Consider the following 72089-nt stretch of genomic DNA (forward strand, 5'->3'; position numbering starts at 1 on the left):
AGGCCTTGGAGAGGAGACACTGTCTGAGGACCACCCCAGTCTCAACCTGTCATGGAAACAAGGCTGGACCACAGCAAAGCCCAGGGGAGAAGTAGCATAGAGAGCTTGGAGGGCTTCCAGGGGGAGATGGCTTGTGGAGTTATGGCATGGTTGGAAATAGTGTTCCCATCCTTGGGCATAGGATAGGACAAAGAAGGAAGTGGCTCTGATGACAGAGAACTAAATGGCCAGATGGGAAATGACCATCTGTAAGGATGGCCACCACACATCCCACTCGGTGCTGGTGGGAAAATTCTAGCTTGGGCATGCACAAGTCTCTTCCTTCTTCGACATCTCACCATCCTGTCCCTCCCTGTCTTCCTCCCTTTCCCTGCCCTTTACTCCATCCAGCCACTGTGTCAAGTTCTTCACTAGGCGCTTGGGATGAAGACATGAATCAGAGTCCCTGCTCTGAGGGTTTCACAGTCTGGGGAACGGACCGGGGTGCAATAGAAAAGGAATTAGTAGAAATCACTATGCACGATAGTATTATTTGATTGCCCCCAGAAAGAGAGCTCATTACCCCATGAGTTCACCTTGCTTCCTGCTTTTTTCTTTTGCAGAGGCATATCCCAGGCCCAGAGAAGGTGTGGTTTTGCTAAAAACACATTGACCTTCACATGGAGTCAAGACCTGGCCTCAGGGGTTCAGTGGGGCTCCACCCAAATCTGCCTCTGGGCCTCTGGCAGCTTCCCAGAACCAGAGAGAGACAACAGGGGGACAGTGAATGGTAGAGATGTTTTTTGTCTTCAGAGGCAGTGCACTGTGGAAGTTAAGAGCACAGATGGTAATGCCAGACTACCTGGGTTCAAATCCCAGCTCTGCCATTTACCAGCTACTCAACCCCTCTGTGCCTCTGTTTCTTCATCTGTAAAATGGGGATAGTCGTAGCAGACATCTCCTGGGGCTATGGTGAAGGTTATAGGAATTAAGATACATAAGGTGCAGCCATGCACTACATTTGTTCCTCTGTAGCCATGGTTTTCCATGGTTCAAGTTGCCTGTGGGCAACTGTGGTCCAAGAACAGGTGGGTACAGTACAATATTTTGAGAGAGAGAGTGCACATTTACATAACTTTTATTAAGATATATTGTTATAATCATTCTATTTTGTTATTTTTGTTGTGAATCTCTTACTGTGCCTAATTTATAAGTTAAACTTTATAATAGGTATATATGTATGTATAGGGAAAAGCACAGCATACATAGGGTTTGGTGATCCGTGGTTTCAGGCATCCGGGGTGGGGGATCTTGGAGTGCCTTCTTCCAGGATCAGTGGGGACTGCTGTACTTGACCCTCAGGCAGCAGGTGCCAGTGCAAATGGCCAGGCTTGGTCTCAGATAGGCCTGATTCTACACTCTCTGCCTAATTGTACAGAGAGTCCCTCCGTGAACCTCAGTACTTCATCTATTAAATGGGACCATAGCAGTACCTGCCCCCCAAGCCTGTGGTGCAGATGGGCTGAGATGGCGAGGCACGTGGACTGAGAAGGTCACATGCATTGCCTGCCTGCCACATCTCAAGTGGTACCTAACAGGCACTCAGTGGAGACTTCCAGGCCCAAACCTTTCTGCTGATGTGGTATTGCCCACTGTGCTTAATGTGGAATTAAGTAGAGGAAGCCAAAAAGTCCAGGTGCACACACTCCCTCTGACCCCTGGCTTTTCCAGCTGGATGCTTCCACCTAGGGCACTGAAGCTGAAGCTAGTGATGCAAAGAAGCAGAGATGATTAAAATTTATCCCAGCAGGAGCAGACAGGTTGCCTGAACCTGGCTGTTTCTGGGGAACGACCCTGGCTGTGATACTTTTCCCTGGTTCCTGCCTGTTTTCTGAGCCTGGTTCTTCATTCAGGATTCCCTTTAATACTGTGGACCATCCAAAAGCGCCCTAGTAAATCCTTCTCCTCTTCTTTTCCTCATCTGCCTCCCCTCTTCTTCTTCCTTGCCTTCCTCATCTCCCTCATGTTTGTTGCCATCCTCCTCGTCCTTCTCCTCATCCCTTTTCTCCTCCCTCTACCTCCTCTTCCTTCCTTTTCTCTTTGTCCTTCTTCTTTAAGTTAGCCAGAGTTGATTTCTGTTACTTGCAACTAAGACCCATGACTGATCCATTTGGAGATTTACTCATTGCCAGAGCTAATCTGAGGTACTGATTCATATTTAGATGTGAGTGGTTGATACGGCCAGGAGGGCTTCTAGAGATTACTAAGTGCAGCTTTCTCATTGTGAGACAATGAGGGAAACAGAGGTCCTAGGAAGTGAGGGAATTAACCTAGGATCACACAAAATTAATATCAGGGCTGTAGCTTGAATGCCAGCTGAGGGTACCATGAGTGGAAATTCTCCTGGAGACATTTTTTGAGGCCTTTTACATCTTTCCCTAAAGGAACAGGCATTGATATGTTGCACCAAGAACCCTGCATGGCTGTATTTAAGTTAATGGTGGCTATTTCTGGCACAGAAATACACTAGGGGAGGCATCATTGTATTGTGGCTTTGTCTTCTCATCCCCCCACCCACTGGGCAGTGGCCACATGAAGGGCCGGCCCTGAACTCTGGAGCTTCCCTCCCTGCCTCACCTCTCTGCCTTCATTTCCCCTGGATGGGATGACTGAGGGCTCTTAGAAATGCCAAGAATCCCAGTAATTTGAGCACATTATTGCTGCCTCTGATTTCTTTCCATCATGCTTTTCTGCAGCTGGTAATTTCCCCTCCAGCCCTGGGCTCCTGTCCTTTCTCTGCCACTGACTCCTTGTGTGACCTTGGCTAAGTCACTTGCTTCTCTGTGCCCCAGTTTCCTCCCCAGTAAAATCAGGCCTGTCAGCTCTCAGAGTCACCTACCATTCTGCTCTGCATATTTTGAGGTCAAAATATGGACTGGACTAATGATAAATGGTGACAAAAATCCCACAAATGGGAGATTCTAAAAGTTTTTTATAAAAATCTCAATGATAAGAAAAAATTCCAGAGAAAGGAGGAAACTGAGAATGTTTTAGAGAAGAAAATGAGGGGAGGTGAATGTGGGTGGAGAGTATGGTCTCCTCACCTTGTAGAATTGTCACAGGCCAGATGAAGTAGCTACAATCTGTGTGGGGCACATTCTCCCTGGAGGCTGGGGTAAGGTAGGTTACCGGCAGGCAGGTGCCAGTCCTACATGGGGAAGAGCTTAGCAATCAGGACTACTCCACGGCAGAGCTAAAGCCCTTCAGCTAGTGAGGTACCCGTCAACAGAGGTGTGCAATCTGGGAGTGATGCCACCTGAGATGCTGCAAGGAGATTGAACAAGATATCTCCATATGCCTTTTATCAGGACCAAGAATCGTCTCAGTCACTGAGAGTGTTTTAAGTGTGCAGGGTAGAATGAAACCACCTGGAACTGCTTGGCAACTGACTGCCAGGCGAAAGGCTGCCTGCTGTGCCAGCCCAGGAGGAATGTCCATGAGGGAGCCATGGCAGACCACAACCTTGGCAAGACCAGATTGTTCCATCACAACTGACAGGCGTTGCTAGGATGGAGGAACTTTGGTGGCTGTTCACAAGAAACTAGGCCATTGGGATTTATGGAAGTAAAGAGGGGCAGTCCTGGGTCTGTGTCATCCACAGGTGCAGGCCTGGCCAAATGGGTGAGGTGTATGTGCTCAGCAGGGCCCCTGTCTGACCATTGGTCGGTCAGTCAGCAAGTATTTTATTGAGCAACTATTATGTGCTGGGCACTGTTCCAAGGCTGAGGCTACCACAGTGAATGAGCTGAGCTGGGCCTTGCTTTCAGGGTCTGGCAAGCAGACACAGAAGTACAATAATAATGGATAACCCTTACCTGGCAGAAAGTGTCTACTTTCTGTCAGGCCCTATTCTAAATGCTTGCATCAGTCAGGCTAGGACAGGTTTGCTGTAGAAACAAATGCCACCCACATCTTGGTGGCTTAAAATAACAAGGCCTTATTTCTGGTTGATGGCATGTACGCAGTGGGTTAGCAGGAAGTGCTTGGCACGTCTCAGTTAGAGACCAAGGTTGAGGCAGAGACAGAACAAGGGGGCATGGCAAATGTCTTTTGAGCTCCCCCTGGATGTGGCACATATAACTCAAATCATTGGCCAAAGCTAGTCACACGGCCACCATTTGACTGCAAAGGCAGTGGGGACATCAGTTCTAGGGGTGGATGAGTATAGCTGTGAACAGTGGCTACCACAGGGCTTCATGTCCATTATCAATGTAAACTTCACACAGCCCTCTGGAGTAGGGAATTGTGTTATCCCCATTTTACTGGTGAGGAAACTGAGGTGTGGGGAGGTTGCGGGATGGTCCTAAGGACACAGAGCTCATGGATGGCAGAACTGAGAGGTGAGCCTGGCAGTCTGGCCCTGAGTCCACACCCTTAACTGCTGTGCCTCACTGCCACTCACTGAAACAGGAAGGATACAAAAGTATGATTGCAGTGGCAAAGAGGGGGGCAAGGGGCTGAGGGAGCTGAGTGCAGGGCACCCCGGCACAGTGTGGGGTCCAGGACGACCTCTGAGGAAGTGACCTTTGTCCTGAGCCGGGAAGAAGGAATATGTGAGAAGAGGACACCTTCCGGGTGAAGGAGGAGCACTGGGGTGGCCCAGGGAGGGAGGCAACATAGCATATGAAGCCCGGGCTCAGTGGGTGAGGTACCTGGGTCAGTAATGAATAAGCCAGCTGTTGTCAGAGGGTCACCTGCAGGGATTCAGGGGAGCTGTGACTCCATCCTGGGGGCATCTCAGAGAGCTTCCTGGAGGAGGAGAGATCTAAGCTGAATAAGGGGTAGGGGAGGACAGCCATGTTCCTCTCAGAGGAGTACCATGAACACAAGCCAGGAGGAAGGAGGAAGTGTGGCGGGCTCAGGGAATTGTGGCTGGCTCACCTGCATGGGACGGAGGGTGGGAGGTGCGAGGGGGAGCAGTAAAGGACTGCACCAGAGAGGATCTCTGCTTCTCGTCATCCTGGATGCTGGGAGTTTGGGCTGAGAGTGCAGAGGCAGGACCATTTGATCTGAGATACTGATTGAGAACCAACTGTCTGCCAGACCTTGGACCTGGGGTTTGGGCTGGCTGGAGTGGGCTGCCTCTGGCTGCCGCATGCCCTGTTCTTATCTGACTTCCTTGTGGGTAATTGTCCGGCTTCGGGTTACCAGGGGCACCACTCATGCCCTTCCTCCTGTCTGTGAGGACCACCAGACCCTTTTTCTTGGCAGGCAAACTAGGAGCACACCCAATATTCCATCCCAGAATGAAGCCTGGGTCCTTGAGAGGGCAGCTGTCCACTCTTTGTCTCTGGATGGGACTGGCCTGCTCCTGTGTGCTACGGGCGTGCCCATCTCCAGGCCTTCTCCTAGGCTGGTCCCCCTCCCAGCAGAGCTTCCAGGCCCATCCTGATCCTCAGGTGAGGTGGGCCGTCACGGTGGGACACTCTCTACTCTATTGGAAAAGGAGACAAATCACGTCAATTTAAGTCAACTCATCTCAACCGCACACCTAACATGTGCTCTGGCCCTTGCTAAGTGCTCAGAAGTGACTGCTTATGGCCATCTTTACCCCTATTCTCCACCCGAAGCTTGCATGTATAGTGTGTCCAGAGAAAATCCAGTCCTTGTTAATGGTGTAAGAGTCCCAGGTGGGAAAACCCAGAGCCACTCTTATCCTCATTCTCCCTCCAGCATCCAGTCAGTCACGAAGTACCATCCACGCTGCCTCTGAAGCAGGTCTCAGATCCACGGCTGCATCTCCACTCCCTCTCCTGAGTACAGGTTGTCAGTATCTCTCTTACAGAGTCTGCCGGAGCCTCTTGACTGGTCTCCACACACGCATCACAGCCAGGGAGACCCTTCCAACATGGAGATTTAATCATGGCTTCATTATAAACATCTCCTACTTCAAATCCTCTGATACTTCCCCACTGACCTCAGGATAAAATCCAAACTCATAAGCTTGGCATGTGGGGCCCTGTCTCAAGTCCCAGACTACCCACTTAACTAAGCCATTCTTATCCTTCCAGACTCAACTCCAACCACTCCTCTTCCAGGTAGCCTTCTCAGATCACTCAATATTCTAAGATTTCTTCCTCCATCCTTCTTATCTGTCCTATCAGTTCTGTTCCAAATGGTGGATGGTGGTGCTTTCTCTGAGATGGGGAACACTGAGGAGGAACCACTTCAGGGTGATGAAGAGTCCTGGTTGGGACCTGCTGGGTCTCAGAGGCTTGAGACATCAAGGAGAGGGTGTCTAGCAGGCATTTGAATACATGGGTCTCCACTCAAGGGGGAGGGGCAGGCTAGACAGTCAGGCTCAGAAGCACAGAACAGTGGCCTGGGGCAGTTTCCTGGGACAGGGGAGCAAAGGAAGCGGAGAGGCCCTGACTACCCACAAGGGGAGCACATCCCCCTTGTAACTCCACCCAGCACTCTGGAGCAGAGATCCTTGCCCAGAGGCACTCCTTGTCCAGGGTGGGAGCCTTAATTCTGTCCCAAGGGCTCTCCCGGTTCCTGGAGGCTCAGGCATCTGTGTGGGTCTCCAGGCTTCCCAGGCCCCACTACCACCTCTTCAGCAAATCAGCACTTCCAAGCATGGAGACAAGTTCATCATTTGGGATTCTTTATACCAAGTGGAGAGGCTGGGAGAGTCTAAAGTTTCTAGAGCTCTCTGCTCCAGACCTCTTAGGCAGTTGGATGCTCGGATCTGCAGATCCTGTTATTCTAAGACCCAGTGACTAGGGCCCACACTAACCCCTTCCACCTCAGGACGCTGGTGGTGAAACAGACAGAGTCCCCAGTTTTGGCCTTGCCTGTGCTAGCCATGCCATGCGTTAATGTGGCCCAGCGTGTGAGCTCATCTCAGCAGGTTCCCTGAGCGGGGCAGATGCCGCATTTGCCGACTCACCACCAAAGGTGCCTTGAGTCCTCCAGGGAGTGTGGGTGCTTAGAGGGCCAGATCTCAAGTGAGGACTGCATGAGCTTCAGCCCTTTCCAAGTCTCGGAGTCCGGAAGGCACCAGGAACCGAAAGGATCTTTGCAAATCATTGTTTTGCAGCAGTTTCTTCTCCAGGGCAGCCAAAGACTGGCTGGGGGAAGAGCCTAGAATTTGACCTGAGGCTGTTTCCCAGGAGGAGGTGGCCGGAGCTTCCAAGGGAGAGGGCAGTGGGGGTGGGCCCCCTGGGCCCCTGCTGTCCTCTGACTCTCCATCTGGTGCTCGGGCCATATTAATGATTTAAGGAACAATTATTGTAAGGCTGAGTTTCTTTTTGCAAACGCCAGTGTTCCATCCTGCAATGAATTCCAGATGGTGGGAGCTCTCAGTGAGGGAGCTGGCTCCTCCGAGGATGGCCTTCCCCTCCAGAGTGACAGCCGGCCGAGGACGAGCCAGCATCTCCTCAGCACTCCAGTCTTTACAAGTTACCCGACCCCTTTCCAGTTTGTTTAAAACCTTTTTCTTTTTCCGTGCAGATGTTCCTCCGGGTGAGCAATCTTTATAGTTTTGAAAAGATTATATCAGTTTTCCATGATATTGTGTTACTGTATTTCTTGGGCTCCCCCTTTTTTTAATAGCACTAGAAAGGCCAATTCCTTAATCAGACATTACTAATGGAATGCAGAGAGGGAGGGTGGAAAGCCAGGCGAACTGGGAGAACTAAGCCCTGGGCTCAGAGTAATGCAGAAGGAAAACAGACTTCCAACGAACTCCTTCCAGAGGCGGCTGTTATGGTCAGAAAGCTGAGAAAACTGCTTGGGCCGTGCATTTTTCGATGATTATCAAAGGTGTTAAAATAGAGACAGAGGCACATGTTTGGCTCCAGGGTGGGAGAGGCTGCCACACAGTTTTGCAGGCTTCAGCTGTCTTGAATCAAAACTATCACTTTGATACTGGAAAATTATTATGAAAATGTTAGTTTTGGGCCTTGGAGCACAAAGCAAAGATTGCTTGGAAGGCTGGGGGCTCTTCATTTAGCATTTGTGTCAGGTCCAAAAATAACCTCTCCCAACTGTTGGATTTCACCTTTATCCAGGCTTAGAGGCGGCTCCATCCTGCCCTGCAGCTCTTCGATTAAGGGACTGACAGAGACATGAGTGAGCTGAAGGCCACCTAGTTTTCAAGCTCGGCAAAGTTGGAGGAGGGGGAGGTCAGGGAAAGCTTCCTGGGCGAGAGGGATTAACTCCCGATATTGGGAGAGAAAAACAGTTTATCCAGGGAAAGAAGGCAAGAAAGAGGAGACTGATGTTTTTTGAAGGCCTATTCCTTGGCAGGAATCAGTCTCCTGTTTTAAGGTGGGGGTTCGAGTAGTCACGCCACATCCAGGACACCTGGTGAAAGAGATGAGGTTCCGCTTGCACTTATCCTACTCCACTGGCCAAGAGGGAGAGAAGGGAGAGAGGAAAGGAAAGCTGGAAGCACGTGGCCCTGCGGGGTGGGGAATAAATGATCTGAGGTCATCTCAGTTGCAATATGAAAGGGTGGGGTTGGGGCAGCCCTGACCCTGGGGAAGGCTGGCCGAGGAGGACTTTATTCTATTAGATACTGGGAGATTTAAAAAACCACTGTTCAAATTTCAAATTGGTTTTTTTATGCTTCAAGTCTTTCTGCTGGGCTGTGTTCCCAGAAAGGAAAGGGAAGAGATCTAGACATTTACTGACCTCCTACCACGTGCGGGGCTCCAGGAACCGGGGATCAGGAAGACATAAACCCTGCCCTCACAAGGTTCACAGTCCACCTGGAGAGGCAAGAGAAGGACGGGGCTGCAGGAGCCCAGAGGAGAGGCTCCTCCCTCAGATTGGAGGAGGCTTCCGGAAGGAGGACTAGGGTATCTGCTCTGAGCTCTGGAGGACAGGGAAGAGATGGCTGAGCTAAGCCTTCAAGGATGGCAGGCATTTGCCCAGGAAAGAGGCTGGAGCAGTCTGTGGGACAGAGGGACTGTGGGCAGGCCAGTGCTGCCGCAGCTCCAGGGGAACAGCGAGAGTGGTCCTGAGCATCACCTGGCAGTGGAAGGAGTTAAATCTGGGCTGAACCAACAGAGAAATCATGAGAGAAAGAAGGGGACCACAGCCCTTGCAGACTCCAAGCTGCTTGGACCATATTGAGGTGGGGTTTGTGACTCTCGCTGGGAGAGACACTCTGCAAGGGAGATGGAGAGGGATTGGGGTTCCGTCCTGGCAATGATGATGGCAGGAGCTGGGCAGCTGTGCCAGGAGTTGCTCAGACACAGGGCAGAGCTACTGCCTTTAAGTACTGGTAGGCGTGTTCTGGGGCAGAGAAAATAGGTACGCTGTGGGGACGTAGCTCCCAGGAAGGGCTAGGACCAGTCAAGGGCGATCATCAGCATCGTGGGCTTTGCACAGTGGTCAGTTATCTACATGGTGTTCTCAGATGTGCCACCATGTTTCATTCCCCTTCACTCCCAGACCTTCTTTCCACTGGACAAATTTTGGCACCTTGAGCCTCGTACCTGTGCTCCTTTTGTGTGACTTCTGCCTCCTTTCTCTGCCCTAACATTTTATCTCCATCCTTGAGGCTGTTCATTCCCACAGGACCGGGTTCCTGATAGAGTGCTCATTCTGGGGGAATAATCTCATCTAACTTCTAGTCAGATGACGTGTTCCACTGATGTGTTGCATGATGCATGGTAAGTCCATTCACTTCCCTGGGCCTGGGCTTCCTGAACTGGATCAGGGAATTAAAGACCTCTGTATCTGCCTCCCTCCCTAAGGGCTGGAAGGGCCAAATGAGGTCAAGGATGGCAGTAAGCACATTCTGATTGTTAAGGAGGCAGCCCTGGGCCTGGGGAGGACCTGCTTATGTACTAGATCCTGGCATTTACTGGCCTGATGACTTTGGGCCAATTCCTTCATCTCTGAAGCCTCAGATCCTAGAAGTTCTTACAGATGGGAGGTGAAGAAGTTTTATCCACAAACTCCCATTGGCATGATCTTTTAAAGCTGTAAGTAGAGTTATATGAAGCCCCTGTTGAACACAGTTGGGGGCTCCCTTCCTGCTCTGTTCTGTGTCTACTTTGCCAGCTTCACCTCGTACTACTTCCTCGTCTCTTTTTGTTCTCTGCCCATGAGAAGGAAATGAGTCAAGTGCTTCCCTGCCTCAGGGCCTTGGCACATACTGTTCTTGTGCATGACACACTCTGCCCCAAACCCTTCTTCTGGCTTACTATGACTCAACATTCGGCTCTCAGCTCAGATATCATTTCTCCAGACAGGCCTCCTTCACCCGTTCCCCTCTGAATGCTCTCTAGCATGCACACATGCACCTAGCATGTCCTTTTCAAAGCATTCACCCAATTTGTGAATTGTATATTTGTTCGTGTGTAGGCTTGTTTTGCTCGTCTATCTTGTCTGTTTTGTTCACCATCATATTCCCAGTACCTCACCCAATGCTTGACCCACAATGAATGCCCAGTAAGTATTTGTTTAATTGAATGAAGGAACTGTCCAATAAACTAGGAGGTCATTATTCATGTGCCATGGTGCTTACAGGAAAACTGAGGCTCAGAGAGAAAAGGTAATTGCCTAATTTCTCCTTACAAGGGAGTGTAGTTTAGACATTAATAAATCCTCAGAGCCTGTGTTGGGAATTAGGAGGAAAGGGAAAGTAATCAGAGGTGGGAACTGTCCCAAGAGCAATCTATGGCCTTACCCTACAGCCCCTCAGTGCCTCCAAGTTCAGGCCAGTTGGGGGCTGAACTTGGTGGGCAGCCTGAAGCTATCCTGCATCCAGGCCGCCTACAGGTGCAACCCACATGAGCAGGTGAAAATGCAGAGGTGCTGACAGCTCTCAACCCTGCACGCCCTGGGGCATCTGGTTTGGATTTGGTCAGGGTTTTTACTAGTTGTTTTAGAGACACTTAAGCCTGCACATTACACCTTGAGCCCACCACATGGCTCCTCCAGGGCCTCACTGAGCCACCCAGGGGCAGGGAAAGGGCATCCCACAGACCTGCCACAGGGAGAACAAGAGGTCCCTGCCAAGACCCCATTGGGAACCAGGCAATCAGCAATCTTCCCTGGCCTCTGACAGTGCCATAGGCCGTACTACTAAGAGATGTAGGAGAGGCAAGCAGAGTCCAGCCTCTGAGCCTCCTAGTCCTCTGCCATTTTATCCCAGCGTCCAGCATCTTCTCTTTTCCATTGCCCCACTGTGCCCTGGACACCCTGACATATTTACCTCTGTGAACATGCCACATGCTCTGGCCTCTCTGCTTTTGCTTATGTGCCTGTCCTTGTCAGGAGTGCCCTTGCTGATGTGGGACAAAGTATTGTGAACCCTCTTCCATTCTTCTGGCATTCTACAGAGGCCAGAACCAGGACAGGACAAGGAGATTGATTCCAGAATCATACAAGCAAAGTCTTCCCATCAGAGCCACCTAGCAATGGGCTGACTTGCCTCAGCTTTGTCCAGGACCTGGGAAATCCTTCATTAGCAGGAAATGAGACCAGTCAAGAAGGTCTGCCTCCAGCTGTGGCCTTTCCTCATCCTATCGGAGTCCCTGTGTCTTTCATCTTTATTTTGGAGCCACTTCATGCCTCAGCAGAGCTCTTGCCATTTGTCCCATTCTCATCCTTCAGGCCAGTTTCCTCTCCCTGGCACGTATCCTGGTTGCCACCCCCTCACTGACATTGTACTGGAAATGTCTTTTCTTCTCCAAACTTGCCTCCCATGCAGCGTGGGCTGGCCTGGTTGAACAAGAGCATGAGGTACAGAGACCTCCAGCAACCTGTGATGGTTCTGTATAGCCCTAAGGTTCTGGGTTTCCAAGGTCCTGTGATTCCAGCTTTTATTTATCTAATGTCTTGTGATTCTATACTTTTAAAGATTCCAGGACCTGAAGAATTCATAATGCTACAGTTTGTAGGATTCTCTGACTCTAGACTGTCCTGTACTTTCAAGTCTCCAGGGTCCCACCTAGGGCCTGACACCTTATGTGTGTTCAATGTTTGCCTGTATGATTCTCTGAGTTGATTACTGGGAAATTCTATGCATTTCCAAATGTCCAGGACTCCCCAAATCTGTAGTTGGTCATTTCGTTTAGCATCAACAGGGACCAATCTTTCCATTTTCCAACTGATTGTTTCAGAGACAGCTTAAAAGAGGTTACAATGAGTCAGCGTTTGGGGAGTGGGAGTTTGGAGTGCGGGGTGGCATGTCACATAGATGGCCTAGTTTTTTAGCTCATTTCCTCTATTTAGAGGTTGGTGATTGGACGGAGTGTTGGGGGCCAGCTTTTATTGGGGCAGGCTTGTATACTCGATAGGGTATGGAGGGAGTCAGGACTGATGGCCCAGCATGCGTCTCAGGATAGCCTGTGTCTCAGGCAGGGAGGAGCTCCAACAAGTCACAGGCTAGAGCCAGCACAGGCCATGGGAGAACCTCTAGGTAGTCGTTGTGCCCCCTTGGGACTCTTGTAAAGGAGATGGGAGCTTTCTGGGTCTTTAGCCCCTCACAGGTTGGAATCCCTGGGCATCTGAGGACCAAACCACTTTCAGTGCTTCCCCTAAAGGAAAAACACAAGTGACTTCTAGGCTATCCTTTTATTCCTTTTTAAAATAAATGTTTAACTTTTGTGGGTACATGGTAGGTATATATATACTTATGGGGTATATGAGATATGTTGATATGTCCTTTTATTCTTATGCACCAAAGGTGAGGCTACCCCAGACAGATCAAATTTCCTCTTAAGGTGGAAGTTGCGTCTGGTTTGGCTTGCTTGAGGAGCGTGAAAGCAATGCATGGGGAGGACCCATCTCTGGGAAAGAATCCCCTGGGGGCAAGAATGAGGGGGTCAGCATCCTGAGGACAACAGAGGGACCCTGACCAATACTCATGGCAGAAGCCCTTCGGTGGAAGATTCTAGCCTGAAAGTCAGAGCGATCCAATCTTGGATACATACAGGGAATATGCAAGAGACTGCAGAAGCCCAGGCCCAGGGGCTTTTGAAGGGAAATTGGTGACATGACTTCAATGGTCCTTTTCTGTTGAGGGAGTCTATGATCAAATTCAGGGTGCCAGCACAAAAAGGGGCCCTTAAGATAAATCTCTCGTTGTGCATATGCAGAAACTGAGGACCCAATGAGGAAATAACTCACTGTGTGAGTAGATTACAGAGCTGAGACAAGATGCCCCAGACTTTGTTTCAGATCAATGTTAGCATTTTTATTATTAGCAGAGTATGGAGTTTACATTTGTAACCCTCTTGGCCTCCAGAATAGAGTAGTTCTAAGTTAAAAACCTTTAGAGCAAGACGGACTTGGGTTCAAGGACCAGCTAGACCACTTGGACGGATGAACTTGGGTGAGTTAATCATTCCAAGCTTCAGTTTTTCATGTATAAAATGGTAGTAATAAGACTGCCACAGAAGATTTCATGGCCCCCAGTCCTCAAACTATTTGTGGCAAAAGACTATTTTTTATTTTCAATCTTTTGCTGACCAGTAATATTTCTGTGAAATACAATCAATATTGTCATGGCAACGCCAGCTATCTATAAACATTTCTAATTGCTCTCTCTCAATTTCTGTGAACTCATCTCAAACCGGTAACCAGTCAGGGGCTGGCTGGCACCAGGCCCTGGAGCACACTTGGAGTGGGCTGATCTAGGCTATGGGTACTCAAGCACTTCTCGAGTAAGTTCAGGGTGGAGGAGTGAATCAGCATGAATCACAATATTGTCATGTATTAAGCACCTGCTCAGCGCCTGGTGGGCCACATACATTATTTCATGTAAAATCCCTTCTGCCTACCTGGGTGGCATGATGACTTCATTCTGCAGGCTTCTTTCTGTTTCCATGTTCCTTCCCCTGAGAGAAATGCCCTGGATGATGATCACATTTTATTCTCTGCTCTGCTCTAGAATTGGCCCTGCAAGGGTTATTCAGGTTGAGAAAATGCACATTTCCTGTTGCTATTTGGGAAAATGCCTCCATGGCCCTGATGAGAAGCTCTGGTCCCCATCTGGGGCAGAGAAAACCAGTCAGCACCTCCCCCAGCTCCTCTGTGGGGGTTCCAGACTTCAAGGGGACTCACAGTGACTTGACCCTTGGCTGATTGGGCATAGGACTCAAATCCATGCCTTGCTCTGCCACTCTGAGTGCACATGGGAAGGGAGATTTATGGCGGCAATCTGGGGGAAGGGATAGTTTATCTTCTAAATGAAAACTTGGGAAGCCTCTGCTTGGGACCCAGACCTCACAAGGATCTCATTAAAGGCCTATTAGTCAAACTAATTCCTGACATGACATCAGTTTGCATTAGACAAACATCTCTGACTTTTCAAACACCCTCTTGGGAGCCAAGACTAGATTGTGTGACATCTATTGATACATTATTGGGGAAATGGCTGACACGACATCGGGCTATCTGATGCCAGGGAGCTCGAATGCTGGGAAATCAGGAGGGCTGGTTTTATATGGTTGGCAGGTGTTCATCTCATAAAACCCGTGGGACCCCATAGCTCTGCAAGGTGATTGCTCTCGTTGGTCTATCGATAAAGTAAATGATTAAAGATCTAATAGGGCCTTTGGTAGTGTCTGTGCTGGGCCATGAAGCTGCTCATCTCTGTGTCTCTACGAGCAGATCAGGGCCCAGCACTCAGCAGGTGTTCAGGAGTGAGGCAGAAGGAAGGCTGACAGCAGCCTGGCCTGCAAGCGAATAAATAGTCCCTGCCCTCACGGAGAGCAGAAGCCAGCAGGTGGGTGCACACATAAATAGTGATGCAGTGACAAGTGCCGTGGCTGGGTGAGTGAGAAGCAGTGAGAGCTTGGGAGGGAGGAAGAGTGTGCTTTCAAAGGCAGGGCTGCGGTCCACACAGTGCTGTATGTAAAATATGTCTGCCTCAAGCATCAGGGATTTAGACATTGCTCCAAGTGTGGCTATGAGCTGCACTGAGCCTTTTACGTTCATTCTTTAATAACAGGCATCTGTTCGTGAGGCCATAGGTCAGAGTCAGGGCTCAGTTGTGACAAGGATCCGGACTCAGTCTATAAAAGAATTAAACTTCAGACTGAAACTGGGCCCAGTCTGAGTTGGGCATAGGGCTTAGTTCAGGGCTCAGTTTGCTGTCCAAGATTAGGGCTGAGTCTAGAAGAGAATCAGGCTCAGACTATGATCAGAGTCAGGGCTCAGTCAATAGCCAGGGTCAGGGCACCATCTGTTTTCCCTTCTGAAAGCTCTTGGAGGCAGGAACCAGTTCTTAACTATCTTTCTTCTCATAATCTTGTTGCACAGTGAGTGCTCAGTTAGTGTTTATTAAATCGAACGCTGCCGACTTAAATCAAGAATGATCACAGACTTTGCACAATTCTCCTGTGGCAAAGAAAACAGACAAAGGGCACTTTCTGAGTGACGCCACACAGAGAACTGCCCCACAGCCTTTATAGGTAGTGAGCTTCTCATTGCTAGAGGTGTGCAAGCACTGTCCTCACAGTCCCACATCAAGCTGAGGGAAGAGGGGATTCCTGCTCTGGCAGGGGATGAACCACAGTTCAGAGGTTTGGATTGTGGGTATTTGTCTCCTGGACACTGAGCAACGTGACAAAGAATCTGCACAGATAGCAGCTGCCCAAGGCACAGCCAGGGACCAGTCCCAAGCTTCTGATTGCTCCCCATGTCTTCAGCTCGCAGGGGTCAGCCTCATCTATCAGCAATGCTGCCTGTCATTGGCGCTCTGACAGGCCTCTGGCCACCAGGGTCTGCTGCTTGGTGAAAGCCCTTATTAAAATTAATCTCATTTTTACGACGGCACCATCTATCTTCTGTCCAGTGGGAACTCGGGGTCACTGTATTTTTGTTTACTGTCAGGCTACTTCCTTTGGCCATAAATTGCTTTGTTTTCCAGCTGAGCTGGAGCCCTAGAGAACGACCCAGTTCTGGTGTGTGTGTGTGTGTGTGTGTGTGTGTGTGTGTGTGTGTGTGTTTTCAAAGCCAACCCTGCTTGCTGCTTGGCTGCCTCATTTCTCTGGCCTCTGCTGCTACCCTCCATCTGCTCTCTATTTGAGGAATCTGAAGATTTCAGCTTTTCCTGTCTCTTGGTGGCAGCCACCTACACTCTATCCTCTGTTCCCTCTTCTTGTCTAGAGAGACTGTTTTTTTTTTTTTTTTTTTTTTTTTCCCTGCATGTTCAAGAGATAGTGCTGAGCATTTGCCATAAGCAGAGACTTGCACTAAGGGAACCAGGGAGCACAGTCCAGCAGGAGAGACCAACGGGATGCACAGGTTCTTTCTGCCTACAGTTGTTCTTTCTGCCTACAGGGCTTTCTCCCACTACCTTCCTCCAGGGAACTCCTACTCATCCTTCAAAACCCAGCTTCAATTGTGCCTGCTGTGGAGGAGCTTTTTTTTTTTGAGACAGAGACTCGCTCTGTCACCAGGCTGGAATGCTGTGGCCTGATCTCTGTTCACTGCAACCTCCAACTCCCTGGTTCCCTGGTTCAAGTGGTTCTCCTGCCTCATCCTCCGAGTAGCTGGGATTACAGGCACATGCCACTACGCCCAGCTAATTTTTGTATTTTTAGTAGAGACGGGGTTTCACTATGTTGGCCAGGCTGGTCTTGATCTCCTGACCTCATGATCTGCCCACCTCAGCCTCCCAGTGCTGGGATTACCAGGTGAGCCACCGTGCCTGGCCCTCTGGAGGCCTTTTTGGATCCTCTTCCAAGGCTGAGTTACTTGTTACATTCTCTGTGATTGTACAGACGACATCCCATACTATTTTGTAATTATTGGTTTAATGTATTGTTCTTTGAAAGTGGCGAACATTTCTGTATTTGTTTCCTAGGAATGCCATAACAATATACCACAAACTGCGTGGCTTAAAACAACAGAAATTTATTCTGTCACAGTTCTGGAGTCTAGACGTCTGAGATTAACATGTTGGCAGGGCTGTGCTCCCTCTCAAGCTTCTAGGGGAGAAGACTCTTTCAACTTCTGGTGGCCCCAGGCATTCCTTGGATTGTGGCAGCACCTCTGCCTCTGTGCTTCTTGTAATGACACCACCCTACTCCACTATGGCATCATTTAATGTAACTAATTGTATCTGCAATGACTCTATTTCCAAACAAGGTCCTATTTTGAGGTACCTGGGGTTAGGACTTCAGCTTGTCTTTTTGGGCCATATAATTCAGCCCGTCACAGTCTCTCATTCATGATTATATTCCTGATATCTGGCACAACCCTTAGCATGGAGCAGGTGCTCGGACCACATCAAACAAATGAACACTTTCCTAAATGATTAAACAAATATGTAAAATACAATAGCAAGATATATAAGCCCCAATGAGAGACAGAAGTGAGTGTTCCACGCACCCAGTGGGAGGGGGGCCCATTCCACCTGGGGCTTCTGGGGTGGCAATTCCACGAGGCTTTGAGGAATAAGTAGAAGTTCAACTCATGCAAAACTTGAGACAAGGCACAAAAGGACCAAAATCATGGACACAAAGTGAGGACTATTCACATTGACCTGAAGAGCAGCTGAAGCTTGGATGGTAGATTTTATTTTGGGCCACACAGCTAGAAGTGGCAGAAGTAGCACTGAGACCTGAGACACGCTGTCATTTTCTCTGTTATTATGTTTCTCTCTTGTGTTAAAAAGCAAGTTCCGTCTGTGGCCCCTGAAAGACCTGTGGCTTTTTTCTTGAAAGATCTTACTTGCCTTAAATAGGCAAGTCTCTGAAGCTTCTCTCCGAGACTTTTATAATTTATGTTGTTATTCTGGGTCTGTGGACAGATGTTAATTTTCACTTTGCAAGCCCATGTTTCAGATTGGCTTGTGGAAGCAGAGCGTGCTTTGGTGGCTGGTCCTTTCAGATCACCATGGAGTGTAGGGAACTGGACGGACCATGGAGAGTGGCTACTTACCTGCTCCCACAAAATGCCTCACATCCAATAATTCCTCTGGCATTTCTTTTAAACTGTATATTCAGAGGAATATGGCAGGCATGGAAAACCCCCCCCTTTAACCTCTTTCTCTGCGTGAAAGTCTTATGAGTGATTAACTCCACCAATGAAGCCTATCCATGGGGTTGTGTGAAGAGAAGAACTGGGTCCCAAATGAGAAGCAGCCAAGAGTGGGGGTGTGCAACCTGGACTCCAAAGACACATCCTGGGTTCGAATCTTGGCTTGGCCATTCATTAGCCAAAGGCTGTGCCTCAGTTTTACCATCTGTGAGTGAGAATTATGGTGGTATCCACCCAATGAGGATTTTTGTGAGAATAAAATGAGTTGGTAGATGTGAAGTGCTCAGAGCAGGGCCTGTTACAGAGCAGGCGCAGACAGAAGTGGTAGCTGCTGCTATTATTATTGTAATCAATAGAGCTTCATATATGGAGTGGGGAGAGAACTGGGTTGGAAGGTTTGGGTTTCTAACATATTATCTACAATGATAGTAACTTTTGGCTAAAGACCTTTAGCAAAATCCAGCATTATATCAACATCATTTTCCTTGCACAAGAAGGCTGCTGCATGCTAGAGGGAGCTATTGAGAGAGAGTGGGAGGACAGGGTTTCAAGGCAGAATCTTAGTGGACAAATGCCTTGAGGCAGCAGGATGAGGGTGCTTAGGCCTGGGAAAAAAACCAGAGACTTAGGAAGCAATCATGAAACACAGATGAAACTAGAGAAAACATCAGTTTGTGCCTATTGCACATATTTATTTCAGTCTTACTCATTTAAAAAATCTTGCTTTTACATATACGTATAACAGAGTTTAATTTTATCTTTTAAAATATGCTGTTATTTGAGTCCAAAAAACGGCCTATAACAGAGGCTGGGGAAAACCAGAGGACTCTTTAAGGACAGCTTTTTCTTCACCATCCCCACATGAAGTCAGCTTCCAGATGCTTGAGTCCCCCTTTGTAGCCGCTCATATCTCTACCCTTTCTCCATCCAGCCTGCCCTGGCCCTGCTGCCTCAGTATCCCTCACTTGGAGCCCTGCAGGAGCTCCCCTAGCTGGGGCAGGTTGGGCTTCCATCCCTTCAGCCTCTCCTCCCCGTGCCAAATGGCTCTGTTGCTTCAGGGCTGGGCTGGCAGAGATTGGCATCTGAGGCCCCCCAGGATTTGGCCCTAGCCTCTGTTTCCAAACCTCTTTCCCACCACTCCTCGAACATATCCTCTCTTCTAGCCAAACTGGACAGCTTGTATGGGAAAAGAAAGGAAAAACCATTAGGCCTCGTATGCAAAACCACAGTTAAAAAAAAAAAGTTCATGTCTCTATAAAGTTTGTGATTTCTTTCTTCGCCATGTTTCCTGAATGACTTCCCAGCTCTCTCCCCAGTTTACCTACTGAACCTCCCCTCCCCTAGCTCCCACCAGTTGTCCCAGCTCCACTCTGTCGGCCATTTCCCCTCCCTAGCCCTGCCAGAGAAACTTATGTCCACGCAGAGCCTCTACAACTCTTTGTTCTTCTATTTCCTTTGACTTTGATCATTTTCTGCCTTTATTATTTTTTCTATAGTTTCTCTACCAAGCTCTGAAGTCCCTGACTGAATAAGCTGTCATTCATTCACTCACTCACTCATTCACTCATTCATTCATTCATTCATTCCATTGAATGTCCAAAATGCCAAGTCTTTTCCTACACTGTGATGACACCAAGATGAATAAGACAGGTCCTTGCCTCTAAGGAGTTCAACTCTCAATTAAAACGTTGAATAAAAATGCCAGTGATTTATAGCCTTTTGGGGTATTTGTCCCTTTAGAGAATTTGATAAATGTTTTCAGCAGGGAAGATATGCACAGAAAATATTGTCTACCACTCGAGGTGTTTCCAGATCTTCAGAAGCCATGGGCACCAGGGTTAACAGAGATGAGGAGAGCACCCACTAAGTGTCAATTCCTGCAGAAGATGCTTTGTTTGTGTTGCCTCTAAATCATCACATCCACCAGTCTCTCCCGCTGCCCACTGCAGACTGACACACTGGAGGCTCGGGATGAGCAAACATAGGCATGTGTGAGGAGTACAGCTCCCCCTGGCCATGCAGACAGTGCCCGGGTCACTTGGACCTTCTCTTCCCTGCCCTGCTGAGGGATGGGTGGAGTGGAGGCTGCCAAGAAATTGCCCTCCAGATCAGAGGCTGTTTCTTCCTGCTGGGTGACTCTGTGTTCTCAGAGGCAATGGTTTTGTGTTTCTCTAAGAAACAGTTTCCTATTTTAGACTTGTCACTGGAACAGGATGGCCTTTGGCCAGCCAGCCTCACTGTGGGGAGGCAACTGTGTTTTGGAGTGGAACTGTCCCAGGCCTATCAAATGAGAGCATCCGTCTGGGCCTCCCTGACATTTATGCCTGTGTATCTGCCTATTACAGCCCAGGAACAATGGGAGAGGGTGAGGAGAGGTGCCCAGACTTACCCTTTCTGGAGCCATGGAAGTAAGGAGGAGTGGGGAAGAGAGGACTCAAGTCACCAAGGAGCTGCGGCTGAGAGTTCTCACTGCAGCACAGACATGGGTCCTGGGACCTTGAATGCAGCCATCTTGGGTCATGTTTGCATGGAAGAACAATCTAGAAGTCCCTCCTTGGTCGCTCTTCCTTTTTTTTCCCTCCAGCAGAAGATTTGTGGTATCTGGGAAAAAAAGAAAGGAAAAACTATTAGGTCTTGAATGTAAAACCACAGGACTTTTAAAAAAAAGTGTTTATTTTTCTGCAAAGTTTGTTTTTCTTCCGATGGGAGCCAAGACGCTCTCTAATGCCGGACTCCGCTGGCAGCGGGGAGCAGTGGAAAAGATTGCTCTATATGGAAGAAGTCTGCTGATTGGGAAGCAGCAGGCCCAAGTGGAGCGGGTCTGATTCACACGTCTTCCTGCAAGTGGCTCATGCGGGGCAGGAGGAGGTCGTGTCTGAGGAGAAAGGGGACCAAGAAGAGTAGGAGGGTAACACGTGGCTCCCTTCCCTGGGAAGAGAGCTTTCCCGACTGCAGGGCAAAAATGATGCTACCAGTTCCTGAATACCTACTATGTGCCAAACACTGAGCTAGGTGCTTTACATTTATGTAATTTGCTCCCCACCAGAAACCCGTGAAGTTGGTATTGTTACTATTTCACAAACGGCAATACTGAGGCTACAGAATGTAAGTCATGATGACTCCACAGCAGCCAAGTGGTGCAGCTGGGACCTGAACCTAGGTCTAGCCAGATTCCCATACCTGTGCCTTAGAGTTCTGTTATTTAGTGTCTCTCAAGTGACCTTAGGCAAGTTACTCAACCTTTCTGAGCCTTGGTTTTCTGATATGTAAAATGGGTACTGCAGAGTTTTTCTGAGGATCCAATGAAAAGAAAGGTGTAAAGCAACTTAGAGTAGGGCCTGTAAGTCGTTACTGTGTAAACGTTTGCTCTAATAAAAGTAATTATTAGTGATACATTCTACACAGGCTTATGCTTGACAACATGGTATTGAGGGACAGATGAAGAAGGACATTGGTCTTTGTCCTCAGGGTGTGCATAGCCTGGCTGCACAGACGGGCCCCACCTATTTGGTCATTAGGTCCTTCATTCACACATGTGTACCCCCTCCCCAGCATGTACCAGGGCTCAGGTCATTGCAGGGCTCCCAGGTGAGAGTCAGATGTAGTCGTTGCCCTGGGGGAGGACACAGCTTGTTGGGCAGAACAGATGGGTCCACAGAGGAGGACAACACAGCGTGATCAGTGCTGTGATGAAGGGCACACTGTGATCTGCCCTCCCATCTACCCTGGCTTCCACCTTGGCTCTTGCCTGGGCTGTCCCCTCTTCCTAGAGTGCCTCTCTGCCTGGCTAATTCCTCCATCTTTCAGCACCGACTCAGGTGCCATCTCCTCCAAGAAGATTTTCCTAACCCGGGCATCACCCCCAATCCCCATCTCCGAGCTCCTGGTGCTCCCCTCTCCCAGTCTTGTGGTCATCTACTCCTCCGTCATTCCCTTGCCGGGTGGGGACTCCAGTGCCTCACCCTGACGCTAGCACATGCTCAGGGAGTTTTTGCTGAACTTCTGTGACTCTCATTTTTTTCCTTAAAGGTAAGTGTGGCTTTGTCAGTCATGCCAAAGGAAGCGCCAGAATGGTGTGACTTCAGGCTCCAGTTGGAGGAAGAAGGGATGGGTTGGGTGGGTGAAAAGGTTTTTGACCACAGTAGTTGCAGAAAGCCTGCATGTTGAGCATGCTTGTTGGAGTTGGACAAACATGGGCCAGAGACCAGGCTCTGACACTTTCATTAATGTCCTTTTGAGTGACTTATTTAATCTTAGTTTCCACATCTGGAAAAGGGGTGCCAATAATACCTACTTCACAGACTTGTCAGGAGCTTAAATGAGTTAATTAATATGAAGTTCTTGTACCCTGTGCCTGTCTATGGTCAGAGTACAATAAATATCAGTTGCTGTCACTGTCATTACCATGGCGATGATGACAGTGGTCAACCAATGCTAGACAGACTGAGCCTTGGCAATGATCAACAAGTTCTCTCTTTAAGACTGATTTCCTTGAAGAGTGCTAAGAGAGCCATTGAGACATCATCCTCTGTGCTGGAGGAAAGAGAAATGCATGTCGCTGTGTAACAGTCATATTTTAAATGTTACAGCTCCTGCATGAGACTCCTCCTACAAGAAGCTTTCGCTAACCATGCCTGCTTGGTCTATTCTATCCTCTTTGAGCTCTCACAGCACGTAGCCCCAGGCTGCCCATTCAGCACTTGATTATAGACTGTCTGGCTTGCCCTCTAATTGCTTTCTCTGTGTACGGGCTTGTCTGCCAGGCTAAATCACAAGATCTATAAGAATAATGATTGCCTCTCATTTACGTCTCTCCAAACACCTAGTTTAGTACTTTCTACACAGTAGAAATTTAATAAGTAACATGTTGATTTGACCTCCTTAGAAACATTTGGTGTAGTACCTGTCATAAAAGAAACATTAAGATCCCAGTAGAAATAGGGCAGAAATGGCCATGGAAATGGCCAAGAAATACGAAATAAATTAATATGGCTTATTAGAAATCAAAGAAATGTAAATTAAATTGAGATCCCATTTTCCTTATTTGTAGACACTCATTTAAAATGATAGAAGTGCTAAGGAAGTGGGTGAGGGGCTCTCTCAAACGTTGGTGGGGCGGTAATCCAATTCTTTCTATGACAATTTGCAGTATTTAGCAAAAGTCTAAAAAAAGCTTATACCTATTGACTCAGTAATTCCACTTCTATAAATCTTTCCCAGGAAATACTAAGAGATATAGACAAATATTTATGTACAAGGATGATCATCACTGCAATTTTTAATAGTGAATTTTGAAAGATGGGCTAAGTAAATCATGGGATAGGATAGAGTATCAAGGAGCCAATAAAACAATGTTTTTATTTGAAAAGATGCTGAGTTCTTTCATAGTGAAAGAGATGAAAGTTAAGGCACTTTTTAACTACAAAAATAAAAAATAATAATTTATGAACCACAACCTAGAAAGACAAGCATTTAAACAGACCATAAAGATATTCACCCTCAATGACAATTTTGCAAAAGACATCACAGTTTTAAAATACACATACCTTTTGTACCTCTAAGAATCTAGTCCATAGATATGACTTCCCGTATATGCACAGATATATGAACATGGTTATTTATTGTGTATTATTTAAAATAGTAAAAAATTGAAAACAGCTGAAATACAAATCTCCTGCCTCGCCTCCCATTGGCAGCATCCAACCAGAGAACAAGGAAGCCGCTGGATTAATTAAAAAATGAGACCTTTATTTAAGGAAAGTGTGTGAAGGTATGTCAAATGAAAAACAAAACAAAAAGTGTAAGGCAAGAACTGAAAGATATATTATTAAGTGAATGAAATCACGATTGATGCATATAATATGCTTCAATTTATATAAAATCAACAGACAAAATTTAGATGAGGATAGATGTAAATGTTAGTGTAGTTTTCTGAGAGGCAATGTGTGTAAGTATATTTAAGAGCACAGATTCTGTAGTCAGATTACTTGGGTTTAAATCCCAGCTCTTCCACTTATGAGCTGTGTGACCATGGGTAAGTCATTTAACCTCTTTGTCCTTCAATTGCTCCGTCTATAAAATGCTATACATGTCAGCAATTATTATTTTTAAGCAAATAACTTTTGAGGGTGGTCAACTTGGACAGTAAACTTGGGAGCCTGCCAAAACCAGGGAAGAAGCCTCGTTTTCACTGTGTAACTTTGAAATGGCTAATTATCAGTGCACATGAAATTTTTATCCAAGCACATGTGTTGGTCAGGGCGCCAGCAGGAAACAGAGGGCCCTATCAACCTGGATAATTTGACAAGAGGTTAACAAAAGGGTTTTTTGGGAAAGTGTAAGCAGGGAGTAGGGATAATACTCTAGGACTAGCAACCACAGGTAGCTGTTAGCACCCCTGGGCCTTCGGGGTGAGGGGAGGACATGGTTAGTGAAACTGGAAAGAGAGCTGCGTGAAGAGGGCCTCCTGAGGGGGCCGTGGCTTTGGGTAGAGGGAGGCAGCCAGTCAACAGCAGCCCCAGCAGGAACAGAGCCCTGGGAATAAAAACTCCAACTTCGCTCTGTCTCCTGCCATCCCTCCTTTTGGCATAACCAACCAGAGGGCAGAGGAGCCGGTGGAGGCCGTCCATACACATGAGCCCACCGAGGCCGGGGGCAGGGAGAAGGGAAGAGAGCATCCCAGCACATGGGGGTAATTCAAATGACATAATTCCGAGGCTGGGAGAATGAAATGGCTCCATACATATGAAATCCTGGAACGGTGTTGACATAGTGAACGTTCAACAAATGTTAATAACCACAAGTACTAGCATTATTCTCCATGTATCAGAGCAAATAGAAGACATCCTACGCCCATGTATTATTAATATTTTCATGATAGTTTTTTAAAATTTTGCCTTTGAAGAATTTCTAAGGACATGGGAAAATTCTTACGGTGTGACATTAAGAGAAAAACATAAAGTTCCATATAGCGTAGGACTTCACATTTACGAAGATAAGCAAACCATGTCTTACAGGATAAGAGACTTGGAAATAGCTACAAAATATCAGCCATGGTTGGTTCTGAGTGGCGGGATTATGGGTGATTTTTAAATGTCCATCTTCATACTTTTCTATAATTTTTAAAATAGAGACGGGACCTTGCCGTGTTGCCCAGGCCGGAGTGCACTGGCTATTCACTGTTCACAGGTGCGACCATGGTGTCCTGAACCCTGAATTCTTGGTCTCAAGGGATCCTCACACCTCAGCCTCCTAAGTAGCTGGGACTACAGATGTGCACCACTGTGCCCAGCTTGTAGTTTTCCATGTTTTATGAGTTTTCTATAACAAATATATTTTGCTTTTACAAAAGAAAGAAAGAAAACACAGAAACAACCAACACCTTGTTATGATTCATGGAGTGATAATAACAGTGATTTGACTCACAACAGGGTCATTACTAGCCCCGTTTTGATAAGAAGAAACTGAGGCACAAAGAGATAAGTGACTTACTAAAGGTTTACATGGATAGGAAATGGCCAAGGCGGGGTTCAAATTAAGGAGCCTGCTTCTTGAGGCTGCTCTCTGAATTACTTTTGTCACTTTGCCACCTCCTTAGTCAGTAAAGCTCAGATTTTACCTGATGCTGTTCACTGTTCCAACCTCACTCTGCCCACCCTGACTGCTGTCCCACCTATGTCACAGGGATGCTTTCCTCCCAGATGCTACCACTGCCACACCAGTCCTTAAGACAGGCTGTTTCCTCCGCCAGGAACATCTTTGTCACCTTGTTACCTGCCTTACATGTCTTCATTCTTCAAGACCCAAGCCCAGTGTCACTTGCCTGATGGTCCATTCCTGACCTCCTTTGGCTAGGTTAAGTGCCTCTCCTGAGCTCCGGGAGCCCTGGGGCTTAACTTTCCCTGCATTTAACTCCCCCTTTTAAGATATTGTTTGTTATTGTTACTATCACTGTTGTTGCCATTTAAAGTACTCCCTTTCTTCCATCAATTTAGAGTTGCAAGCTGGAAGCCTGTGGGCCAGATTAGGCCTGCAGATGCTTAGACTACGCAGGTTAAAGATAGTTAAATTGTTAACATTTAAGCATTGGGAGATCTTGCATATGTGTCCTGATTTTGGGCTTCTCTTTAAAACTGTCTGGAGGCCAGGCACGGTGGCTCACGCCTGTAATCCCAGCACTTTGGGAGGCTAAGGCAGGTGGATCACGAGGTCAGGAAATCGAGACCATTGTGGGTAACATAGTGAAACCCTGTCTTTACATTAAAAAAAAAAAATGCAAAAATTAGCTGGGCGTGGTGGTGCGTGCCTGTAATCCCAGCTGCTTGGGAGGCTGAGGCAGGAGAACCGCTTGAACAGGGGAGGCGGAGGTTGCAGTGAGCTGAGATAGTGTCACTACACTCCAGCCTGGCAACAAAGCTAGACTCTGTCTCAAAACAACAACAACAACAAAGAAAGAAAAAAACAACAAAAAAACCCCCACAAAACTCTGTCTGGCCATCCTGGATACACATTCCTCAAAGGCAGCAATTAGAAAGAGCGGAATAGAGGCTGTTTCCTTTAAGTGAAGTCCATTTGCCATCATTTGCACTACTCCCTGTACCAAGCTGGTTTCACATATTTACTTACTGGCCTGCCTTCTAAGGTAGAGAGAGGTCTTTATGAGCAGTGTCTCAGTTATTTTTTGCTCCATAGCAAACCCTGACAACCTCAATGTTTTAAAACAACAACCACGCATCTAGCTCAAGATTCTGTGAGTTAAGATTTTGATCTGGGCTCAACTGAGTGGCTCCTCTGCTGGTGTTAGCTGGGCTCACTCAAGCATTTGTGGTTGGTTGGCTGTTGGCTGGGGTAATGAGGTGACATGATTTTCATCATTCAGCAGGCTAATCTGGGCTTCTTCCTATGGTGGTGGTTGCAGGATTCTCAAGAGCAGCAAAAGGCCTCACTGAGAAGGTGACATTTGAGGAAGGTCTTGATGGAAGTAAAACTATGGGAATGGAGGAGAAAGCCCCCAAAGGAGTGGATTCTTGTCTGGGGTCTGTGAGCAGAATTCTGGAGTCTGGGAGCATCTGGAAACTGGATGGATGTGTGTGTTTGTGTGTGTGTGTATGTGTGTGTGGACAAGCTCAGTGTACATGTGCTTTTCAAGACGTGCCTCCAAGTCACATAATGTCCCACTGGTCAAAGCAAGTCATGAGGGCAGTCCAGAGTCAAGGGGTTAAAAAACATATTTCATTTCTTGTTTGGAAGGTCTGCAAAATGACATTGCAAAGATGCAAGAATGAGGAGAGTTTGTGGTCATTTATGCAGTCTGCTGCAGGAAAAGATCTTATTCATCTGTGTGCCTGACACACAGGAAGGTAATCAGTAAATGTTTGTTTAATTAAATGGAAATGAATGCAAATGAACCTATCTCCCTCTGGCTTTGAAATCTCTTCAATAGACTCTTCTTGTAGGCCTTCATTAGCTCACCTTGCATCTTCAAAGGCCCCTGATGCTGAGGAGAAGCAGGGAGGATGGGCCTCTCAGGACCCTGAGGACAAAGACCTTGGTTAGGGCAGACTTTGGAGGAAGGCACCATTCCAGGCAGGGTTGTTGGGAGTGAGGTTCTGTTGGATCTGTGGCCACTCTAAGCAAATGCCAGCGAAGCCACAATAGAAATGCTAGTTTGTTGGACTGGTCCCCTGTGATTCTGAAATCGTGATGAGAAGTTCCCAACATATCTAAAGATGACCTTGTTTCGGGCGGGGATGTAGTAGAATCCTCTTGCTAACTGGCTGTGCCTGCCATGTAACCTGACCTTGCCCTTGACGTGGCCGGTGGCCCACTGCTGAGACCACAGCCACCCCTGAGGCAGAGCTGGAGACAGAGGTACAGATGGTGACAAAGTGGCTCCAGGCTGGTGATACAGGATGACCTGGTTTTCCACTCATGGAGCAGCCAGCTACTAAGTCTTAGGCCAGGAATTGGAAGGCATGAGTTCTCATCTCAGCCCAGCAGGTAACTTGCTCTCTGCAAGTAACCTCAGACTTCTGCAGTAACACTGGAAGGTGGGGATAGGATGCAATGTTCTTATGGTTTTTGGTTTTTGGGTTTTTTGGAGACGAATTTTCGTTCCTTTTACCCAGGCTAGAGTGCAATGACGCGATCTTGGCTCACTGCAACCACTGCCTCCTGGGTTCAAGAGATTCTCTTGCCTCACCCTCCTGAGTAGCTGGGACTACAGGTGCCCGCCACCACGCCCAGCTAATTTTTGTATTTTTAGTAGATACAGGGTTTTGCCATGTTGCCCAGGCTTGTCTTGAACTCCTGACCTCAGGTGATCCAACCGCCTCGGCCTCCCAAAGTGCTGGGATTATAGCGTGAGCCACCACACCCGGCCAGAATGCAATGTTCTCTAAGTGCCCTTCCAGTGCCGAGGCTTGAAGAGTTTGTACACACACACACACACACACACACACACACACGCAGCTTCAGGATGCTTCCAGACTCCAGAATTCTGCTCACAGATCCCAGATAAGAATTCCAATATCTTTGGGGCTTTCTTATCCACTCCCATGGCTTCCGTTACTCACCTCCTTCACGACTTGGCTCAAATGTCACCTTCTCAGTGAGGCCTACCCCAACATCCCATTTAAAACTTTCGTCCCCTCCCCTTCGCTGCCCTCCCCTCATCCTGCTCTACGTTTTCTTTTGGTCAGCACATTTATAACCTAATATGCCACATGATTTACTTATGCATTATGTTTGTTGTTATTGCATGTCTCTCCTGCAGAATGCAGGTGCCATTGGGCTGAATCTTTATTTGATTTGCTGATGTATCCGTGCCTAGAAAGTGCCTGGCACAACCGTAAATGGCACAAAGGTATTGAATGAATTGATCAATCTCTGTGGCCGTAAGTGCCCCAGTCCACTCCTTCAGCTCACGTCTGTGACCTGAGTACCACACCCATAGATCAAACTGCCCACTGGGCTTGCCCAACGTCCATGCCAGGACCTGGTTTTGCCCTCACTGCCTTCCTTCTGGTGGTGGCCATCATTCCCATTTTATAGTGGAAGAAACTGAGGCCCAGTGAGAAGTGGAGGCTTGTCCACAATACATTGCTTCTTTGCTGGACTCACCCCTACACTCAGTCACATTTTGAGGCTGTTCTGAGGTGAGCAGGGTAACCCTGATTCACCTGATCCGCCTCCCTAATGCTTTTCCCACAGGTCAGGATGAGAGAGACCCTCAGAGGAAGTGATCCTAGCTGGAGCAGACCAGACAGAGCCAGTTCCACGATAGCAGTCACTGGAATAAAGGACATCTAGTCTAGGTCAGCCTGACATCTCTTGCCTCCAGACACTCCCTCTTCCTATGGGGAGACAGCTCCTCTCCTGTTTCGTGAGACAGGTGCCCAGTCAATGTTCTGTCCTCTCTGTTCATGGAGTCCTTTGGAATACCCCATCTTTTTGAGCAAAGAGATTGGCTCAGGGGTGAGCTTGTGACCAAAGCTAGACTATGCATTAAATCCTTCCTTAGGATTTAATATATGAATACCAGGAAAGAGAAAGTCTGGAGCCATCAAGCTAGGATAATGTAAGAGCAGAGCTGTCAGAGATCATCCCTCCCCATCCCTCCACTCTCCACCCCAAGGCATGCAGGACAGCTATCTGGAGACAGAAAGCCCATCTACAGCAGAAAGTATTAATAACACAATGCAGAGAGCCTGAAAGAGAGCGGGAGTGGAAGCAGGTGCACACACATGAGAGATCCGACAATTGTCCTTTGGTCCTGGCGCTAGTGCCACTCCTGGACTTTCTTTTTTTTTTTTTTTGAGACGGAGTCTTGCTCTGTCGCCCAGGCTGGAGTGCAGTGGCCGGATCTCAGCTCACTGCAAGCTCCGCCTCCCGGGTTCATGCCATTCTCCTGCCCCAGCCTCCCGAGTAACTGGGACTACAGGCGCCTGCCACCTCGCCCGGCTAGTTTTTTATATTTTTTAGTAGAGACGGGGTTTCACCGTGTTAGCCAGGATGGTCTCTATCTCCTGACCTCGTGATCCGCCCGTCTCGGCCTCCCAAAGTGCTGGGATTACAGGCTTGAGCCACCGTGCCCGGCCCCTCCTGGACTTTCTAATAAAGCGAGGCAATAAATCTTCTTTCTTCTTTTTGGCTCAACCAGTTTAAGTTGGGTTACTGTCAGTTACAACTGAGAGTGCCCTATGGAATGCTCCAGGTCAGGTTAGGAGGAAATCAACCAAGGAAACGCAATCCAACAAAACCCAAATCTATGGAACTAAACCAGTGCAATTCAACTCAATGATTCCAATCCAAATAAAACTCACACCAATGGAACTTAGCAAGTGGCCTTTCTTGGCTCCTGGGCTTCAGTTTCTGAGTCAGTGTAGCATTGAAAGAGCCCTGTCAGTAGTCAGAGGCCTTTTTCTTCCGGCTTGTTTCTGGCCTAACAATAAGCCTTGGGTGAGCTGCTCTCCCTCTATGAAGCCTAATTTCTTTTTCCTTTTTTTTTTTTTTTTTTTTTTTGAGATGGTATCTTGATCTGTTACTCAGGCTGGAGTGCAGTGTCACGATTTCGGCCCACTGCAACCTTTGCATCCCAGGTTCAAGTGCTTCTCCTGCCTCAGCCTCCCAAGTAGCTGGGACTACAGGCACATACCACCATGCCCGGCTAATTTTTTGTATTTTTAGTAGAGATGGGGTTTTACCATCTTGGCCAGGCTGGTCTTGAACTCTTGACCTCAAGTGATCTGCTTGCCTCAGCCTGCCAAACTGCTGGCATTATAGGCATGAGCCACTGCACCCGGTTGATGGAGCCTAATTTCTTATCTGCCACATGTGGTTAATATATACTGACCTGAGAGTATCCAATGAGAAAAAGACAGGGGCAAAAATGGTCAAAGTTGAGTGGGTTCTTACTGTGGTTTGAATATTTGTGTCTCCTCCAAAATTCATGTTGAAACATCTCCAATGCAGTAGAATTAACAGGTGGGGCCTTTTGGAGGTGATTAGGTCATGAGGACTTTTTCCTTGTTAATAGGATTAACACCTTTATAAAAGAGGCTTCATACAGCAATTGCCCCTTCTGCCCTTTGCCCTTCTTGTCTTCAGCCATGGGAGGACACGGCGTTTGTCCCCTCCAGAGGGTATCATCTTGGAAGCGGAGAACAGCTCTCACCAGACACCAAACCTGCTGGTGCCTTGATCTTGGACTTTCTAGCCTCCAGAACTGTAAGAAATAAATGTCTATGGTTTATAAATTACCCAGTCTCAGATATTTTGTTATGGCAGCACAAATGGACTAAGACAGTTTCCTAGCATGTATGGTAATGACCTGAGGTCCTATTCCTCATTCTAATGCTCCCTACTACTTCCACAAGGGGGCTACCTGGCACTCACCTGGAGGAGAAGGCTGAGAAACCCTCAGATTGAGTTCCCTTGAACTAGGGCAGGAGGCAGCATCAGGTAGCTCTGAGCACGGGCTCCTCTGAAGTAGGACTGCCTACATCTGTGTCTTCTTAGCTGAATAACCTGGGGCACACTACTTACTTCTAAGCTTCAACTCCTTCTCTTGTAAAATGGAGATGGTATTTGTTAATTGCTTCCTAGGATTGTAAGGATTAAATGAAACAATGTCTATAAGATACTCACAGCCCTGTGTCTGACACACAGAAAGTACTCAATCAATGTTTTGACTATCATTATTCCTATTGACATTTACACAGCATTTTCATTTCCTAATTTTATGCATAATTATATGCATAATTTCAGTTAATTATGATCTTACCCACCAGAAGGAGAGTTTAAAATCCCATTATATGTAGAAAGACACTGAGATTTGGAGAACAGAGGGACTTATCCAAGGTCACAGAGTTGGTGAGTGACAGAGCTTAGCACCAAACTCAGCACATGTATCACCATGACTTTAACCAACACTTGGCTGTTTCAGGTTTCTGCTCTGAGGCAGAACACATCCATCCTCTGCCCTGAGACATCACAACTTGAAGGGAGGGCATGACTGAATCAACAAGCTTTTAGTGAAGACCCGCCAGGTGCCCAGCCTGGTACTGGGTCAGGGTGGAGGTGAGAGAAGGAGGAGGTGGAGGGAGGTCCCTCAAGGTGAACCTCACTTGGGGACATTCCTACATCCTTCAAAGCCCAGCACAAACCCACCTCTGGGAATCCTTTGCTAGTGAGGGAAAGGGAAAAGGCTAAGTCTTGTTGAGCACCTACTATGTGCCAGGCATGTACCTGTGTTATCTTATTTGGCCCTCAAAATATCTTGGCAGGATCCCCCTGTTTTACTGATAACAAATCCGAGGATGGAGAGTTTAAGGCACTTACTTGGAGTCCCAGCTAGAATGTGGTAGAGCTAGGACATGCCACCATGTCTACCTCATACTGACCCATACTCTTCTTTTTGTTCTAACAACAGTTCCTTCAGCAGCAGTCCGAGGTCACTTAACACTTGCACATCTCTGCTGTTGCACTGAGTGCATCAATTTTTACTTGCTCCTCCTGTAGACTAAACTCCTTGAGGGCCAGCCCTATATTAGTCATCCTTGTACCTCTACTACCTAGTATAGGGTTGGGTACAGAGTGGGAGAAGAAGAAAGTTTGGACAACAATGAGTTTGAGGGTTCTGGGAGGGGGCTTGTTCATGGTATAAGCTTTGAGTTTTAAGAGTTAGAGAAGACATCTGGAAGATGGAACCACTGGAGTGTAGAAAGAAGACTAAATTTTTGTCGTTGTTGTTTAGTCTTTTATCTAATATAACACCCTACAGGAAAGTGCAGTAATGAAAGTTCTTTATTGCTTCTTTATTGCACTCTGATCATCACAAAGACTATGCATCAGCACACCTGAAGCTTTGCTTATGCCTCTCCCCAGTCTATTCTCGCCTTCTCCCAAGGGTCACCACTACCTGACAATATCATATATTTGTTTTGGCCATTTTAGAACTTTATGCAAAGCCAAGTGTGGTGGCTCACTCCTGTAATTCCTGCACTTTGGGGGGCCAAGGTGGGTGGATCACTTGAGGCCAGGAGTTTGTGACCAGCTGGGCCAACATGGTGAAACCCCATCTCTACTACAAATACAAAAATTAGCCCAGGCATGGTGGTGGGTGCCTGTAATCCCAGCTACTCAGGAGGCTGAGGCACAAGAATCGCTTGAACCCAGGAGGCAGAGGTTGCAGTGAGCGAGACTGCACCATTGCACTCCAGCCTGGGTGACAGAGCAAGATTCTGTCTCAAAATAAATAAAAATAAATAAATACTTATGTAAATAGAATCATATTTTTTCGTTTCCTGCTGCTTTTGCACAGCATTTTGTTTGTGAGACTTACACAGATTGCTGCATGTAACTGTGGTTTATTATTTTCATTTCTATATAATATTTGATTGTATGAATATACTAAATGTATTAATTTATTCTACTGTCATTGGATGTTTAAGTTGTTACTGGTTTGGAACTGTTAGAAATACTAATGCTATGAACATTCTTGAGCATGTCTTTTGCTTCACATGTGCATGTATTTATGCTGGACATAAATACCTGCCTATGAGTGAAATTTCTGAGTAATAGGGCATCAGGTTTAGTAGATAATGCCAAACAGTGTCCCAAAGTGGTTATACCAATTTGAACTCACACAAGCAATACGTAAGAGTTCTAATTCAAATCCTCTCCAACACTCATTACTGTTAGTTTTGTTTGTTATAAATTTTAGCCATTCTGATGGGTGTGTACTATTCTCATTGTGGTTTTAATTTGCATTTCCCTGAGGACCAATAAGGTTGAATACCTTTTCATATATTTATTGACCATTTGGATTTCCTCTTCTGTGAGTTGGCTTTTGAAATCTCTTTTTGACTTTTTAATTGGTTTGCCCTTTTCTTGTTGACTACTAGGATTCTTTAAATATTCTGAATACAATTTATTTGTCAGTTATACATGTTGCAGATACCTTCTTTCACTCTTTAGCTTGCCTTTTTGCTCTCTTAATCAAGTCTTATAATGAACGGAAGTCCTTGATTTTAATGTAATCCAATTCATTAAAGCTTTCTATTTATGACTAGAACTTTTGTGTCCTCTTTAAGAAATCTTTCCCTATCTTAGTTCATGATGATATTCTTCTATGTTGTCTTTATTGCTTCTTGTTTCGCTTTAGATCTATAATTTGTTTTTAATTGATTTTGTATGGTATGAGGAAGGAATTGGTTTTAATCCCCTCCCTCCCTGCATATTATAACCATTTGACTAGTACCATTTGTGAAAAAGTTCATTCTTTCTCTAATGCTCTGTGGTGCCATCTTTCTCTTTAAAGAAGCCCCCATATAAGCATGCATCTTTCTGAACTTTGTTCCATTGATCTATTTCCCTATCCTTGTGGCCAATAGCAAAATAATTTCTGTAGGGTACCATCTCTTTGTAATACATTTTTGTATCCAGAGAATAAGTCTTCTAATATTACTATTCTTCCTGAAGTGAATCTTGGAAGTTTTTAGCTCTTTGCATTCTATGTTAATTTTAGAATCAGCTTGTTGACTTTCATAAGCAATTGTGGGGAATTTTATTAAAATTCCATTGAATCTATAGATCAAATTGAGGAGAATTGATATCTTTGCAACACTGAGTTTTTAATACATGAATTTGGAAAGTCTTTCCATAGGGCTTCTTTAATTTCTCTCAACAATGTTTTATAGTTTTTGATGTAGAGATTGTATATGCCTTTAATTAGATTTATTTATAGGTAATAAACATTGTTTAGTACTATAATATCTGTCACCTTTGAAGTGTTTGGTAAAGAGATGCAGAAATAAAATTGAATTTTAGATTATTGATCTTATATCCATCAACCTTACTAAAACTTTACCTTAAAATTTACATAGTCTGATATCAGTATAGTTACACCAATTTTTTAAATTATAGTTTGCATGTTATCTTAGTCTATTTTGTGCTGCCATCATAGAATACCACAGAAAGAGTAATTTACAAAGAACAGAAATTTGTTTATCACAATTCTGGAGGCGGGAAGTTCAAAGTGAAGGCACTGGCATCTGGTGTCTGATGAGCGTCTGCTCTCTGCTTCCAAGATGGCGCCTTGAATGCTGAGTCCTACTGAGGAGGGGAACACTGTGTTCACATGGCAGAAGGCAAAAGGGGAGAAAGGGCTGAATTCCCTCATTAAGCCCTTTTATAAGGGCACGTAGTGCCATTCATGAAGGAGGAGCCCTCATGGCCTAATCACCTCTTAAAGGCCCCACCTCTTAATACTATCACATTGGCAACATACTCAAATCATAGCATACGTAATGTCCTTTTCCATCCTTCTATTTTCAATCTTTCTGTTTATTTATATTTTAGGTACATTTCTTATAAACAGCATATAATTGATTTCATTTTAAAATATGGGCTAACAATTTTTGGTTTTTAATTAATTAGAAGACTTTAGGTCATTAATATTTTAATGTAATTATTAAATTATATAGGTTTAAATCTTCATTTCATCATTTACTTTCTATTTGTTCTTCCTGTTCTGTGTTCCCTTTTTTCCTTTTCTTGCTTTCTGTTGCATGTATTATTTTTATTCTTTTACTAATATCTTATTTATTTAAAGATTATAAAATGTATTCTTAACTTATTGAACATTATATAATATATAAATTTATACTTTTACTTCTTCCTGAAAGTGCAAGGTCCTTAGAACAATTTAACTACATTTATCTTTTCTGAAATGTAATAGGATTCTTTCATATTTTTAAATTATTTATATTTCTAACCTACACAAGATATTGCTGTTGTTATTTTACATCACCAATATTCCTTTCTATTTGCCCATACACTCATACTTTTTATTGTACTTTCTTTCTTTCAGGCTCTCCAACTTTCTATCTGGGATATTTTTCCTTTAAGAACTTTCTTAATATTTCTTATAGTTCAGGTTTGCTGGTTGCAATTCTTTTATTTCTTAAACTTTGTCTAAAAATGATTTTACCATCAATTTTTGGTGGATATTTTCCTTGGGAATAGAATTTCTGATTAAGATTATTTTCTTCCAACTGTTTGATGTTATTCTATTGTGTAGTTTTTATTGTTTCTGTTGAGAAGTAAGCTTTCAATCTACTTATTACTCCTTTGAAGGTAATGTCTTTTTTTTTTTTTTAATTTGGTTGCTTTTAAGATTTTTTTTTTTGTCTTTGATCTTCCATAGTTTAACTATAATATGATATGGTTTACTTTGAGTTAATCCTTCTTGGGTTTTTCAAAGTTTATTCATTCTGTGGTTTGATGTCTTTTGGCAATTTTAGAAAGTTCTCATTTATCATCTTTTTATATATTGCTTCTGTTCCATTCTTTCTCATTTTTCTATCTGGGATTCACATTATAGGTATGTTAGGCCCTTTTTACATTCTCTTTTGTATTTCACATTCCTTTGCTCTCTGTATGTCATTCTGGTTATTTCCTTCTTTTTTTTTTTTTTTTTTTGAGACGGAGTCTCGCGCTGTGTCACCCAGGCTGGAGTGCAGTGGCGCGATCTCGGCTCACTGCAAGCTCCGCCTCCCAGGTTCAGGCCATTCTCCTGCCTCAGCCTCCGAGTAGCTGGGACTACAGGCGCCCGCCACCACGCCCGGCTAGTTTTTTGTATTTTTAGTAGAGACGGGGTTTCACCATGTTAGCCAGGATGGTCTCGATCTCCTGACCTCGTGATCCGCCCACCTCGGCCTCCCAAAGTGCTGGGATTACAGGCTTGAGCCACCGCGCCCGGCCTGGTTATTTCCTTCTAACCTATCTTCTAACTCACTAATTCTATCCTCAACTACATCCAATTTGCCATTAAACTGATCCATTGATTCATTAAGTTCTTAATTTCAGAGATTTCAATTTTCAGTTCTAAAATTTCCAATTAATTCTTTTTTTTGTTTTATTTTCTCTGCTGAAATTCTCCAAATGTTACTTAATTTCCTAAACATATTAATAATGTTTTTAAAATATTTTAAATTGACACATAATAATTGTACATATTTATGGGGCACATAGTGATGCCATGATACATATAATATATAGTGATCAGATCAGGGTAATAAGCTTATCCATCATCTCAAACACTTATCATTTCTTTGTGTGTGAACATTCAATATCTTTTTTCTAGCTATTTGAAACTATATATTATTGACTATAGACATTCTACAGAACTGTCTAACAGTAGAACTTATTTCTCTTATAACAGTGGTTATTTTAAAATCTATGTCTGATTAACTAAATTATCTGGCTTCCCTGTAGGTCTGTTTTGTTGTATCTTACATATTTTTAAAATTTGCAGTCTTATGTGCCTAGATATTTTAAGTTGTTTTCTAAACATTGTCTATGAAAAACTATAGAGATCATTTTGAGGCCTGGGCTGACATATTTGTCCAGAGATGATTTACCTTTTCTTTATAGTGGTTGTGGGTACTATCTATGCTAGCTCACTTTAATACAATCAGTGATTAAGATCATTTAAAACTAGGCCATAGTCCCTCATAAGGCAGTCTATTTCCTGTTCACCCTCTTCTCTTAGGATGTAGTCACCAGGATCTCCACCAAAAGCCTTAAGTGTTACTAGATTCCTTCTTTCTTGGCAGACTTTGAACTCTAGCTTTTGTTTGCTTGGTTTCGTGAATCTGTTGAAAGTTCTGTTCAGTTTCTAGGCCTCTCAACGGTCTTCTCTGAAATCAGCAGATACACCTAATCAAAAAGCAACCTTAAATGGTAAGTCTTTCTGTCTGAGTTTCCTTCTTCTTTCAGTTTTGTTCCTATAATTCTTCACTGCCTTGTTAGCTCTCCAAGGTCTTCAAACAGATGTGTATTATTATTGTTCAGCTTTTCTATAGTGCTTAACAGGAGATTCTGGTCTGAATTAATTAGTCTGCCAGTACTAGAAGTCACATTGAATTATATGTAATAACAACAGTAATAGATTTAATGACAACAGTGGTGTAGTGGCAAATATTTAAACCTGTCCTTCAAGAAATGTGTGTATATATGTATAATGTACATATATATGTTTATTATACATTTTACTGATACAAAGAATGTGTAGCACACAATTTACAAATAATTAAATGTACAGTATATTTATTTTATTGTTGATTGCGTATTACCAATTAATCCTTACAGAATGCTTTTGATTTTTTTATCCATAGCCAGCTAGTGCTTACAACTGATGAATGAATGTATTCTTACAGAAACCTTGGTTGATAATTTTGTTTACATTAACAAGAAAGATGAAAGTATATCAACAAAGACATTATGTCACAACTTCACTCATTCATCAATGATGTGAAGAAATTTCTTGCTGAACTGCACATTAGTTTTGAATGCTAAAGAGAATTTTTTCAAATTTTTGTGGTACAGACATGACATACTTTTAAGTTTACATTGCATTATTACATTTTCTCCACCATTTTCTTAAATCTAGACATTCAACAAAACAATAACTCAAACCCTGATTGGTAGTCTTTGCAAATTTTGGGTATAATTATTCCTATCATAGCTAATTCCAACCTACGAACATGACATCACTAAAAAGACTTGAGATGGGATGCACAGTAGCATATCATTATGTAGTATCTATCTATGCCACACAGATACAATAGCTGTTAAGAGTATAAATACCAGTAAAGTGTAAATCATTAGAAAATGATGGGGTTTGAATGTTACCATTGTTTTTAATATAATGCCTTTAATTGTAAGTTTATATATTTTAAGTTTTAATAATAACTAGCTTATACAATTCCTGAACATCTAATAATCTTTCTTTTACGAGATGGAATAAGCTGACTCCAACACTCATTTGACCATCCACTTCTGTATTTCCTCTGTGCCAGACACCATGACAAATTTCACACATTCATTATCTCATTTAATCTAACAACCGTGCAAGGGAAGTTCTGTTATGCTCTCTTTTTTGAAGGTATACACTCTGAGATTCAGAAGTTGAATAGTTTGTTCAAGGAGACACAATTCAAATCCATATCTGTCTGACTCTTAATGATCAATAATAATTATCAGGATCATCAACACCTTTTACTGAATAGTAACTGTGCAGGGCTTTACCTAGGTTAGTTCTTGCAGTCCACTTAATTCTTTCAGCCACCACTTGTGTTCTCTGCAGTCAATGCAGTCAACACTTTGGGAAATAAAAAGGACATTCTCCTGCAGGAGGCAGCACTAGAAGGGTGGGGTGGGAACAAGTAGAGTGGCAGTCAGATGGCAAGGCAGGCTCAGTCTCCCTCACATGGTCTCAGCTCCTTGGGCTTCTCTGGATGGTCCACAGGTAGAAAGAGACTGAAACTCTCTTTGTCCCTGTCCTCCTGACTGTAGGCCCACTGAAAAGTGACGATGGGCCTTTCTGGACGGCAGGTCTGAGCACCACCCAGGGGAAGCACTGGCTCTCAGGCAGGGCTGTCCAAGAGAGCCCCAGGAGGTGACAGCAGAGGTGCAGGGCCCTGGCAGGGAGGCTGTGACTCCTGCCTCTCCTCCTCATACCATGCCCACACCAATCTGTCTGCAAATCCTGTGCACTCTACCTTTGAAACATCTAGACCCTGACAGTTTCTTACCACCTCCACAGCTAGCACCCTGGTCCAAGTCACCACCATCTCTTGTCACACCTATGGCAGTCACCTCCTAAGTAAAGTAAATCATTTCACGTCACTCCTCTGCTCAAAGCCCCCACTGATTCCTTATCTCACTCAGAACCCGAGCCAGCACCTACATGGGCCTGCAGGACCTGCAAGGCCTGACCCCTCTTCTAGTCCTGCCCTCATCTCCCACTGGGCCTCGTGTCCCCTCCCTTCAGGCCCACTCTTCTTGCTGTCCACAGACATGCCGGGCCCATTTTCCCTAGCATCCTCACAGCTCGCTCCTCCACACTCTCAAGGCCTCTCTGCTGGGTCTTCCCTGGGCTGGGCTGGTGTGAGCACCCCACTTAAAATCACCAGCCTCCTAGCACTCTCTCCTCTTCCCCTGCCACTTGTATTCACAGCTCCTATTCCCTCGTGACAGGCCATACATTCCACATCTTTGTTTCTTATTCTCTTTCTCCTCTCACCAGGAAGCAACCCTGAGGGCACATTTCTTGTGTTCACTGTGGTATCCCCAGCAACAGGAGGACTGCCTGGCACTTAGTAGAGGCTCAATAAATAGTTACTGAGTGGATTCCTGTCCTAGTGGAGGCTAGACTTCCTAGCTTTCAAACTCGAGTCTGATTCTACGAAAAACGCGGTGGTCCTGGGCCTCAGAGCAAGTGGGATCCTTTCCTTTCTTCTCTTCCCCCGCATCAGCTCAACCAGGATTCCTGAGAGCTCTTGCTTCACCAGCCCTCCAGCGTCGCCACCACTGCAGCCCCCCAAAAAGGGCTCTTTCCTCCACCTCCCTGAGCTCCCCTCATGCCCACCCACCCCAGGACTTTGACACAATCCCCCTCCCGTGGGGACCCCATGGGCCTGTGCTCTCATCCCCTACCTGTCTGTCTGGGTACTTGCTGCTGTCCGGGAAGCCGGTGAGCAGGCAGGTTTGCGTGACAGGGCCTGAGATTTGAATGGCCCGTACATTTGTTCTAAATGAATGTGGAACCAACTCACGTCTTTCACTGGGGTCACAGAAATTTGGTTTTTTCACCTCGGTGTCCTGTGTGGACTGTGACAGCCTCCTCCACATTGGCCCCTCCACCTACAGCTCTTCTCTTCTCTCTCTCCTGGCCTCTTCCTTCACTTCGTCCTAGGCCCTCACTCCCTGTCTGTCTCATCTATGGCTCTGTCTGGAGCTCTCTCTTGCTGCCTCTCTGGCCTTCTTGCTGCCTCTCCGTGGTCCCAGCCCACGCCGCGGCCGGTTACTGCACGGGTGTACCATCCCCTCTCCCTCCTTGCTCTGTCCTTCCCTGTCTCTGAGGCTCTCCACCACCATGCGCTTTTGTTCTTGGGCACTTCCTCTGTTCCTTTCCTGCCCAGTCTCTGTCTCTGTGCCATTCTCAGTCTTTTTGACTTTTGATCTCTCTGTGCCTGTGTCTACATCTCTGCCTCTCTCCCTCCGTCTCTGCATCCCTGTATCTCTGTCTCTGTGGCCACTCTGCAGCCTCTGAGACCAAGAGGGTCTGGTGTGGAAGGGGCAGAGAGCCAGGCCAGGCTTCCCTCCCAGCACCCGAGAGCTCCGTGGCCCTCTCAGAACCTGCACAGGCTGTTCTGCCCAGCAGAATGTGTTTGGACTGAGGCCTGGAGCTAAGGAAATCCATTTGTCATTTCTGATGGAAACGGCCCCTTCCCAGGAGGCCCTGCCTTCCCGTCGCCTGCCGGTGAACTCTGAGCACCTGAGGGAGAGCTCCTTGCCGGGAAGAGGGTTCCACGCAGGAGCAGCTTTCCAAGGAAAACATCGCCCTTGACAGATCATGTGTCGGGAGGGAGTTGGTCCCACACACCATAAATTGCCAGCCTGACCTTCCCCCGCAAGGCCCTGCAGTTCCTGAGCTGAGATTCTCTTTCTGGGCCAGGCTGGGTCAGCACCGCCAGACTCGACGCCCAGAGAGGGAGGCCTGGGTGCAAGTGGAGCTCGAGGACGCCCAGCAGCCAGGCTAAGACGCCCCAGCCCAGGAGCCGCCGGGGAAACTGGAGCCACATTCAGGGGGTTCCCTGGGGCTTTGTAGGTTACAAAGTGTGCTCACAGCCAGCACCTCCTCTGTTCTCAAATCAGGGGCCTTCCTACCCCCATTTTAGGGAAAGGGGTATTAAGATTCAGATTCTGATAGGTCCACAGACATTAGGGACAAAACTGAGAATGTCTGGCTTAAAATTCCATCCTTCCTCCCCTCCTGGTCCCTATTTATTATCCGAGAAAATTCTGGAGGAGGTAGGTGTTAGCTTAGGCCTGAATGGTGAGCAACATCATTCATTCATTTATTCACCAAATATTTACTAGGTATCTATCTACTGTGTGCTAGGTGCTCAGGAGACACAGGGTTGAATCTCACATGATTTTTGCCTTCAAGAAGATCACAGTCGGCCAGGCTCAGTGGCTCATGCCTGTAATCCCAGCACTTTGGGAAGCCAAGGCGGGCGGATCACCTGAGGTCAGGAGTTCGAGACCAGCCTGCCCAACATGATGAAACCCTGTCTCTAATAAAAATACAAAAATTAGCTGGGCATGGTGGTTCATGCCTATGATCCCAGCTACACGGGAGGCTGAGGCAGGAAAATCGCTTGAGCCTGGGAGGCGGAGGTTGCAGTGAGCCAAGATAGCACTACTGCACTCTAGCCTGGGCAACAGAGTGAGACTCCATATCAAAAAAAAAAAAAAAAAAAAAAAAAAGCAGCAGCTCACAGTCTGTGGGCTGACACACTTCAGGTAAAAAGTGAATAGGGCTGTATAGGGGAAATACCAGTGGGAACTGGAGGAGTCTAAAGGAGAATCTGGGGAACTATAAAGTCCCCTTCTAGCCAGGACTGGGGCAGTTAGGGAAGACTTCCTGGAGGAAGTGGTCTGTGAGCTGCTCTTAGAGGAAGGGTATTGCAGGCAGTTGGAACAGGCAGGGTGGTGTGGAGGTGCAGAGGCCTGAAAGCAAACTGTGTTCAGAAAGCAGGGGGCAGCTAACTTGACTGGAGGGAGGGGCACAGTGAGAAGCAGAGGAAAGGAAAGGAAAGGGTAGTGAGGGGTGGGTCACTGGGCAGGCCCTGAGGAGGGAAGGCTGGACTTCATTCTGACGATGAAAATGTCATGGGAGGGTTGAAGCATGGTGGGGGTGTTACAGGCTTAGATTCGCATTCAAGATGTGGAGTCTATGGAGAGGGTTGGCAGGAATGCTGGTTAGGAAGATTTAGTGACATGGTGTAGGAACTGAGATAGCTTAGAATCCTGACTCGGCCACAGAGCAGCTGTGGAACAAGTTAACTTCTCTATGCCTCAGTTTCTTGATCTTTAAAAAGGGACTAATAATGGTACCTTCGTCTTAGAGCTGTCCTTGAGATTAGATGAACTCATGCAAAGACTGATGCTGGCTATTAACACCATCGTGGGCGTGAATCTTAGTCCACACATTCAAGTATGCACGACACAGTGAGCCCCCATATTGCTTAAAAAAGAGGTTGGCATTTGAGTCCCCACTTCGCAGAGCTGGTAGGAAAGGTGACCTTAGTCATGCAGGTTCCAGGTGGGGAGGGGGCTAAGGTCGTCAGTGGTTGTCAGTCAGCTGAACTCATAGCGACATTAGAGCTGTCCCTCACCCCGTCACATGGCCCCATCTGGCCTGGCAGCTCTAGGAGATTCCTGCGCTGTACTGGGGGTGTGTCTGTCTAGACGTACCTCCCACAGATGCATTATCCCCAGAGCAGTCAGTCCTCTCCACTTAGGGATCCACAGATCTTGCTCTGTTCCTCTGCACAGCCTGGGTCTGTGGAAAACCCTGCCTCTTCCTGTGTCTCCAAGCTGGTTCGTCTCATTTCTCTGTTTCAGCTTTTCTGCACAGCCCTGCTTCTCTTTTCCATCTCCTCTGCAAGCCCTCTCAGTGCTCTTGGGCTTAAGATTTTGAAAAGAAAAGCCAGGAGCCTTTGCTGGCCACATTTTTGCTGCCACACACCTCCCGTGAGGCAATGAGCATAGAGTCGGTCTCTGCTGGAGTGAGGGGGAGGGCAAGAAGAAACTACAAGGGGAAGAATGAAACATAACGATTATCTTCACATACCATCCACTATCACTGTCACAGTCATCATCTCAATAAGAGACAAAACCAGGAGCAGGGAACGAGTGCCCCAAGAAGGGACACATTACATAGGCAAAGGTCTGACCGCTGAACTGAGCGTACTCTGTGGGTCGGGGACAGGGACAGGTCCAAGGCGAGCCACCACTGGCAGAGTTTCTCAGTTTTTCCCCTCCACTACCCCTCAGGGCTGGGCCTATGCTAGCTGGGCCCAACCTCACTTCAGAAAGCGCTTTCTATGAGTGAGTCCACCTCATGGAGGGCCAGCAGTTCCGATGCCTTCCAGGAACTCAGCTGGGGCAGAGACCCCATTACTGCCCCAGCCACAGAACATTCCTGAAAGAGGAGGGCAGACACATGCGAGTACAAGGACACATTTGACACACAGAGACCCAGAGTTGAGTTCACACACATCTTCACTGACATGTTTAGACCCGTAAAGACAGACACACACTCATTTTCATGTGAGCACACGGATGTGCCCAGATGCACACTTGTGTGGAAAGCTCACGAACACACACACAGCACATGCTTACACTCTTGCACCTACCACACCTCTGTTCACACCTGACCATGTGCCCGCTGGCAGGTACATCTGCTCTTACAGATAGATATACTCGGAAACACATATTCACACTGTATCACAGATCCTTGCACGCTCTGACATGTATAAGCATCACACACATTTACACACACATATGCAATCAACAGATATTTACCTAGAGCCTACTCCTGGGTGGGATGCAACGCTACACTCAGGAGAAGAAGGAGTAAAGAAGACAGTGTCCTTCAGTGAGTATGTGTCAGCTCAGGCTGCCACAACACAGTGCCACAGACTGGCTCAAATGACAGAAATACAGATTCTCAAAGTTCTGGAGGACAGAAGCCCAAGATCAAGGTGCTGGTAGGGTTGGTTCCTTTTGCAGCCTCTCTCCTTGGCTTATAGATGGCCGTCTTTTCCCTGTGTCTTCAGAGAGTCCTGCCTTAGATCTGTCTGTGCTAATCTCCTCTTGTTACAAGGATCAGGGCCCAGACTCATGGCCTCATTTAACCGTCATTACCTCTTTAAAGACCCCACCTCTGAATACAGTCTCATCTGAGGCCTGGGGGTTAGAACTTCAGCATGGAAATTTGAGGACACAATTCAGTTAATGAGGAGCTTGCCTCGAATAGGGCAGATGGGCACAACAGGCAGAAATACGATTCACCTGTGATGAGGGTCTGAACAATCCGCACAGGGTTGAGAGAGGCACAGGGAGAATGGAGTCGTGCCTTTGGACAGGGCAGTTGGGTAGGAGCCTCTGCAGAGCTGGGGACCCCTGCCCTGCCCTGGGCTGAGGGCTGAATGCACTGAGGGGGGGGTGGGGGGGCAGGTTTGTGAATCTCTTCACCTTCCCGTCTCCAGGCTCCACACAGGCTGTGGCTCACAGCGGAGCTCAGTGAGTGTGTTGGGTGGATGGGTGGATGATGGAGGATGAGTGAATGTGGGGCTCCTCGCAGTTGAGGAGACTGGGCTGTTTTGCAGGAAAGCCCTGCAGAGGCGTGCGAGGCCCATCCTGTGCCTGAGTGTCTGGGTGATCGGACAGGGTGTGGATGGCTTGGTGGGAACCCAGAGCCTGAGCCTTGGAGAAAAGCAGGAGAGAGGGAAGGATGGACATGCTGAGGGCTGCCCTGAATGCCAGCCTGGGTCTGCTGTGTGACTTTCGGCAAGTTACCTTACCTTTCTGAGCCAGTTTCCTCATCTGTAAAATGGGAGATAAAACAGGAGCTGCCTCACAGAATTACTGTGAGGATTCAATGAGATTATGCATGTGAAATGTGTAGCAAATTGCCTGGCACAAAACACATGCTCAATACATGAAAGTGGCGCCATGAGTGACTCAGGTGTGTGCCGTGTGTGCCCTTGTTTGTTTTCCTGAAGGAATACTGTGGTTAATAATGGTATTCCTTCTGCAAAACAAACACGGCACACACCTGAGTCACTCATGGGCCCACTTCTCCCTCACCACACACGTCCTCCAATCACCAAGCTCCTGTCAGCTCTGCCTCCTGCATGGGGCTTCAGTCTGGCTGTGGCCTTCCGCCCCTCTTGGTGATGGCCTTATCTATCGTCTCTCCCCTGGACATCCCACCAGCCTCTCCCTTGGTTTCTCAGCCTCCAGCCTCTTGCTTATCAGTCCAGCCTCCTCGCTGGCTTCCACAGAAACTTTCTAAGCTGCAAATCTGATACATGACTCTCAGGCATAAAATCCTCCAGAGCTCAATGCCACCCATGTAATAAAGGGCACTTGAGGCCTTTCAGGCTACAGCCTTGAATTCTAGCCTCGTCTCCAGCCATGGTCAATGTGCCCCATGCACTACAGGCGTACGGGACCACTTCCCACGCCCCAACTATCTCAGACTTTCTCAGACCTCTGCGCCTTTGCACTTACTGCTCCCTCTGTTGCTTTATTTGCACTTACTGCTCCCTCTCATCTTCTCAGCCTTGACTCTCTTACTAATCCTTCTTTCAAGATGGAGCCCGAGGGTCAGGAAGTCGGTGAAGCTGCCCCTATTGCCCCAGCCAGAGTCAACTCAGCCCTCTGTGGGCTGCTGGGGAACCGGGCCCAATCCCCGGGACAGCCCTTCAGCTGCTGCACGGCCACGGTCTGGAGCCCCTTAAGAGCAGGAGTGTGCCTTGCTCTTTTGAATGCCCCTGGCACCTGCACAGGACCTGGCTTAGTAGGTTCTCAGGACGTTTTTTGAATGGCTAAATGAAGGCTTGAGCCTGTGAGGCCCATACTGTTCTCTCAGTTTCATAGATAAGGAAACAGGGGTTCAAAAAAGCTAAGCCATCTTCCCAAGCTTACATAACCAGGCTGAATCTCATCCAGGTATCTTTCTACACACCATTTTCTCTGCCTGTAATTCTGTCTTCTCTCTTTTTCCTGGCTCATTCTTTAGACTCAGCTTAGATATCACTGTCTCTAGGAAGCCCTCCAGGGTCTTTCTTCTGGGCTCACCCAGCACTTTTCTCCCAACGCTGCAGAGTAGACTGTTTTTCCCACTAGATTGTGAACACAGGGACCAGGACTGCCTCTAGGGTGTGTGAGGCCTCTGTCTCTGGAAACAATTTTTCACCTAAAATCAGTATGTCAGTGCCATTCTGGAGGCCCAATTTCATGGGATCCTGCAAAAGAAGTACTACACTGGCCAGTGGAAGTGATCCATTTGCAAGACTGCTCTACTGGGCCCAGGGCCTGGCCATGCAGCCCCAGGAAAAGCCCGTAGGAGTAAATCCTAGAGCTCCTTAGGGCATCTGGTCAACACCCTGTGTGAAGGAGAGGGTTGGAAAGAGCCCTGAAGGGGAGAAATGGACCAGGGCCTATATAGGTGTCAGTCTGGGCTCACAGCATCCCATCTATAGGATACTGCCAGCCCTAGTCAGTCCCAGGCAATGGAGAGGGATTTAGAAAATGTTGAGGTTGGCACTCAAAGCATGAGACTGCTTGAGAAGTGAGGCAGGAGCAATGCCCCTGCACATCCAGGTCAAAGAGTAGCATTGGCAGAGGCCTTTTCCATCCCATTCACCACTGGGGCAACGTAGTCATGGGCCATGCATATGGCCTGGGAGGTTTACACAACCCAAACCCAAGATGAGCCTATGGAGTAATGAAGTTGCTAAATGTGTGGGTGGCTCTAGCAGAAGAATAGTCTCTAGATCAAGTGAAGTCAGTATCTGCTATCCTTGCTGACCAGCCCACATCTAGAATTAGGCATTCCGTGATAAGCTTCATGTTTGAAGAGGAACATGGAGGAATTATACTATGTCTAGCTCTTAGAAGGGTCGTTACATAGAAACAATGATTTTGTTAATTAATAAATTAATATTGTGAGATGCCAGAGGGCAGAGCAAGGGTAGACGATGCAAGTAGGGAGATTTCAGCTAGATTCGAGAAAGTATATTCTAATAATCCCAGCCGCTCAGAAATGGACTCAGCTGCCTGGGGAGACAGTGAGGTCTCTGCCCCTAGAGGTGTGCAAACAGTGGGTGAATGAGCTACCTCTGAGAGGCTGCAGGGCAGGTCCCTGCCCCGGGAGCAGTTCTGTTAGACTCCCTTTAAGGTCCTTTACAACTCTAAGATTCTGAGACTAAATCATCATTGAGAACCTATCTCGTGGGATGCTGTGGAGGTGAAAAGAGAAAAGAGACAGGACCGCAGCTCCCAAAGTGCTCTCCTTCAGGTGGACAAGACAGACAGGACATCGTCATTTATAATTGAGTGGCAACTGTCATGACAGGGGGAGTGAAGGTACTGAGGGCTGTGAAAGCCTAGAAGAAGGAGCCACCTGGCATCATGACCACAAGCATATCCTTGGGACCTGGTGACGGTGGCCATTAGAACAGCGCTATCCAATAGAACTTTCTACAGAGATAGAAATATGTTATATCTGTGCTATTCAATATGGTAACCCTTGAAATGTGGCTGGTTGGACTGAATTTTAAATTTTACTTAATTTAATAGCTATATATGGCAAGCGTCTACTGTATTGGGCAGCACAGACAGAAGACATTTCTACCATTGCAGAAAGTTCCATTGGACATCACTGCTCTAGAGAGTTAAAACAGGCCGCTCGGTGATCCCAAGGCCCCTTCCTTTCCTCCCCTCACCGTGTCAGTACCGCAGAGAGGGAGGCCTGCAGACATGGGTGTCAGAGCACCGCACGGGCCAGCTTTCTGTGTGACATTGAATCAATCCCTCCAACACTCTGGGCTACAGCATCCATAAAATGAGGCATCAAACTATAAGGCTTTACAAAATAATAGCAATAAAGACTCTGAGGGTCTAGGACTAGGAGAGAAAAGGAAACTTCACTTTTTCTCCCTGTTCTTCCCTTTTCCCTCTTTTGACCCCAACCTTCCACCACCCAGACCACAGCTCCCAAAGACCCCAAGAACTTTTGTATTTACCGCTTAGCACTTGCTGTACGGGTCTATGACCTTCTTTAGAAACTTTTTTCTTTACGAGTTTATTTTGGCTTGTGCTGAGCATTCATAAAATTCCTAGGGAACTGGAGGTTTAAACGTTGGGCTTGTAAAAGGAGTAGGTGGGAGGGAGTGGGAACCCGGCAGAGAAGGGAGAGGACCGCAGCCAGCCCTTGGAAGTCGGAAGACAAGGCTAAGTTTTCCACTCTCCACTCAAGGCCTCGCCTTCTGTGAGTCCTGGGTCTTTTAGGTCATGAAAGGGGAGAAGAGGAGGAGAAAGAGAAAGAGGGGTGGGGTGGGAGGTGGGTGGAAGGAATTGGAGGCATGAAGGGCTGGGATTTTCCCACTGAGTGAGTAGAGCAGGGCCCATTTCTGATAAGCGGTCTCTCTGTCTCCTCTTGGGTTTTTCTTGTCATTCATCTCTTCTCCAGCCAAGCTGCTCCTCAGCAGGTTGGAGGCACTGGTGAATGGCTCAGAGAGCACAGGGCATATGAAACAAATTAGGTCTCTGTTACAGCCACCCAGAGGCGGGTGATGGATGGGGGCCTATGTTCACGGCAAAGCTAATTGGCAACACACAGAGACATCCAAGAAAGTATATTATTTTGCCAGACTTCAGAGTCATTGGACTTTTTTTCTTATTGTAGAACATTATACAGCCAGAGATAAGCATAGTGAAAGTTTTAAATCTAATAAAAGCTTTTGACTGCAGAGTAAAAATAACATACACAGAGAAGTTTGATTTGGATTCAGGTTTTATTAATGTTCTTTCATTGCAAAATGTTTCCAATTATAAAACAATTCGGAGAGCTCTGCATTAATAAACTTGCCTGTCTTTCAGAAGGGCCAGAGATTTTGAAATGCCTGGTGGACAAACACACACATACACAAACACACATACACAGTGTTACCAGAAGGTTATTACAACAATATCTAAAATATTCCAAATTCGGACTTGTGTGACTCAGACCTGGGTAGAGGTGAAAAACCTCATGACTGAGCTTAGAGAAAAAGCACCTGAAATTTACTTAGCATCACCTGATCCAAGTACACGCAAGTAATACTCAAACCTGGCTCAGATGTCACCAGCAGGGATCGCAAAGACTAGAATATTCTAGGTCTCAGTTTCCCCATTTGTAAAATAAGGCTGTTGGGTTGAATAGTCTCTGAGGATTTTAGGATTTGCTCCAGGAAATCAGTGAAGGATCATTATTGATTGCCCCCAAATATTTCTTAATCTTTGCGTTAGGAAAAGTTAACTAAATCTGAATTTGATCAGCAATGGGAAGAAAGACCAAATCATAATTCTAACCTGACAAACCAGGAGCTGAAGCTTGTGCCAAGTTGTTTGTAAAGAGTAACTAGTAGCATGACTAACTCCAACTGGGAGTCTGCAAAATAACCAGCCATCTTCATAAAATAGGAGAGGGATATCAGATTGTTTTTAACCAGTAGTTTTCAAAGGAACTTCATGTTTGCAAAGTGACTGGTAAATTAATGTTTTTTGGTGATTTGCGGACAAGTCGTTTCTCAAATAACTGTCCATTTTCAATTCAAATACTTGTTTAACTATACCCAACTGCTTTGTTTTCTGCCCCCACATAACTGAAGTTTTAACCCTGGGGAGAAAATACAATTCTAACTCTGGGCTTTTTTTAGGTGGCTTCAGCTGTTTGGGCCAAGAGGCCTGGCCAGTGTGGGTCAATTAAGGGGAGGTAATATCTTCTTAGGAGACCTCTCACAGGCTCAGTCAGCCTGGGGCCAGGAATTTTGGTCATAAACCTAAAGATAAGCACCTCCTTCCCCAAAGGCAGGAGCAAGATCTGTTCCGGCAGGGTGTCAGAGAGGGTTGGGTTCAGGTTTCTCTGTCTGCAGATTTGGAAGCTGAATGTACTGCTTAACAGCATCCCCCACCCCATAACGTCCCTCTCTCCCATGCATCCTTCTAGTCCCAGTCCTGGCCCCTGATCTAGAGCGCCTCAGAGAAGAGCAAAGACAGAGTCCCTTGGTCAAGACAGACACATGGAGACAGATTTCCAGAGCTTTCATTCCCACGAGCCCTGTGCAGCCAGCTCAGCACCAGCTTAAAGCCCACTGCTTTTCAAATGGATGAGAGAAGGGAATTTACTTTTCTTTTCAGTGGCTCCAGATCCTACTCCAACCAGCCCTTCCCCACACCTGCGCTGCCCCATACTGACTTCTGGGGTCTGGAGAAAGGACACAGTCACCAGTGTGAAGCCCGGGCCTGGTTTCCCCGGGGAGAACAGTCAGCCCATCTCCCTGCCCAACCTCACCACCTGAGGACCTGTCCAGGCCCTTTGTCTCCGCCTCACACCCCAGCCCTTGGCTGGCTCGGCCTGGCAGTGACCACGGCCCCGGGCTCTCTTCTCTCCACCTTCCCAGGGCCTGGATGGCCTTTGAGTAAACAGATAGCCCAGCGAGGTATGTGATCAATTAGCTTTGCTGAAAATACAATCATTTTGTTATTCCAAGCTGATGAGAAGGCCTGCTCTCCCAGCCTCCACATGCCAATCAGCCCGTGTCACCGATATAATTTTCCACATAAACACAACCTTTGTGCAACATCTACTCTTGTAAATAGATGTAATTCCCAAACCAAATAACGCACTTGGAGGGGAAATGGATATTATGCATGCAAAAAGAAAAGCCGGCGATTTTTACACTTTCCAGGCAACAAAAGATTACCCCTAATTGCGAACGGGGGAGGGGCCGGCGGCGGGGCAGGGAGGTGGCCCGCTGCTGGGAAGCCAGGGAGGCCAGCTTTCAGGCAGATTTTTTTCTCTCTCTGCACATGTGTGAGCACAGACCACCAGGAACTGCTTAACCGGGGACTTGTCCTGTTTAGGCAACTGGGGAGAACGTGGTTGTTGTTGTTGATATCTTAAAGGAAACGGAGAGTTACTTAATTATAAGGTTTGGTCTCTCTTGCCAGGAGAGACCCCCCCCCAAACCCTAAACTATACACATCCTGTTGCAGAACGTCCCCCTACATTCCTGGTAGGGAATGGCCTCGCTGGGTTGTGGAGTGTGTGAAACTCCACACACTCCACAACCCTGCTCCACAAATGAGCAGAACATTGAGAAAGACACACCAATGCATTTCAGAGGTGAAAGACACACCTGAAATGCATTGGTGTGTCTTTCTCAATGTTCTGCTCATTTAAGTGAATCCCTAAACTAGACGTTGAAAGCAGCAGAAGTTCTCGGGCAGCCAGGGAGTGAGAATGCCGCAGAACCCACTGTATAATCCTGGCCAGGTTCTGGGCACGGGCTGCTCCTTGGGCTCTCTGAATGCTATGGAAATGAAGGCTGGGACACCTCTCCTGAGCCCCTGGCCTCTCCTCACCCCCGGCACAGGAGGGAGAAAACTCTTTGGGGCCACTGTCACCCCCATCAGAGCCCTGGGCCAAAGGGAGAGAGCAGTCCAGGACAGGGAACGGCAGGATTGCTGAGCTGCTCCCGTGTGGTGCCAGAGGGCCCAGGGGTCGGCATCCCCAGGGACCCCACAGCCAACCCCACCCATGAGAGCTGACAGCAGCCTCTGGATGTACTCCTGTGAATCTGGAAGGGGAGAGAATCACAGACGATGGAATTTCAACAAGGACGATTTCTGTCTTTTGCAAAGACCCTTCTATTAGCAGGTGAGTAATCACACCTTGGCCTCAAGAAGGCCTCAATGTTTCCTATAATGCTTCTGGGTTTTTATTTCATCAAAGTTCAAAACAGTGGGTGAGGCGTTAGAAAGGGAGTGTGGGTCTCTATATCGACAGCGAGCAAACATGGGCGAGCAGGAAGGAGCAAGCAGCATGATCACGGCTCCGGCTCCTTCCCAGGTTCTGTCCCCACGCCTGGGAGGGGTGGGTGGCCCCTAATACTTCAGCTACAAAAGATTCTCCTTGCTGACCCCCACCCCTCCCCCTGCCCACGGAACTCCGCCTAAGAACCCTCCTCTCTGAGCGTCCATCCGTCCCTGGCTCCCAAAGCCCATCTGAAACTCATTAGCTGCTTGAAATGATTGTCATGGGAGCCCTTGATGGGGAACAAGAAAAGGAGAGGGATACTTTTAAAGGACAGCAATCGGGACCCAAATGCTGGCAGATGTTTGGAAACCTGGCTTTTGAGGAGGGGCCTCCTGGAGGCATGGGGCCAACTCCTCGGCCTGACCCTGGCCGGGCCCCCATTTTCCTTGCCTTTGTCTTCCCAGGCAGCTCCGGGAGCCCTGGCTGGGTAAAGCAGCTGTCTTCAGGTCTCCTTTGCCACTGAGGAAGAATCCACGGCCCTGGGATGTGCTCCAATCTGATTAGGGGGACAGCTGTGGAAGTCCCTTGATTCTTCGTCACTTGCAGCTTAATTCCTGCATTTTGTAGATAAAATGACTTTGTATTTGTAATGATGATATCATAAAATAGGAGACATGTTGGAATCATGATCGCATATAATATTAATGTTTCAGAACTAAGACTTCTTGAGATTTAATCTTCAAAATATAGAACATTGAATTAAAAAAATTTTGTATTGTAGGATCTTACAAACCCAGTATGTTAGAATCTTAGATTGTCGGAATTCTTGAAAACTTGATTTACAAAATCATATAAATGCTTTAGATTTTTAGTAGCATAAAACATTAGAATTCTAGAATGTTAGGATTATGAAATCAGAATTCTAGAATACTAGAATTGTAGAGCATTATAAAATAATAAATTTATAGAAATACAGAATCATGACCTCTTTCAATCACAGAACTTGAGAATGGTGGAGTATTAAATTAAGGAAACACTGATAGAATCTTAGAATCACAGGATATTAGCATCATGGAATGGTAGAATTAGAGAACCATAGTGTCTAGAATTAGAGAATCATAGCAGTTTATAATTACAGACTCACCGGATTATAAACTCTTAGAATCACAGAACCTTCGAATCAGAGAGTATCTGTTAGAGAAGTATCAGATCTATGAGTTACAGAATTTTACAATTATAGGCTTTTAGACATAGCTTTGAAGAATTTCAGAGGCAAAAAGGGATTTAGAGGCCATTTGGCCCTATTCCTTGCTCAGTCCTATTCACACACACACACACGCGAAACCTCTCGGTAACCCTGTGCTTATGTCTAGACAACGCAGTCTAATTTTATCATTCCTTACATCCCCTAGAGCCGCCGGCCTCCTTTTCTGTCTCCCCTCTCTGCCTGCCTCTCATCATTACAAATTCCTACCAGCCCCCTATTTTTCAAGGGACAGCTTGCTTTTCGTTTTGCAAATCATCCAGCATCTTAATTCACCATGCCTGTGTCTTGCAGGACAAGGCTATTTCAGTGATTAACATATCAGTGAAATGAAGCCTTAGCTTCATTTGGGATATGGGAGGGAGAGCGGGAGGGACAGGCAGGGGTGTGTGTGTGGCCTCCGTCCTAGAAACAGCATCGAGCAGGCCCACATAGGAACCCATGCTGCCCATTCCCCCTTGGAAGGAGGTGGGAGCCATGATAGTGGCTGAAATCATACAACCTGGCCTATCTAGGTGAGACGAGATTCGAAACTATAAGCCATTTCATGCTTATTTATTTTATGATCCTTATGGGCTGGGTTTACACAGATGGGACAACATGTGGATTAGATAATTTGCTGGGAATTAACAGCCTCCGATGGTTATCAGTCTTGGGGGTGATTAAAGCTGGGTTGATGAGGATGGTTCAGTGATGAGTTGATGATGTTATCCATGTCCTCATCGGGGTTCAGAGAGACGTGGTGGCTCATCACCCAGTCATAAATCCCCACTGGGAGGATGGTTAGATATCAGCCGGAGATTAACACTTGGGATTTTGTTACGTTTAGGAATAAACCAAAAGCAAAACAAAGTCAGCTTCAGAGTCACCCTGGTAATTTAGAAAATTTTGCCTTCGGAGTGAATTCATCCCAAATCTCTGTAGAAGGACTAGCCAAAGATAAACAATTTAAATATAAAACCTCCTGCTTTTTATTCAGGCACCATAAAGACAGAGTCTGTGCAGTGACCGCCAAAATACGAGGCTATCTTCCTCTAATGATCTTTTCTCCAGCTCAGTTCCCATGCAGAATCTCCCAGCCCCAGGTTCACATAAAGCACCTCGTAGGGGAGGGAGCAGCCTGGGTTAGAAATGCTCAGAGATCATGGCAATCTTCCCATAGATGAAGCATTGAAATCAACTGCTTTTGCTGCTTTCCCATCTTTTTTTTAAAATTATTTTTATACATTAAGTTCTGGGATACATGTGTAAAATGTGCAGGTTTGTTACATAGGAATACATGTGCCATGGTGGTTTGCTGCACCCATCAACCCGTCATCTACATTAGGTATTTCTCCTAATGCTATCCCTGCCCTAGCCGCCCCCTCCACCCAACAGGCCCCAGTGTGTGATGTTCCCCTCCCTATCTGTCATCTACATTAGGTATTTCTCCTAATTCTATCCCTCCCCTAGCCACCCCCTCCACCCAACAGGCCCCAGTGTGTGATGTTCCCCTCCCTATGTCCATGTGTTCTCATTGTTCAACTCCCACTTATGAGTGAGAACATGTGGTCTTTGGTTTTCTGTTCCTGTGTTAGTTTGCTGGGAATGATGGTTTCCAGCTTCATCCATGTCCCTGCAAAGGACATGAACTCATCCTTTTTTATGGCTGCATAGTATTCCATGGTGTATATGTGCCACATTTTCATCATCCAGCCTATCATTGATGGGCATTTGGGTTGGTTCCAAGTCTTAGCTATTGTGAATAGTGCTGCAATAAACATATGTGTACATGTGTCTTTATAGTAGAATGATTTATAATCCTTTGGGTGTACACCCAGTAATGGGATTGCTGGATCAAACGGTATTGCTAGGTCAAATGGTATTTCTGGTTCTAGATCCTTGAGGAATCGCCACCCTGTCTTCCACAGTGGTTGAACTAATTTACACTCCCACTAACAGTGTAAAAAGCGTTCCTATTTCTCCACATCCTCTCCAGCATCTGTTGTTTCCTGACTTTTTAATGATCGCCATTCTAACTGGCATGAGATGGTATCTCACACATCTATTCTTTTTTTTTTTTTTTTTTTTTTTAGGAGGAGTTTCGCTCTTGTTGCCCAGCCGGAAGTGCAGTGGCGCGATCTCGGCTTACCGCAACCTCCGCCTCCTGGGTTCAAGCGATTCTCCTGACCCAGCCTCCCAAGTAGCTGGGTACAGGCATGTACCACCATGCCCTGCTAATTTTGTATTTTTAGTAGGGACAGGGTTTCTCTATGTTGGTCAGGCTGGTCTCCAACTCCCAACCTCAAGTGATTCACCTGCCTCGGCCTCACAAAGTGCTGAGATTACAGGCGTGAGCTACTGCGCCTGGCCTGACACATCTATTCTTAATAAACCATTTAGTTTAGAAACTACAAAGCCACACAGCTAACCAAATTGCAGTGCCCAACTGGTTCTAGGAATACCGTTTCATGTAGCCAAGATTTTTCCAACACTGAAATGCCTGCTGGAGAGGTAGAGGATAGTCAGGCCAAACCTGCCTGCCATGCTGTGTGCCTTTGGGCGAGTTAGAGCTCCTTTCTGGTCCCCAGCAGGCCCACCCACAAATAGGTAGTTGTATTAAATAATCTAAACTTGGGAGCAAAAATATTAGAAACAGGAAAATTACAATTTAGCTTTTTCCTTTTTGTGAGTTGAATTTCAAATTAGTCAGGCGAGTGGTTCTATTTATTTTAGAGGCAGTTCAACCAAGACCTGCTATTTCCATGACTCTAGTTTTTGATTTCAGATGTGAAACAACAAAACCATAACCCCAAACTTCCTAGACTTCTGGCTACAGCCATTGTACACAGTTTTCAGTGGTGTCCCATATTGTTAACACAAACGACAAATGTCATTATCTCCTCAATTCTGAAAGAAGTAAGAAAAGAAACGGGGAGTGCAAATGAGCTAATGGAATAGCACACTAGGTGTCAAGAGGCCTCATTCTATGACTCTGTTTCCTCATCTGTAAAATGGGGAGTGGGTGGAGGCAGGAGAAATCTAGAGGTTGTCTTCCGGCTCCGAAACAAAGTTTGAGTTTCTGAGGCCTCGGCCCTGATGCTAAATAAGGGTGTTCGGTGTGTTGTGCTCTGTTGTGTCCATCTGCAGCTCTGCAGGGGCCACCCCTACTGATTCTGGAGATGGGAGGGGTGGGGCTGAGGGAAATGGAGAGTCTTTACAAAGGGCACAATGGTAAATCCCCGATTTCTGGACAAGTCCCTTTCACTGTGAGCCTGAAAGGCCAAGGAGGGGTGGGCAGGGTGAATGGGCATGGGGGTGGGCGGGTGAGTAGCTGTTGCCACAGCCCCATTGAAAGTTGGTGGACCTGTCAGCAATGAAAGGAAGTGAGTTAAAGAGGCAAGTGAGAGGGCTGTGCTAGGGGCTCAGCAATCCCCTGACACGGACGAGGGTCAGAACCGCAGGCTCGGTCCAGCCCACGTGGACTGCCTGGCAAGGCTGCAGGACACAACAGGTCCTCCATCGGGGCTTTCTGCCTTCTTGATTTGAATCCCAGTTTTAAACCCGTAACAATATTGTGTGTCCTTTCATGGTGGATTTGGCCGGGATTTATGCCTGACACTCGTGGAACTGCAATTCTCTGGAAAGGCCAAGGCTGGTGGTGAGGTTGGGGAGTGGGGCTGGGGTGATTGCAGGGCTCAGACCAGTCCATTTAGTCAAAATATGTAATCTGGAAAGCTACACACCAACCAGCTCCACATCCACAGCTGACCGTGGCCGACAAACAGCCTGTCAGTTGAGTCCAGCAAGGGGTTGGTTTAGATGAACAACAGGCCAGTCCAATCAAAGCAATCAGTTCAGTTATAAAAATGGTAGGGGGGAGAGGAACAACAGAAAAACAGTAATACCAGCAGTTCCGTTTTTACAAAGTGACCGTGCAACTTCCTCGACTATGTACAGGAAAGCAACCAAGCAGTTCTCCAACACAACTGCTCAGCCTTGTCCCGTCAATCACTTGGCAGCTCTGGAGATAGAAGCATTTAGAAAGGATCCTGTGGTCCAGTCTGACCCCCTGTCTCATGCCGTGGAACCTCAGAATTATGACATTGTCAGAACTGGTAGAGAGTGGGGCTTGGGAATCATGCAGCCTCACCCCTCCTCATCCCAGGGGTTACAAAGAGCCCAGGTCCTTACCAAGATGCTACGGCACTTCAGGAGATTCCTCTTCTCTCTTTGAGCTGAATGTCCCTCAGTGGCAGCTGGTTCTTCCTTGTGTCTAACCAGAGTCTCTCTCCCTGCAGGAGCAGCTTGGATGCTCCTCCTTGTGGCCGGTCTCCAGAGGTGAGTGTGCTGGGATCCTGGCCTGGGAGTGGGCTGGTGACCCCTATTCCCTGAGGTAGCAGAGGGTTGGACGGTGGAGGAGAGCCTGGAGGGCTGTCTCTGTGTTTGGTGAATAAACATCAGAGTCCAGTTGCCGGCCTGTCACTCTGCAGCCTTTCAGCGTGTGCGAGGCCAGGTGGGCCGGAGAGAGTTCCCATGGGCGGCACATGAAGAGACCGGGGTCTGCGGGGGCTGTGGGGACTGTGGGGGCTGCAGGGGCTGGGGCCCAGGCAGGGCCTGCTCTGGATAGCCAGTAGAATCAGCTTTTGCAGGCCATGGAACTTCACACCTTTGAAAGGCTCCAGTGCGGCCCACAGAAAAAACAAACCATTCCTCCCATCCGTGGCGGATCGGCCATCCTTAGGGGCTCCCGGTCATGCACATGGAAACCCTGTAAAAAGGCCCAGTGTTTCCTTTTCCACTCCCTGAAAGGATATGGTCTGAGTCTTGCCACGGCTGCTGGGGTCGGGCAAGAGTGCCTCATCCACACTAGCGAGGCCTGGGGCCCAGCTCCTCTCCCCTGGGACAGCCACCCCAGCCTCTGAGCCTTCGTTTACACATCTGGCAAGCAGGCATTAAAAAGACCCATCTTCGGGTTTTGTGTATGTGTGATGGCAGAATAAGGCATATATGTGTATGAATGTACTTAGCACACAGTAGATGCATGATCAATGTCTTCCTCCTCCTGCTGTCTATGGAACCCAGAACAAGTCGGATTTCCTTTAGAAGCCACAGTTCATTTTCCTGGAAAGTGGGGTGAGCACCTACATGTGTTAGGATGAAATGAGACAAAGGGCTTAGCACAGGGCCTGGTACCAGAAGGTTCTGCTATAGTATAACTTCTTTTTTCTTTCTGTTCCTCCTCCCCTCTGGGTCTCGGGTACATCATCTTATAAATGGGAATGGTAATACTTTCTTGACCTACTAGGTCAAGAATGCTAAGGATAAAAGCAATGCTACCAGCACATGATGAGCTTCATTATGCTGCAGAACCATAGGACAGACTAGATCTCAAAACACTGACAGCAAGAAGAAAGATTACAAGGCTTAGAGAGTCCTAGGAGTATTATGACAAGACTTAGATGAGGACATGGCTCTTGTCTCATCGAGTGATGGTTCAGGCAGGGATGTTGGGAATCTTAAGGAGAAAGAAGGGTCCTTGCTTCTTGTTGGTACCAGGGAGGGCTTGCTGGAGGCATGGTTTGTCCAAAGCTATGGAGCTCTGTCTTTTCGTGGGTCTAGTTTGTTGCAAATGCTTGAGGCCCAGGCTGCTGCTGGCTCCCAGCAAGTTGGGAGATGTCCCCAGAAGTGTCCATGGTCTCTTGCCTGGGCTCTTCAGAGCTGCAAAGAGACAAACTACGACCAAGGGTAACTTAGGAGGAGCAAAAGTAAGTTAAGAGCAGATCCCAATGTGAGCTCTCCAGCCACGGAGCTGGCTGTCTCCAGGGGCAGTGAGCTCCCCGACACAGCAGGTGCCCAGCAGAGGCTGAAGGACCCTGTGACAGTTACAGAGGAGAGACTGTGGCAGTGGGTGAGGGGTAGGGTAGGCTTGGAGTCAGGTACCCTGGGCTCCTGTTCGAGCTTTGCAATTTACCCCTGTGACCTTGGATTAGTCTCCTACCTTTGCAAAGTTTGTTTCCTTATATGTAAATTACCTGTAATTCCTACTTCCAAGAGTCGTTTTGGAGATTAAATGAGATAATGCACATGAAGTATTTAGTACAGTGTCAGAAAGTTGGGGGCTCTCCCTGTCACAGCTTAGATTCTAAGATCTTACAGGCTGACATTTGTAGGGGAAGGTTAAGATCCTATTCTTTGAGGATTTTGAAATTACAGGAGATTGAATCCACTTATTTAACAGGTACTTACTTAAAGCGTATCCTATGCTGAATACTTTTCTATGGGCTTTATAAATATTCACTCAGTCTTAACAACACTATGAGCTAGGTACTATTCTTACCCCCAATTAATAGATAAATAAACTGAGGCAGAGAGAAGGTTAAGTAACTTGCCCATAGTCACACAGCTAAGGAAGTGATAGAGCTGAGATTGAAGTCTGGTTCCAGAGTCTATGCACAGAAGATTCTAAAACCATGAGACTTCAAAACCATTCGATATTCCTAAGGTTACAGAGAATTTGAGATTATGGGACTTATATTAATAATCACAAATGTCCAGGATGAAACAGTTCTAGGGCATACTTTTTCTGCAAAGGACCAGGTTGTAAATATTTTCCTTTGCTTGGCAGGCCATAAGGTCTCTGTCACATTACTCAACTCTGCTGTTGTAACCATATCTAAACAAATGGGTTCCAATAAAACTTTATTTACAAAAGCAGGTGGCAGGTGGATTTGGCCCTTGTGTTATAGCTTGCTGATCCCTGTTCTTGATGCATCGTCTGCTCTGCTGAGTACCTTGGTGGGGGCTCCCTTCAGGACTGAGCCCCAGAGGAGCCCAGCTGTGCCCCTCATTTGGAGATGCAGAGGGGTCTGCGGGGGCCAGGCTGGCTCCCAGGGTGCGGGTGCCTCTGAGTGTGGCTCTCCCTTTCTGTCCTAGAGAGGCTGTTGAAAAGGCTCCTCTCTCCAGCAGTGGCGCCTCATTACTCATGGCTGGAAAACAATGTTAATTTCCCCCAAGCGGGAAGCAGCTGCACTTGTGAGCCTGGGCTCATTTTGCTGCATGAATATTTATGGCATGTCCCCTAATTAAGCTCAGAAATAAAATTTATCCTGCTAACAGGGTCCACAGAAGACTGGAAGGCCGTGTCAGGAACCAGCCTCTTATGCCTGTGAAGTAGGGTTGTCAATGAAACATTTGTTTCCAGAACCACTTGGCCACGGATAGTGTCCACAGGAGCATTTCCCGGAAGGTCAAGCACCCTTGGTGTAGTCACATGCTTGTGCGAGGGAACACCTACGCCACCTTGCTAAGCAGTGATGGATGGCTATTGTCCCAAGCCTGCATATGGTGACACAGAGGTGACTCCAGGCCAGAGCCCTTAGCAATACGTCTTTTCTTTTAGCCAGTGTGACTCAGGTATTTTCTGATTGGGCACCAAAGGCCACTCCAGTATAAACAGCCCAGAGAGAAAGCACCCTGGAGTGGGAACCAGGAGAAACGAGTTTGAGTTGCTCCCCTGACACTGATTCTGGTTGACCTGGGGCCAGCCTACCTGCTCTCCCAGCCACAGGCCCCCATTTCGTTAAAATGATGGCAGACCATCAACACCATGTAGTTACTGGGAATCATGGGAGACAAGGAAGATAAAGTCTTTTGGGGAATGATTCTCACCATGATTTGGAATTTCCTTTACCTCCAGGCCCTCCCTCCCTTAAATCCCTGGAACCAAGGAAAGCCTAGGCCTAGGCCAGTAACCTTGAGGGTTTCCGGAAACCATAAATCTTGGCCTTTCCTTGAGGGGTCCTATCTCCAGAGAACTGCCTGGGCCCTCATATCCTCTTCCACAAAGCCAATAAACCAAGCAAACACCATAAAGCTCCTCACCCCACCTGAGCGTTCCCCCACGGTCAGAGTCGGACCTGGTCAAGAGTCATGAGTTTCAGAACACGGCTATAAAATTGCATGTGGCTCCTCCCCCTTTCCTTTCCAGAATGGAACTTACCTTTGCTTTCTCTCTTCTGTCCTCTTTTCGATAAGTTTCCTCTTTAATTTCTTTCCAGCACTTGAGAGATCCCATCTTGTGTTCCCAGCCCCACCTCCCAGTTGCTGGTGGGGGCTTGGGGAGGAGGATGCTTTCCTAAGGCAGGTCCGGGGGTGTAATCAACTGGGGGCCTTGGCAACTGGCACACCTTGTAAATTCAAAAGTCAACAAGATGTGGAAGCAAAGGAGACCCTGGGGCTGGAGAGGAGGAAGTAGGGAGGTGAGGGTGGGCCTTATCTTGTGTAGTCGGTCAGGGGTGGCTTCTGTGCCCTCTGCCTCTCCTAGCGGGGCCTGCCCCACCCCCTGGAGCCTGGAACTTCCTGCTCTCATGCTTCGCCTTCACATCCTGAGCTCAGAATTGTTCACAGCTACAGCCTGGACCCTGGAAGGGGCCCTAGAGGCTTTCTCTCCCACACCCTCTCGCTACAGATAGGGAGGCTGAAAAAACTGGGAGGGCGCTGCCCTAGGTCAGTGTCAGGGCAGGTAGAGTGGAAATAACACTGGGCTGGGGCCAGGAGACCTGGTCTCTGGTTATTGCCTGGGCTGAGTCCAGACCTTGGTTGCAGACTGTAGCCTTACCTCTAACCCCTAGGTTACCATGAGATGGGAGGAAAGACCACAGCTTCTTAGGGCCCATCTCAACCACAGAACCACAGGAACCACTTACCTGACACTGATTCTGGTTGACCTGGGGCCGGCCTGCCTGCTCTCCCAGCCTCAGGCCCCCATTTCGTTAAAATGATGGCAGACCATCAACACCATGTAGTTACTGGGAATCATGGGAGATGAAGGAAGATAAAGTCTATTTACATTTGGGGCACACTCTTCACTGAAAAAGGACGCCATGATCTTACCAATTTGGAAGTTTGGTGCAGTGGGCTCATTAGAGCACTGTAGCAGAGGTGTGACATTTACAAAAGTCACTTTAACCTCTCTGGACTTGAGTTTCCTCATCTGTAAAATGGGGATAATAATCCACCACCCGCCCCAGCCAACTATCCCCTTAGCTTCTGATGAGGGTCAAAGGAGATACTGATTCAGTGTTTTGTTACCTGAATGTGTTTACATGTGAAGGAATAAATATTAAAATTATACCTATTGTTTTGTTATTATTTGGTGTTTACTCTCCTTCCCGGCTAGCCAGAAGGAGCTGGTGTTTTTTGAAGACCTAGGCCCAGGAGCAAATTTTGCCTGGTCAAAGAGGCCAAGAGTGGGCCCAGGATCTCTGCCAGGGCCTGCCAGGGCACAGAAGATTTGGGGAGGGGAGCTGCAGCATTAGAGGGCTGAGACCCCTTTATCCTTGATTAGGTCCAAAGCTGTTGGGTGGAACTGTGGCACCTGCAGAGTTAACTGCGTCCACGGTGTGTCATTGCGCTAAGACAGGCTCAAAGAGAGCTCCAGGGACCTACACTTAAACACGCACCTTTCTGTTTCCACAGCTCATGTAGTTTGGGGAGGAAAATTTAATCCATGTACTTTTAGTTCATTTGCATTAAAGTCATCACAAAGCTTTGTCCGAGCCATTTTGGGCTTGTGTGGCCTGTTGGGGAATCTTCATTATCTTTCGAAGGCCTTTTCCTCCTCTTTAGGCAAACAGGAAATCATACTCTGCCCAGCAGCAACCAACCTGAAACCTTCAGTGCTGCCTGCCTCACCTGCCTTCTCACACCTGGAAATGACAGGCCCAGATCAAGTTCCCCTGGAGCCCGGCAAACTCTCATGCCTAGTAATTAAATGCCTCCATGACTTGCCCCAAGCTATCTTGATAGCAGTTGTCCCCTAACCACCAGGCAGGGTGAGGTTCATGGAAACCTCTGTTCCTGCCATTCCCTCTCCCCTAGCTACATTTCCTCCTCCCTGTTCCTGACATTTTGCCCATTCTCTGAGGCCCAGCTGCGGCTCAGCCTCAGCCTTCCCTTGATCATCCTTATGCAAGCAGTTGCATAAGCAGTCGCCGGCTCAGGATTCGGTACTAAGTGTCATGAGTAAATGTTTATTGGATGGATGAAGGGAATGGTGGATGACAGGGGCTGGGATAATTTATCCTACGTTTTCTTCCTTCTCCCTCTTCTCCTGAAATATGTCTGGCCCAGGTTTTGGTACCCACGGAGGTTTGAGGAATGTCTAAAGAATGAATGCATGTGCAGTGAATGGATGGCTGCAGAAATCCATTTATAGAGCACATGCTATGGGCTCTGCATGGGGCCAGATGCTGGTATCACAGCTGTGAAGAAGACATGCTTCCTGCCCTCATCCTTCACATTGAGCTGAGAAGTCAGGCAGACACCAGGAGTTGCACAATCTGTTATGTATTTAGTTACTCTTGTGATAAATGTGAGGAGGGAGGAAAATGAATATGTGTTTGAGTGAAGAAAGGAGTAAACAAATAGGATGAGGGAGGAAATGAATATGTACATGAATAAATGAATACTGGGGAGAATAAGTAAAGGAATGATGGATGAAGATGAATTCATTGTGAAGGAAAAGATCCCAAGCTGTGTGACACAGTATTTGTGGACACAAGGCCTAGAGGCCAGTGTGGCCTGAAGTCAGCCCCTCTCTTGCTTCCCAGGGGGCAGGAGCAGCAGGTGAGTGGGGAGAGGTAAGGCCCTCTGCATCCTGAGGTCGGCATCACTGCTACCATCTTAGCATCTCCCAAACTTTAGTCTCAGAAAGGGTAGGTGTTTGTGACTTTAACCTGGGGAATCTCATGGCCTGCAGGGTCAGATTTTTTTGTTTTTTGAGGCAGTCTCACTCTGTTGCCCAGGCTAGAGTGCAGTGGCATAATCTCGGCTCACTGCAACCTCTGCCTCCTGGGGTTCAAGCAATTCTCCTGCTTCAGCCTCCTGAGTGGCTGGGACTACAGATGCATGCCACCATGCCTGGCAAATTTTTTTTTTTTTTCTTTTGAGACGGAGTCTCGCTCTGTCACCAGGCTGGAGTGCAGTGGTACGATCTCAGCTCACTGCAACCTCCGCCTCCTGGGTTCAAGTGATTCTCTTGCCTCAGCCTCTTAAATAGCTGGGATTACAGGCGTGCGCCACCGCACCCCACTAATTTTTGTATTTTTAGTAGAGATGGGGTTTCACCATTTTGGCCAGGCAGGTCTTGAACTCAGGTGATCCACCCATCTCGGCCTCCCAAAGTGCTGGAATTACAAGAGTGAGCTGCCGCACCTGGCCACAGGTTCTGAGTTGTGTTCAGCACATGGCATAATCCTCAAAGCTTTCACAATCACATCTATACCACACGTATCCTCCACTGGGAGAAATCAGCTGGAGAAGGAAGGGCCTGCCCAAGGCCCCAGCACCAGAGTCCTGACCTCCAGGAGCCTGAGACAGACAAGGCCCATTTTGACCCAGCTCCTTTCGTACCCCTCTGAGTTCTCCTAATCCTCTCCCTTTGCGCCCCCTCCAACCCCACAGGCCCTACCCTCTCCTGGCACATTCTGGGCATGCTCCTGCCTTGGAGCCTTGGTGCTCCTAATTCCCTTTGCCTGGGATGCTTCCCCTAGACGTCTGCGGGGCTCACTCTTGCTTCTTTCTAGTCTTCTTTCAGAAGTTACCCTGTTAGCGAGGCCCTCTGTGGCTACTGTATCCATAATTTTGTCACTGACCCTATCCTTTGATATCCCATTCCCTTGCTTTGATGTTTCTTTATAGCACTTATCCTTATCTAACACTGTATCTTTTTCTGATTAGTTTATGATCTGTTTCTCCCACTAGGATGTAAACTCCAGGAGGGCAGAGATTTCGTATTGCTTTGTTCACTACTGTATTCCAGCAGCTGGAATCCAGCCTGACACACAGTGGTTGCGCATTACATACGCACTGAATGAACAAATGAAGCAAACTCTCAAACCCAGCCTCTCCTCTCCATCCGAAAGCCACGCTCGCTGTCTTTCCTTGCTGGGATCCTGGGTGGGGAGAGATAAGGCCCTCTGCATCCTGAGGTCGGCACCACTGCTACCATCTTAGCATCTCCCAAACTTTAGTCTCAGAAAGGGTGGGTGTTTGTGACTTTAACCTGGAGAATCTCAGGGCCTGCAGGGTCAGATTTTTTTGTTTTTTGAGACGGTCTCACTCAGTTGCCCAGGCTAGAGTGCAGTGGCGTAATCTCGGCTCACTGCAACCTCCGCCTCCTGGGTTCAAGCAATTCTCCTGCTTCAGCTTCCTGAGTGGCTGCGACTACAGATGCATGCCACCATGCCTGGCTAATTTTTAAAAATTTTAATTTAATAAGGTAAGAACCTGATTCTCAGCCTCCTCCCTGACCCCCAGCCTCCTCCCTGACTCCCAGCCTCCTCCCNTGACACTTGGCCTCCTCCCTGACCCCCAGCCTCCTCCCTGACCCTCAACCTCCTCCCTGACCCCCAGCCTCCTCCCTGACCCTCAACCTCCTCCCTGACCCCCAGCCTCCTCCCTGACACTTGGCCTCCTCCCCTACTCCATGATCTCTTCTTTGGCTCACAGCGGTGTTTCCTCTATGGTAAATTTGACCGTATTGTTTGACTACTGGAAATTCCTTACTGTGCTCCCTTTCCTTTCTCTTGACTCTGTCTCTCCTGATCCTGTAAAATACAGATCTAAAATAACACACGTGCAGTGTCTGACTCACAACACGCACTCGTAAGTGGTAGTTCTCGCCACCCCTGATGACAGGGCCCCCGGACGGAAGGTGCAATGAGGAGGGGAGGCTATGCGAGGGTGTGCTGTGTGCAGACCGCATGGGCAAGCAGCTGGGGGTGCCATGGTGTAGAGTGAATGGGCAGGGCGTGGTCAGGCCCTGCACACCAATCTTAGTAGGAGAATCCTGGGACGCCAGGTGAGAGGATTGGTTGGGATCAGATCCCAGAAAGTATTGACTGTAAAAGTGAGAGCTCTGCCCCATTCTGCAGGCAATGGGAAACCTCTGTGAGCTCCTTCAACAAAATTCAACATGTTGCCAAGCACTGATTGTGAGGAAGTGCTATAATGGGCACTGTCATGGGCGGGCTTCAATAGTATCCTATACCAATCCACAGACATCTGTATTACTGTCCCTATTCTACATATGGGGAAACTAAAACACAGAAAGGTCGAATAATTTTCCCCAGGTAACCTTGGGAACCTAATACAGTGGGGAATTGAGCCCAGGCCTAGGCGACCCTAAATCTTTGTATCTTTTCACCATCCAGAGGCCTACTGCTCACCAGATGTGTGGATGAACAAACCTGAACAGCACCAGCCTGGAGGCTGGTGATATCTACCCCCACAGTGCTTCCTCCTTGGTCCCCCAAGCAAGCTCCATAGCTCCAGGCCTTCACTCAGCCTTTTGTGAAGCTGGAAGTCAAGAGAAAATTCACAGAACTTTGGAAAATACGTTTTCTTTTAAGGAAGAATTTTTTGTTTTCATTTCAACAGCCCTGGCTGGTGATGAGGGGTGAAGCGAGGTGCCCTGTTTTCCATCCTAACACCTATTTCCAGGTGGGGGCAGGGAGGGCTCCAACCTGCAATGTTATTTCAAAACCTTTCCGGGCCTTGCAACTCCATTTCCAGGCCACATGCTACAAAGCACAGCACGATTTCCCATTACGTGCTGTTGCCCTTTCTGGTCTGAGCACCTTTCAAAGTGGGAAGACCCAGCCTGCTCCAACACCCTCCCTCCTGTCCCCATAAATTAAGTCTCACTGCCTGATGTGAGGCTTAAATAAATAGCCTTGCCCGGCACCCGATGGCCACACTCCTGATAGATGGGCTTGCCAAGAGCAGCAAACTCAGCTCACTCCTCCCGGCCCCTCCGCAGAGAGAAGATGAAACTGGTGTTTTGCAAATGCTTCCTGCCTGCTTTCTGCCAGCCAAGGCACATTCCAAGAAGGAGCAGGCCAGCAAAGTCTTGTCATCTGACGGGGTGAGGACAGAGATGGATGATGCGCTGTTTGCCAGAGAAGGCCACGTTCAGACACTCCCAGATCGCCAGCTGCCACTTTATTAACAGCAAAGATCCCCATCTGAACGAGGCTGGAAAAGAAAATATTTATGCTTGCCTGTCAGGAGGACCTTCATTTTTCTTCTGGGGAGCCAGCCAGGGTGCTAGTCCAGGGATGGAGGAGTGTGACGTGCCCATGGGGTTGCCCCAGGCCCTTCTACAGCCCAGGGTTGATGGAGAGTCCAAAATATTCCCAGGGCAGCTCTGGATGGGGTTGGGAGGTTTCAGAAGAGCTGGACATAGGGAGTTCAGGGCCTGAGAAACCAGGACACACCCTGGCACCTGATAACTGGAAACGAGAGGACCTGGGTGTGGGAGTCGGTGCTACAGTTAGAAATCAGGGGCAAATGGGCCATTAAATGATCTCATTATTAATTAAAAACACATAGCAGCATGCATCTGATAAGAAACTTTGTACTAAGGATAAAATAATTTTGTATTGGCAGAAAATATCAATACTGGAGCAGAGCTTGTCATTTAAGCTGGGCATATATTAAAATCAGTTTATATTATTACTCTTCTCATGGTCATTATTTTGAACAAAAGTTGAAAGCCAGTTCTTTAACGGTTTCAGAGATGCCTGTGAATCTGCACTTGGGAAGACCTTGCCACACTCTGGGAGACAGCTGTACCCAATTATAGTAAGTGAGTCATAAGGTGCTAGGCCGAACAAGTCCTGCGCCCTAGGGAATGCAGGCTTCGGCCTCACAAGAGTGCCAGGATTGTTCTCTTAGACCCTACTGAGGTTCCTGTCCCCCAGCTCTGAATGCTGGATTATTTATGATCCCGACAGAGCATGCACGTTGCAGTCGGCAGACCTGAGTTCAAATTCCAGCTCTACCGCTTCGCAGCTGTGCAACCAACCCTGAGCACCTCATTCATTTTAGCCTCCTGTTTTATAAAATAGAGCTAATAAATGTCTCCCTCTTGGGGATATCCTGAGAATAAAGTGAGAGGAAGCCTGTGAAATGCTCACTGCGGTAAGAGTTGCATACATAAGAGTCAGCAGTAATGGGAGCAGTGCGTACACATTCCAGTATGTCTCTAGGAGTGTAGCAATAATATTTATTGATGGGTGAGTGAATATGTGCAAATGTGTGCAAGCATCATTCCTAGTGCATATCTGTTTTAGTCTGCTCAGGCTGCTATGACAAAATACTACAGACTGGGTGGCTTAAACCACAGACATTTATTTCTCATAGTTTTGGAGGCTGAGAAGTCCAAGATCAAAGTGTCAGCAGATTTGGTTTCTGGTGAGGACTCTTCCTGGCTTGTACATGGCCACTTTCTCCCTGTATCCTCAAGTGGGAGGAGGCAGAGAGAGAGAGAGAGAGAGAGAGAGAGAGAGCGCGAGCGTGAGAGAGAAATCTTATAAAAACATGAATCCCATCATAGGGTCCCACCCTCAAGACTTGATATAAATCTAATTACCTCCCAAGGGCCCAACCCCAAATACCATCACACTGGGGGTTAGGGCTTTGACATGTGAATTTTAGGGGAACACATTCAGTCCATAACAGTATCTATATCTGATATCTGTATAGTTCATATCTCTATCAGCTGGTGAACCTGTACATTGTATAGGTGTTATTGTCTACTTATGGAGGTATGGAGGTTTATAGATATTTTGTACACCTCTGTGTACGGACCTTTCTACACGTGAGAGTGTACCAGAGGTTAAAATCAAGGGCTCAGACTACAGGTGAGTGTAGCATGTGTACACGTGTGTATACAAGCATGGGAAGGGCATGACTTGAGCCACAGTAGGCAGCTACCCCTCAGCCCAGTATGGTAAGCCTCCTGCACCCACCAGCCCATAGCACTGCCAAAGGGACCCAGGCAGAGGGACTCAGAGGTTCACTAGGACTGGGGATCTGTCAAGCCTGAGATCCTCAGCTGCAGGTACCTGAGGATTTGTCCTGTGCTGTGGCAGAGCCCCTGCTGTTGAGGGTGCAGTTTGCCTGGGGAGGGGACGTGGAGCCTGTGCTTAATATTACGGGAACTTTATTAGCTCTTCTTCATCCAGTGTGGGACCCATCTTCATCTATTCAAATGGATCATTTATCTCATTGAGAGCCTTCCAAGCTCCAGCTCAAATGACATTTGCTTAGCAATTGGCCTGTTTGAAAAAGCCGACATACTGGAGCTGAGGCATGCACAGGCTGCACCATCTTTCCGAGCTGGGGGTGCAGGAAGACAGGCCCACGGGAGAGGGTAGAGGGAGGTGGGGGCATTCAGTTGGTCAAGGATCCCACGGAAACAGGCAAACACATTATCCACTCCAACACAGGCAATTTTTTCCCCAGGGTAGCTAATTAGCAGGCGGCTGCACGGGCTCTCTACTTGACTTGCAGAATTAGAATGCTCAGCACAGAGATCTGTGTTTATGCTCAAAATCTGTTGTCCCTCTTCTCCAATCAGGAGAGAAGCTCTGTCAGTTCTGGAGCCCAGAGATTGCTCAACTGGCATTTCAGGGGCCTGATGGGCTCCTCCTCCAGAGAAACTCCTTCCCTGTTGGAGGCTTCAGAAAATGGCAAGCCCATCAATGCAGGCACAGGACACATCCACACACAAGCACACATATCTCCTCATTTACACAAACGTGACACAAAGGCATGGTCACACACATTTGCCCAGAAGCATAGGCACCCACCCCCAGAGACACATGTGTGTAGCATATGCACCTTCACAGCTTCTGGGAACATATGTGTAAGGGTACACACACAGAGAAATTGCTTAAATCTACAGAAGCAAAAATTCTCAGAAAGCAGCATCAGTGATTCTCAATTAGAATCTCAGAATCAGAGATGAGATCACATAAGAATGATAGGTATCAGATATCTGATTCTAGATTCAGAAATTACATGAGAATCAGAATTCTCAAATCAGAATCACCAGGGGGCTTTGTATAAATACTCACATCGGGTTCCTCCAGAATCTGGTAAATCATCAAGTGAGACATGGTAGTAGCCATGTGAATTTTGAAAGGCTCCCTTGTGTAATGAAAACAGAACATTTTTATTATTAAAAATAAAATTAAATGGCTCATCCCTATTAAGATGAAGAATAATTTGATTTGGTGAGAACTGTTATGATTTAAACATTTTTTCTAATTTTAACTTTTTTGAGACAGGGTCTTGCTCTGTTGCCCAGGCTGGAGTACAGTGGTGTAATCTTGGCTTAGTGCAACCTCTACTTCCTGGGCTCAAGTGATCCTCCCATTTCAGCCTCTCAAATAGCTGGGACTACAGGCACACACCACCACACCTGGTTAATTTTTGTATCTTTTTTGGTAGAGATGGGATTTTGGCATGTTGCCCAGGCTGGTCTCGAACTCCTGGGCTCAAGCCATTCTCCAGCCTTGGCCTCCCAAAGTGCTGGAATTACAGGCTTGATCTACTGTGCCCAGCCATGATTTTTTAAAAAAGCAATGGCATTCTTGTTTTGTTGTTTCAAGAACAGAATAACCTGAAGCCGAACTTGCCTGGTAGATGTCTTTATGTCATTTAAAACAGATAGGAACAGTGACAAATACAACTTGTCCAGGAGATTTTGTTTCCATTACAGATGTTTCAGACACACTGTCTAAATAGGGAGGGCCTCTGGTTCCACCTTTCCTGCTACAGATAGGGAAACTGAGATCCAGGTAGGATGAGCTACTGCTTGAAATCATATAGCCATTAGTGATTTCTGTGAGTAAACGTATACAGAGCACACAGTAAGTGCTCAATAAATGTTAGCTACTATATTACTATTATTGTTATCATCATAAGTTATGATTAGCAGAGCAAGGCTAAGAATTCAGAACTCCTTCTCCCTCTGGTTTATGGGTTCAAGATCTCTCTCCCAGTTGAGAAGACACTGAAGGTGAAGTAGAAATCTGGGCCCTCAGCCAGTCACATCGTCTCTAATTAAGCCTAGTGGACATACTCCAATTCTTCCAGTTTCCAGAGAAAAAGGCTAAGGAAGGCTGTTAGGAATAAGCCGGGGGGAGGGGGCGAGGGCAGCATGATGAAACTTTGAAGGGAGGTCCTGTCTTGGTGAGGGGCTTCAAACAATAGCAGCCTCCTTCTGCAACCTTGGGAGAGGCCAGCCTTTGGAGACACCATCTTTGATTAGCATGGGCAGGACACAGCAGCTGCAGGTCGTCCTGGGGCTGGCAGCACCCTTTCTGCCTTCAGCTCCCTGGGGAGTCTCTTCAGGCCAAGGAAAGCTTTGGTTCTAACCACTTCTCTGAGCCAGGACTACTGGGTGGTCTAGGGGCAGGAGGGCAGAATGAGGGTGGGACAGGGCAGGCCTCTGGTGCAGCAAGGAGTGTTGGGTGGAAGACTTGGGGTGGGGGGAGATGAATCGATGTGAGTGGGGTGGGGACAGGGAGGGCTGGTGCAAAG

This window comes from Theropithecus gelada, chromosome 1 (genome assembly GCF_003255815.1).
Source record: "Theropithecus gelada isolate Dixy chromosome 1, Tgel_1.0, whole genome shotgun sequence".
NCBI lineage: Eukaryota > Metazoa > Chordata > Mammalia > Primates > Cercopithecidae > Theropithecus > Theropithecus gelada.